The sequence below is a fragment of the Sinohyriopsis cumingii genome, chromosome 3 (genome assembly GCF_028554795.1).
Source record: "Sinohyriopsis cumingii isolate HCF-2022 chromosome 3, ASM2855479v2, whole genome shotgun sequence".
Lineage (NCBI taxonomy): Eukaryota > Metazoa > Mollusca > Bivalvia > Unionida > Unionidae > Sinohyriopsis > Sinohyriopsis cumingii.
Window position 1 is genome coordinate 135,228,882 of NC_142963.1, and position 72,089 is coordinate 135,300,970.

Genomic DNA, 72,089 nt, shown 5'->3' on the forward strand with positions numbered 1-72,089 from the left:
TGAAATCAAAACAATTAAATTTCAAAGTATGCTTCACTACTCAAAAAATCCAAATTTTGATTTCAAATTAAACCAAAGATAGCGAGATGAATTAAAGGTTGAATGTAACTGCCCACAAGCCAAAGGACTCGCTTAGAGTTGAACATGGCAGAAAACTCGGAAAAGGTTTGCTGGAATAATGACAAAATCACTAGATACGGAAATAACACCACGTGAAACAAAAACATGTTCATTGGACCAAAAGAGCAATGTTGTATTTTTTGTAAGAATTATTTTAGGTATCGTGTTCATTTAACCAAAGGGCAATATAATATATTTCGTTAGAGCTGATTATATAACATGGCCTGTACAAAGCAAGCCGTTTAATACCCAGAAAATCGCCACAGCTAACAAAAAAAAAAAAAAAGAAAAAAGAAACAAAAAACATGAAAGGATACGAATTTGTAAAATATAGTCCATTACCAGTAATGTTTTAACGTTTTGCTTTTATCTAGATATATAATAAAATGTCGGCACTAAACACATCATCAGTTATACTTATAATGCAACAATAATGTTCCCTATTACTGTTAGTTGCAGCATGCATTTAAAAAGGCTATTTAAGTTTACAATTGGTCAACCATCAATCGTTGACATTGAAGAAATCTGAAAACTAATTCACAACAGACTACCTCATAGCAAAAAGACTTCTATCTGTCAAAATTGTTAGTGTGTTTTGCAAACTTTCATTCATTCCTGTAGTAACTAATGAATCGATAAACCTTTTTTCTAGGAATAAATGGAGACCTATACCAAAACTTCCTTCCTTGAGGAAGAAATATAATTTACAAGTCCAGTAGACATCACTGATTGTCAGTTATCTATTGCACTACATAGAATCATTTCTTCTGTTAGTTACTGCAATATTTCTGATGAACAATTTTTTTTTTTTTTTTTTTTTGAAGTTTATAACATCAGCGAAAAGAACGAAATAAGAACCGTTTAAATCCTGGTGTGTGTGTGTGTGTGTGTGTGTGATGGATTTTTTACGTGGCTTTAGCAACTTTAGTCATATCGTTACAATGTCTTAAGTGTGGCAATTTATAGTGATGTCTAGCACTAGGGCATCATGCCTCGGACATATATAATCATGGTCCACCCAGTCACATTATCGTGCCACCAAGTCGACCAGTCCTAACGCTAACTCTTAATGAAGGTCTCACTGGATAGTTTCGTATTTTGACACCTCATTTTTAAGGTAGAAGGCATGAGCCTAATTATCACAAGCCTAGCATTTATAAATTCACACAGAAACTAAATCTGTAATGTGGTTTTGATTTACTTTGAGTTAGGCTTGAAAATTGGTTGGCTTGTTAGTGACTAGATGAGCATCGGAGATCCAATGCGTAACTTGGGCTGCAAATGAGCAGCCGACTTGGCTTACGTATTTACGTGTGTCTGCTACAGAGGTAAATATCTAAAAATCTACATGGTTGAGGGGTGATGAAATGTATGCTAATCTATTATAGTACTAGTGAACTTTATTCGTGCATAAGGCACATGCTGATTCTTTTAGCTACCTTGTCAAAAGAAAATATTCAAAATAGCTCTTTGCTGTCAAAAATGAATGTAAAATGTAAGGGTTGGTGGCAGTGTTGGTTCAGTATGAAAGCCACCAGTTGCATCAGGAATTCCTCTGATTGCCGCAGTCAGAATCTCACATGTATGCTTTCTACAAAAAAATCGTTAGTTTGTTTTTATTTGTATCTTCAGTGTAAAATTATTCTCATTTTTCTGCGATAGGTCATTGTCGGATGAAAATTCACAACAAAAAATATATCCAGTGAGACCTTACGCTTTGCGCCAAGCGAGGCGACTGCTATGTTTGTTACAAGTCTTTGGTATGACTCGGCCGCTACATCTCGCATCCGAGACGGACGTTCTAACCGCTTAGGCCAGAAGAGCGATCCAGTTATGGTGGTTTGTACAACCTTAAGAGGTGCGTGTATAAATTCAAAGACAGAATGACTGCAAATGATGACAAGGAAGATAATATCGATGTAAAATATTTTCAACAGGCTTTGTAGTTAAAGTCACTCTGAGTAACATTTGACCGGTTTACATCACCAGCGACAACTCAGAACAGTTACGACTCAATATAGAAATATAATTTACTGAATTTGACGCTGTAGGTTTTGATGTTCAAGTACGTAGTGAATCACAGTTTGAAGATACGGGAAGAAGCTGGCAATACATTTATCGCTACTGAGTAGTGCAGTACCGAAAGAGCTAACAAAGCAACAACAAAATAGATGGTTACGAACAGAAAAAGATTTTAGACCCACGGGAATTGTACCGAAATAGATCTGACCGATAGAGAAGTGGATAAATGCTGAGATAGCTGTTTAATGACACATGATTAATTTATTTTTTTATTTCAATTTCACTGGAAATGTATCGTCTCTACTAGTACCGTTGCAGTTACAAAAACTTAAACAATGAAATCCAGTAAATCAAAAGATAATAAATACTTTAGCACAACAATTACAGGTTTGAAGACCAAGATAATTGCTATCGTTATTACCATGTCAGAGCTGCAGAAGAATAATAACTTTATATATGTCCAAAACAATCGAAGACGCGAAAATAAGCAATGTGTTAGTGAAAGCAGGAATACAAGTGAACACAACTTACAAGTTATGTATGGCATAACTAGATTATCAAAGCGATGAGAAAAGTTAAAAACATTACACTCACTGAATTATGCAAACGTGCATGCTGGGTGGAATAACCTAACACAAATTCGAAAAAATGGCGAACGAGAAGCGGTAATAGCTTCGAAGTTAGACAAAATCATATTGACGAAATATACACAAGGATTAAACAATGAAAAAGAATCAAGCGAATTAAAACAAAATATGCGGCAGAAAAATATGTATTTCAGATTTAAGTAATAAAAAGATTCTAGCATTAAGCAGCATATAATTGACTTATTCAAATCCGAAATAAAAAGAGCGTAGGTGTATTAAATGCAAAACTTGTGATGAATCTCAGCCAGTTTTAATTTTAAACAGATCAGTAATGATGATCATTCACTTATCAGTAGACTAAGGCTGTCATGTTCCAAAAATAACTGATGAACATTTGAAATGATAAATAGGCACTGGGCTTCATTATTACAAAGTGTACTTTTTGGCAAAGCTCGTGAAGTATACTTCACTGTCGGTACAATAAAGTGCTGATTACGATGTGGTTAAGGAATGTAGATTGAAGGGTTATGGGTTGCTACCGGAGTCACATCGACAGAGATTTAGGAACCGTAGGAAAAACTGGGAACTGTAAGGGGAAAAGAACAACTGTTTCATATGTGGTGCTCAGCCAAGAAGGTTGGTCAAGATTACAACAACCTCATAATACTCATATTAGTTTAAGAGTTCAAGAGTTGCGTCAATAATGACGTTCATATCGACCTTGATGAGCAAGAGGTCGACAATTAAGAAAATGCTGCTCTTACAACTGACAATTATTTTTTGACTCACAAAGTTCCTTTTGTCAGTAAGACTTCCACTCAGCAGTTTGTTTTTTGTTCCTCTTATTTCTGAGAGAAAAAGGTCATCGTCATGTATTGAATGAATACATTTGTTAAGTCAAACAAACCTCAGTCTGATTTTATTGTGGAGAATTATGAACAATTCATGTCGAAACGTTATGTATCACTTGTTGGCGATTCTGCCAAGCTCATCCCTATCACAATATTATGTGACACGGGAGCTTCTCGGAGTCTTTTATTATCATGTACCTTTTTTATATCTGAGAGGTCAGCTTCCAGTGAAATTGTTCTTATTTGGGTATTATAGTGCGGTTTTGTTAATTAGCCACAGCAAGGAAGAAGACAATCCAATTGCAGATACACTTTCACATGTGTGGAAGTACTATTTTGTTGTGTCACAAGTCAAGTTACAGTCTGTATATAAGCTTGAAGTAAACATAATTATTTATTCCATATCTTAACATCATTCTTGGCATAATCGAATTAGTTAGATTCATTTGAGGAGACTTCATTTATTTATTTAAATCATTAATAGGAATTACAAAGTGCTCATTAATTTAGGACTAAATCACTATTTTGGGATTAATTTGAATTAATTCAATGATATTCTGGATTATATCATTGTGATACATCAAGACTGTTAGCACATCAACACTTCAAGGCAATTTGTAAAGCAGCCGTTCAAATTTGTTATTCATTCGGAAAACCACAGGACATACCCTACAGTTTTAGATCTATTGTAGAATATTTAGGACTATTTTTGATTTAATTCACACTATTAAAAGTTCTTTTAAATTTTCATTTTGTGTTCTACGGAAAAAACTAGTTGTTGAATTTTACCAAACATAGTTTTCGCTCTTTACATTGCTTAAGAGCATAGAGTCGTGTCAAGTGTCGAATTTTGAATTGCAGCGAACATTAAAGTTGGATGCATTGAGCATTAAAATTGTATCGCATTTAAGCCAGAAAAGTCTTTGTGAAGGGTCACTTCGACCTTTCTCCCTTCATCTTTCTCCCTTCATCTTTCTACATATCAGTGTAAACTTCAAAGGGACAGCATTCCAACTCAGTGAAATTGACCTGGGTATCTTAACACGGTCCTTAGAAAGTAAACGTTTGAGCTACCAACCCTAACTGCTTGGTAGGAACCTATGTCCACTTATCATTTTTTCAAAGGGAAATTATCATTCACTGATCTTCACAGATTCCGAGCTGTCTAAATCTGATGAAAGGAATTATTTCTTTGGGAAAAATTAGGGACCGCTGTCTACGATTGGGCATAATAAATTAGGGCGTACACTTTAGAGCAATCAAACTTTAAAGTGCCGATCTTAGTCGAAATTCTTTAGTCTGAAAATGTCCTGGAAGAGGAAACGCAGTCTACTCCGTGGAAGCATAGAAAGATTAGTGCTTTCCTCGTGAAATAAGAAAAGGACCAGGCGGTCGTCTTGTAAAAAGAAAGACATGTTTTAGTGCTAGGACGCACAAGTTACGAAATGGAACAGAAATAAGGAACAGCTTTCTGAGAGAAAGACGGGACAGTCTGAAGACAGAAGTCCGAGGGAAAGAAAGACGAGGTCAGAATTAAAGAACTAGGAAGTCCATGAAGGAGCAAAGCATAGAGCTTAGGAAAGATGAACTAGGAGACGTTGATATACGGTCCAGACAGGAAGGTGATGCAAATCGATCGTGAACATTGCGCTCATTCAACTCTCGTTATGATGATGAAATAAATCCAAATTAGACACACCTGTTAAATTCTATTGATATAATCTAACTTGAATTGGAATTGTCGTTATTAATTTGTTCTGATTAAATTTTGTTATTTTCTTGTCAAAGTGGGCTCGTATTGCTTTATTTCTTCCCAGTATTCTCGCTCAGTTCTCTGTTGAAATTCCATTCTTCTTTCACTCCCGCCGGGCTATAATATCGAGGGAGGTCATCCTCTAGATAACGCTAGCCAAACCCAATTACCCGCCCCCCTTACTAAGAGGGCGACGTTACAAGTCGTAACAATATACAGCTAAAAAATTCATGAATAACCTTGTTCGATTCATCAAAACATGCCAATATTTCGCTGCCACTCTCTAACAGCAGAAATATGTCTATAAAGTATATCGCATGCATATTCCTGACGGTGTGACATGCCAAACATAATTTACAGCAAATCTGTATCTATGTTCCGCCCACAGCTAACTAAGATAAGTCGTACTTAGCCTAGATATTTTTGGTTTTGGTGCTTTGGGGGGGGGGGGGGGCTCGGGAGTTTATACGGACACAACTCGATTACGGAATAATGTCCTGGTAAGTCTGATCCCTCTTTGTCATTTCTGTAAATTATACTTCCCCCTTACACCATCCACCTCTCCACAGCCAATCCCTGACACAACTACTCTTGATACAGCTAAAATATCAAACAATAGTTATGTGCCAGAACTCTTTTGCTCTGTACTACTACTGTCAAAACCTGTAAGGCATTACAGAATACTAGAGCGTCCTTTTTCGTTAGAGTGTTGTTGTTCTTGTTGTTCACAGGCCCGTCCCTAGGATGTGCGGGGCCCAAGGCAACAAGCGATAAGCACGGGACCCCAAGCAAAAAATTGCATTGCCTGAAAGTTCGGGGCCAAGGTGGCAGAGGCGTAGCTATGATATTTTGCGCCCGGGGACGAGCTATAAAATTGGCGCCCCAGCCCCCTCCCCGTTTAATCACATTTTTGAATATTACCCTTGTTTACTTATTATAATGTAACGTTGTAAGCCTCATTTTGGCGCCCCTGTACCTTGGCGCCCGGGGACATATGTACCCCCCTGCCCCCCCCCCCCCCAGCTACGCCTCTGCAAGGTGGTTGCCTCGTTCGCCTTGCCCTAAGGCCGGGCCTGGTTGTTCATTTATAAATGGATATATTTGGGCTGTTGTTATTTCCTAAAATAAAAAATGTGCTTCTTTGCTGGACTGTCTCTTTCAATTTCACGAAGACACGTATCAAAGCAGAACAGTGAACGATGCACATATGTAAATAGATTGGTGTGATTAAACAATATTGCACTGCAATCAGCACACTGATGCAAAACAAAGTTGTGTTATAATTGTTGATTTGTATTCCTGTCTCTCACGAAGGTTAAAAAAAGAAGGTTTACGTGACAAAAACCTACTTTTAGGTCAATGAATGTCCTTTTCCGCTACCTATGCATGGAGAGTGGCAAGGGCTGGGGAAAGCGGATATGGCAGCAATTTTAAAGTAAAATGAATACTCTCGAAAGAAACTAACAATAATTTGCTTCAAATAGACTGATCTTAATTGATTCATGTGCATTTTCTTCAGTCAGAAATGGATTTTACAGTGTCTGTAAAAAATACATCGAACCCTTTGTAGGGTCGGCTCAGAATATGTTTGTACAAATTTCCATTTAAAATGTATGCAGCTAACATTTTAGACGACATTTAAATAGACACGGTTTCAAAAAAAATATTTTGAATCTGTTCTTGCTTCTGGCTGTCCTATTCAAAATGTACACAAATCGTGAAATTGTTAGAGTGTGTTCATTGTAAAATAGCAGAATATCACGTTGAAACAAGGTAAAGTTTAGACATACAAAACGGATTCCTCGACCAGCATATACGTTTACACTATAATCTCTCTCTCTCTGGGGGAGGGGCGACACAAGCTTCCCATCAAGCGCCAATTTATTGGCGGGGTGGGTAGGTGTCCTACATGATTAAGTTTTGTGGGTGGGGGAGAGGGACATAATTTACTGTTATGCCACCGTGCCACCGAGCGATCATAATTGATTTGGCAGTCTGCCAGACAGTATCACTTCTAGTTCATTTTCCTACACATTGCTGCTTGCATAGTCATGCAATTTCATGTGTGCATTCGGATTAGGCCTAATCAATTGTGTTGTTAACATTTGTAAAAAGTAAATTATTGTTGCAGTGACCTACTTTTCATGCTAAACTTGTTTTTTTTTGCGGGTGGGCGGGTTGGGTTTTTTGTTGTTGTTTTTTGTTTATTGTGCTATGTAAAAGGAAGCAAGCATATAATTCAACAGAAATTCCTACTGGTTCACTGTTAACATAGAACGTCAAATATGTATCACCTTTCCGCGTCCAAATAAGAAAAATGTTTAACTTGATTTGAATTCATATTTCATGCAATTTTTTGTTTCCACACGCGTCCTCCTAAACTCTAGACCAACACGATGTTCTCCGCCTTTTTTCGGACATTACAGGCGGAGAACGACTTGCTGGTCTATCTAAACTGCAAATGCAGTTCTTGTTATTTGGTAATGATATATGTATCTATTGAAAACTATTCCCTGTATAATGTGTCACAGGTGTTTCTGATTCTGTTTTGACGTATTGTCTTAACTTCAAGTGTCCAATTACTAACAAGTTTTTATGATTTTGTTTCAGCTCCAATTGAATGGCTAACATACAGCGGCTGAATAACATAACAGAGGTTGAATTGAATTTAAGCTATAATCTCTCATAATCCTCCAATAATAATAATAATAATTCCCCCCCCCCCACAAAAAAATCAAACAAAAACCCGCAAAATGTATACAAGATACAGATCTCACAATAATGCCAGATTTAAAAAAAATAAAAATAAAAACAAAAATAAAGAAGGTGATCTGTCTGATCGACCGCGAGTTTTCGGGTGGTGGAGGGTAAAAACCTGATATTATTTGTGATTTCTCGGTTAATTGTACAATCCTGCGGTTTCCTTTTATATAAAAAAACCCCCAAAAACAAACAGTTATATCAAATATGCACTGTGCTATCAGTCAATAAACTGAATGCGTGCATATTGTTTTCTCTCATTAGTCACAACTATAATGGACATCTGTGGCAAGTAAAATCTATACAAGGAACCAACGTTTATTGCAATTTTCAAGCGTGTTCATGGAATCTCGCGATTTCTCGCTGTCAACTTCCGGTGTACAGGTAAACATTTTGATAATGTGACAGGCTTTGGGGTGTTTTCATGCGTGGCAGATCTTCAGCCATTGCTTTTGGTAAAGATCTGCAATTCTGTAAAGAAAGATTCTATGAGCGCCGAATTTCGGGACTGATCCGGCACCGCCAAGTTGAAGATGTCCACGTCAGTCAATATTGGGAACGAGATAGAACGAGAGGGGCTGCTGAAGATGCCAGTTACAAGAAGAAGCGGTACCGATACTCATGATGATGATTCTTCTAGCCCTAATGAACCCTCCCCTACCCAGGAGGAAGAACCAGGTTTTATTGCGTGAAAAGTGTCCAATATCTGAATTATAGCCTAACAATCGTTTCAGCTCACAACCTTTTTTCGACTTGGCGTCTAATTCACTCTAAACACTATCTGCACGGGAAGGTAGACGGGAAGTAGTCTCTAGATCACATTTGTTGGAATGGTTTTAAATAAGATTACAGTCTGTTAAAGGTGGTACTTCACTAATAATTAGTAGCCAACACTAGCCAATCTATCACTTGTTTCTATGTAATCATTTATGGATGCTCGGAAGAATGATGGTGGCGGATTGTGACACGTGCAGTAGCTAAATGAATGTAGAAAAAATCACACACACACACACACACACACATATATATATATATATATATATATATATATATATATATATATATATATATATATTATGTTGAAGGTACTGATGAACCAGTTTAAAAAAGGATCCATTTTATGCTTTTTTTATCAGGAGAAAGGTACTTGAAGTTTTTTGCCATATTAAGATGTTTATGATGATATTTCCCACTAGTTTTAAGGCAAATATTGTCTTGTATGACTAAAATGTTATAATGATCAACAGTAGATATTCTGTTAAGTATTTACACAAGTAAAAGAAATGAAACAGTTAAATCTTCTAGATACAAAAGGTGTTACATAATAAAACATTTTAATTGATCAATTGATGAAATCAATTTTAAAATGCTCTGCAGTTTTCTGCCATTACCCTACTAGTTTCAGTAAGGGTAACCTACTCTTTACATAGTATGTTTTTACATGCCACATTTTCAGGTGAATATATTTTTCTTTTAAATTAGTATGATAAAAATTCTTGTGTTGTCATTGAGTAGTTCTTTAACATACTTTTACCTGCACTGTTATTTCTGTGATTATGCTAAAAGTTTTGATACAGGGAAATTGCTCTTTACTTATTATCTTTACTTATTATGCACCATTTTTTGAAAAGGCACATTTTTTTTTTATGAATGTGTTCTTTTCTTAAATTAATATGGTCATAATCTCTAAGATTATAATTTCTAAACAATTGAAATTAATATATTGGTTCTGTATGCTAAATATCGAAGATAAACAAAAGTTTGAACTTTGTTAAACTGTTCTTACCGTCAATTCAGTGCCATTCTTCATGTAAGAAGCATATGCACTATTTCATGAATATTTTCGGAGCATAATAATATCATTCCTGCTCACAAGGACATAACACAAGACCACTTGAAGGAAGGTTAAAACTATGCATCCAGGGAACACAATCTGAGTACAGTTTAGAGATATATCCCTTTTCTTTAGCATTGCTACATGCAATAAACCAGTGCATAATGAAGAATTCTTTATATGGTAAATGGTCAGTTACAAGTTTGGAATTCAGTGGTGTTAACTACTGTATTCACAGTACACAAGACTGCACTGGTAGTCTAGTGGTTAGAGTGTCTGCCTTGGATACAGGTCATGGGTTCAAACCTTGGCTGAGTCATACCAAAGACTTTATAAAAATGTACTAGCAGCTTCCACTCTTGGCGCGCAGCATTAAGAGCATAGTGTTAGGAATGATCGGCCTGGTGTCAGGATAATGTGATTGAGTGGACATCATGCTACATGTCTGAGGCATGATGCTCCAGTGCTAGACATCACTATAAACTGCAACACCACAGACATCATAGAAATATGACTGGAAAATTGTTAAAGCTACATTAAAAATCCAAATTACACACAAACACACACACTGTATGGAAACATATCTAGATTATGCATAATCTTTAGTGTCTATTTATACAGTGGCCATGTATTAGATTCTACAGTAACTATATGCACAGTATGGCAATGAACAGATGCGCTCAGGTCAAGTCCAAAATATTAAAAACTGTATTTTTTTTGTTAACGTAATGATGATGCAGTTACTTTTTGATTGGAAGTATCATTTATAGAAGACAATGGCAAACATCAAAATTCCTGTGCAAATCAGACATTTTTTGGCAAGATATTGTGGGAACTTTTTGCAAGGTATTATGGCTACAACTGATATTGGGTCGATGACAATTTTTATTGCTGAAGGGATGAAATAGTTTAAACATAAAATGATACCATTTTGACTTACAATAACTTGCAATAATGTGATTAAAGGTAGTAAGAAGGGAAAATGAGATATGAGTTTCTGAGAGCCTTAATTCTTAAATGTGAAACTATCTAAAGTGTGGATGAGGCTTGTTATTTAAGCAATTGCTACATAGCTTATGTAAATTATGTACACAGTATTTCCAGATGAGGTACATTGTGAATTGCCTTCTGCAGATTGCACACAATTGCAAATAGACTTGTATTAACTTAATTGTAATATGATTAATACCCTACCTGTTGCTAGCATATTTTTAGCACTTTTCTGAGAGGAAAATACCCCTCCCATATGATGAAAATTTCTTCCGCCATTTAGGGATAACCAGAAGCATCCAGCACACGGGACCACCTCTGCATGAGAATAGAAGCATATTGGGCATGTTTTCTGGTGTCTCTTCATAATTTGTTGGACTGTCATGTTATAATTAATATTCAGCATCACTTATGTAAAAGATTAGCCTCCACTTCATGGGTTAGTGAGCAAATTATTGTCTTGCATGCTGTTTTCTTCTTAAACGTTATGATTATACCCAGATCAAATTTTATTGCAGTTTATTTAAGCTCTCTTAAGATTTTTTTGAGACTTTTCTTCCATACACACGCTGTACATCATAGCATTTTAATGGCTACCTCTGTTGAGGGCATTGGAGTTTCAAATTTTTTTTATTATTTTTTTTTTTATTAGTTTAAAAACTGTCTCTAATGTCTCTAAGCAGCAGTGGGTAGGTAGTTTATTTTAATTTCCCTTTCCTTACATTTTGCAGTCTAATGACTCAACTCTCAATCATTTTATTCACCTTGTGAATTGTGACATTTTTATACTTGGTAGGCAAGTCACACACCACTTCTTTTTCCATTTTAGTGTAAGATAGCCTTCCTTAAATGTTTTGTTTTAATTAGCAATCATAGTTTTTTTGTTAACATTAGTGGTCTTTTATTGTTTTTAAGCCTGAAAGCTTAGGATTGCTTCCTTTTTAACATTTTATCATAGTGAAACAGTAAACTGTCTTTTTGCTGAGAATGTTATATTAGCATAGACTTTAGTCCATGCTTTACCTGGTGTATAATAACTTTGAATTTTGTACTATATCAGATCTCCTTTAAGCATCTTTATTACATGAACAGTGTTGGAGCAAGTGTGGCTACAGGAAATTCCCTTGGCACCCTTCCCCCACTTATGTATCCTGTTTGCGCTGTGAGAGGACAGGTGTCTGTCTGTTTTATTGCCTGTGGTTGGATGAGATATGGAAAATCATTGAATCTACCAAACAAGGAAGAAGGTGCCCTTGTCTTTATCAGAGTTTTCTGGGTAGCCCAAGTCTCCTGTGAGATTCCTAGGATTAGTGGGCCCACTCCCAAGGGAGGTTACAATAGGGTGGAGGAGGATTAGTGACCTCTCACAGCTTGGTGAGAGCTGATTGTGAGACACTACCACTTCCCCCATAAGGGGAGAGCATCACCCTTTCTTCCCAGGGTCCAGTTTAGCCCCCTGACGAGAGGATGGCTCAGATCTGATGATGGACCTTCATACAGATCTGAGTGACCAGTTGGGTCTCATTGACTGGTCATCAAATACCAGGCAAGATTCTTTGGAGCCCCTATGGTGTGGAGATAAGGACTGGGCCAAGACTGTCCTCTGTCCAGATCACCATTTCATTTGACAGGGGAATGGGAACTATATTACAGACACCAGACTTGAGTAATCGATTGGATCAGCATCCCCCTTTCCCATTTATCCTTCTATATCCCTATGGAATGTGGGGCCTTACACTGCAGGGAAAGGATTGGATCTTTCCTTACACAGTCATGGCCTTATAGACCTGGGCCACATAGTAGTAAGGTTATGCCTGCATACAGTGGACCTACATCATCTTATGAGGTTGGGTCTAAAAGAGGAATATACCTTCCTCCCCAAAACCCTCCAGGTGGGCAGATGAGTCACCCTAAACCAACATCAGAGGCTTCTGCTATAAAGAATCCTTTAACTTCACGGGAGGAGTTACCAGTTCCAGTTTCTCCTCACCCCAAGTCTCCTTCATAATGGAGAGTGACTGGGTCACTTAGTCCTGCCTCACTATTACTCCAGTACCTAAGTGGTTCGAGTGTCTGCCTTGGATGTGGGAGGTTGTGGGTTCAAACCCCAGCCAGGTCGCACAAAAGACTTCTAAAAATAGTGTTTGGACTGGTTGGCCTGGTGTCAGGATAATATGACTGGGTGGGACATGATGCCCCAGTGCTAGACATGACTATAAACTGCCACACTACTGACATCATAGCAATATGACTAAAACATTGATAAAGCTCTACACACACACACAGACAGATTCCTGCCTCCCAAATGAAAGCTCTCTGTTTACATTTTCATAGTCTTTGACTTGAGCGCCTAGACAGTGGGCACTTTCAGGCTGAAGTGTGATTACTTGTTCACTTATGCCTTCCCACCTTTCAGGATGGTCTCACAGGTTGTACACAACTCAGATCATTTTGACTGATCCTCTGTGACCCCAATGATCATGGTTCAGAAATCTTATTTATCTGCTAGTGGACCTTCCCAGGACCTTTCTACAGAAGAGGGATCTCCTGTTGCAACACAGTGGCTCTCTTCTACACAACAGCCCACAAATTCTCCACCTTTATGCTTGACTCATCTCAGATGATCTCTCCACAAAGAAAAGTTTATGATCATAGTTTGCCAAGTGCATCATTCAGTTCAGGAAAATATCAACGTGTAAGGTGTATGATGCCAAATGGAGAATCTCTCGTTATTGTTATAGTGAGTGTAGTTTTTTCCTCTTCCTTTTCTAAGAGAAACAATGCTAGGTTTCTACTATTGAGGGCTATCAGCCCATTCCAACAGTCAGATTTTCAAAAGCCCTGTAGTCAGCAAGGAATCTAACTTAGCAGATAACATAAAAAATATTTTGAATTGCAAAGACCAATGCCTTGCCTGCTAATACTTAAGTGGACTCTCTCTTGTGCCTTGTTGTTACAGAATACCCTCTTCTATGAATGCTTGTGTGACACTTCCTTTAAGAACCTTACCATTGAGATGTTTTATTGCTCATCATAGTGTCAGTGAGATAAAGGAGCAAGCTTAATGCCATTTCCGTAGAGCAAGAATTGTGAGTCAGTTTCTATCCTTTGCCAACCAAATTTTAACAAAACACCTACTTCCTTTGGTTGCCCCACTCCCGATTGAGATCCTCAGGATCAGCCATATCTGTGCTGGGGATAACCAAGATAGAGTCTTATGTACTTGTGGATTTAAAGCTGTTTTTCAGGACATCTTACATGGCAGCAAAGCCTGGGACATGTACCCACACAGCTAGAGGTGAGACGGCAGTGGTCAGTAATGGTGATTTAGACAACTCTGTTAAACAGAGCTCATAGACCTTTTATGTCAGTTAGAGTTGTACTGTTTGAATTGGCAATCTCTAAAGGAGAGAAGGAAGGGTAGGACACATTTTTTCCACCCCATTAAAGGTTAAGTTGATATTTTCAGCTTCCACCATTTCTCGTGGATTGCATTAACTATCGAGAGAGCTTACCAGTCCCTTACTGATAAGGACCTGCCTTTCATGAAAATTAAAGTCCATGAGGTTCATGTCATTGCTACCCCATATCTAAATCTTACTCGTTCATCTTTAAATGTGGGGTTCACACATGGGTGGTCCAATGTTCTGGAAGCTTCTGGTTCACCATAATTTTTGTCATTCAGTCTGGGTATTTCCCTCCTGGAAAAGTACTAGCTATGCACTGAGAACAGGGAAGTATTGTGTCATTAAAATTTAATAGAATGTCAAATTGACCAGTAGTTTATTTTCTATTATTATTATTATTATTATTGATCCTAATAAGTTATGTCTCCTTCAGGTCCAGATACTTGGCAACATACATACATACATACATACATAAACTTAAGTTGCTGTCTCAAAGCTTTAATAACATCTGATAACTCTAGTTTTCTAGTTTTGAAAAAAACTTATTAGCTTGTACATATATTTGTGGTATAGAGAAGTATAGAGATTTGATTATCAAAGCTATGCATGGACATCGAAATATATGCATGTATAAGTGAAAGACATGCATGCTTTTTATGCAAGTATGCATGAATGTATAGATCATTATACTTGGAACTTTGGAACTTTTTGTTTTGGTTTGTTGGATCTTTCCAAAGATACTATAATGAATGGAAACATATTGAGGAAAAAAGGGATTAACACATCCTCAGCAAATTACTTATCTGAATATTCAGAAGCCAGATATCCATGTGCCTATCACTGCAAAACTGGTGTTGTGAACAAAAATAACCATATCTTTTTTCATCCACTGCTTGGAAGAAATGAAATAAAAATTTTAAACATGTGTTAGTAGACACTAAGACAAAAATAATAAATAATAAATAAAACAAATAAAAACCACTACACATGACCCTTTACTGAGAAGTCTTAAAGTAGACAACAATAATAAATTATAAATAAATAAATAAACAACCACTACACATGAACCTTTACTCAGAAGGCTTACAGTAGACAACAATAATAAATAATAAATATATAGTAAACAGCCATTACACATGACACTTCACTGAGTAGTCTTAAAGTAGACAACAGTAATAAATAATAAACAACCTTTATTTGGTTGTCAGTCTTTAAGTATACATAATGAATGTATTTATAGGTATCTATGCTTTGAAAGCTTATAATGACAAAATACATTATAGAATAAGTAAGAAAAAATCAATACAACTAACTTGCCATGAACTCCCAGAGAATTTATATCAATTTAGCTTGTTAGGAGCCGTCCATTTATTATGTACACAAAAATGTGGCAGAGCTTGACCCGCTCCTCCCTTCCCTGTACACATGCATACTTTTTTACACACACCCCACCTGCGTCTATAGGATTGCTCCCCTAATTCTATAGAATGGCCTATATTTAATCCATGCAGAAATGTTCAAGGATTAATAATATTAACATGTTTCATAAAACAGATAGTACACCGACGTTGAATGTCTGGCTGCATCAAATAAATAAGCTGCATAACTTTAAAAAGTTTGTCTAGTGCCCACTAAAATTTAAACGCCAATTGAACCCAGTCGAACAGGTTACATATTAGACAAATTATTATCGAGGTTTCACCCCACCCCACCCCCGTTTCAAATGTGTACATACATTATCAGTAGACACCTCCACCCCCCATACGCAAGTGTATGCATTTGGGTTAACCCTCCTCTATGCGTACAAACTAAATGGATGGCTTCTTATGTTCAGAATGCGTAAATAATGCAGTGGACCGCTCCGGTGGCCTAGTGGTTAGTATGTCTGCCTCAGATGCGGGAGGTCATGGGTTCGATCCCCGGCCGAGTCGTACCAAAGACTTACAAAAGTTATACTAACAGCTGCCTCGCTTGGCGTTCAGCATTAAGAGGTTAGTGTTAGGACTGGTGTCATGATAATGTGACTGGGTGGGACATCATGCTATATGTCTGTGGCATGATGCCCCAGTGCTAGACATCACTATAAACTGCCACATTGCAGACATCATAGCGATGTGACTGAAAAATTGTTAAAGCTATGTTAAAAATCCAAATCACATCACAACACATAAATAATGCAGTGATCTCAAAGTTTAAACATTGACAGCATTTTTATTTCGTTACAAAACTGTGAACATTTGGATAGTCTTAATCATATTTATTAAAAGTTAAACATGGTAGCACTCCGAAGGCATTTTGAATGTGGTATGTGTTCCTATTTCAGCACATAATCAATGCAAGTTTTTGTACATGATGTTAAGCATCATTTCAGTCCATTTGTTTGGACAGGTAGAAACAATCTTTTTATATATTAAGTTTCATTTTAATTGTCATGTGAATCACTCTTTTATATTATTGCTAAATCCCACAATTATACCTGTCCATGGTTTTAAAAATTATTTTAGATAGGTATGTACAACAGCAACACTGTTATTCATTAAAAGATCAAATTGTCGATTTCTGTGTAAATTTAAAAGAGTTGGAATTCAAAGTTTATCTCATACATCAATGATGCTGACTCTTAGCAGATCAATTGTTTTTTTTGGTCGATGTTTAAAATTCTTTTTTTTTATTATATAGAATCATGTTTGGTTTGAAAAGTAGATCAACACTTTTAAATACATCTGCGTAAATACCTTCAGTTAGGCATAACTTTGTTTATTGATAAGTACCAGTGGTCTGGAATGTGCCGACCTTGGTGACATTTGCCATGTTGAAAAGCCAGGATTTTAAAAAAAACAAAATTAACTTCATTTTCAAGACTTTCACTGATCATAAATATAGATTAAGTAACTGTTTAATAGCTTATTGGAAAACAGTTTAAATGAAAAAGTTTTTAAACCTGTTACTATTATTGCAGATACCATAAGAGAACATTTTCAATATTGGCTGGTTACATAAAAATGGAAATTTCTCCAGCTATGAACCTTGTCTTCTCTTCTGTAATGTATTATATACTTTTCAAAGGTTCAAAATATCAAAAAGGTATAAAACCTCTATAGGGAAGCGAAATTTTTATTAAAATGAAAGATAGTTATAAAATTTAATACGTCACAAGATTGCATCCATTATTTTTAGTATACCTACTGGCATTGGAATGCTCTTGTAACTACACTGTTATTTTTACTGGCCATTGGGGTCCTGATTTGGCAAAGTGCAAGGTCGCCGGATCCATAAATTTGAGCTTGGTATGGACACTGCTACTTACTAACAAGCAAAAGAAAATATTCCATATTTAGACAGTAATAAAATGTGCTTAATGAACAGAAATATAAACAATTCTACATATTTGTTTTGCTGTTGATTTTTTTAATTTTATCTTGTAGTTTTTGATATGTAGTATAGTTTATTAGTTATTCTGAAGTTTTATTTTCAAAAGAGAAATTTACACGTGCCTTAAAACTGATATAGATTCGGCAACATATGAGGCTCATTGATTTAAACAGTCAATACTAGTCAGGTAATGGAAATGTTTTGTACATTTAGTTAAACTTATATCACAAATTTGGCCTTGAGCTACAAATAAAAAAAATGATGACATAAGTGGTGGAGGGGGGTGTAAGCTGATGAGCTGAATTCCATCTACACCAATATAGACTAACGGAATAAGATGCAGCTATAGGGGGAGTGGTAAAGATGCAAAATGTGAGAGCTTAACTCCATCTACACTAACAGAGGGGTGGAATTAGATGCAACTATAGGGGGAGTGGTAAAGATGCAAAATGTGAGAGCTTAACTCCATCTATACTAACAGAGGGGTGGAATTAGATGCAACTATAGGGGGAGTGGTAAAGATGCAAAATGTGAGAGCTTAACTCCATCTATACTAACAGAGGGGTGGAATTAGATGCCACTATAGGGGGATTGGTAAAGGTGCAAAATGTGAGAGCTTAACTCCATCTACACTAACAGAGGGGTGGAATTAGATGCAACTATAGGGGGAGTGGTAAAGATGCAAAATGTGAGAGCTTAACTCCATCTACACTAACAGAGGGGTGGAATTAGATGCAACTATAGGGGGAGTGGTAAAGATGCAAAATGTGGAGCTTAACTCAATCTACACTAACAGAGGGGTGGAATTAGATGCAACTATAGTGGGAGTGGTAAAGATGCAAAATGTGGAGCTTAACTCCATCTACACTAACAGAGGGGTGGAATTAGATGCAACTATAGGGGGAGTGGTAAAGATGCAAAATGTGAGAGCTTAACTCCATCTACACTAACAGAGGGGTGGAATTAGATGCCACTATAGGGGGAGTGGTAAAGATGCCAAATGTGAGAGCTTAACTCCATCTACACTAACAGAGGGGTGGAATTAGCTGCCACTTTGGGGGTGAGGTGTAGGCCTTTGAGTAGAACGTCATATTAACCCTGACCTATAGGATTGGTATTAGGTGATACTGCATTGATGTAAGCTTGAGAGCTGAAATCACTTCTAAACAAACATAAGGAGATGACATTAGGTGTTGCATTGGGGAAGTGGGGTGGATATGTAATCTAATGATCTACACACACATTGAGATGGTATTAAATGTAGATGCGGGGTGGAGGTGGGGGGTGGAAGGGGAGATGTACATACAGTGTATAAGCTTGTTGGCTTAACTCCATCAATACCAGCATTGAGGGATACAGGTGTATGTGAGTGGTGGAATTTTAAGCCTATGAGTTGAATTCTGTTAGCATCAACATAGAGGGATGGCATTAGATACAACTGCGGAGGTGGGTGGTGTGGAGATGTAAGCCTGTGAATTGAACTCCATCAACACCAACAGAGGAATGGCATTAAGTGTAGCTATTGTGAGTGCAGTTAGGGTCCCTGGATATATAGACCTGTGAGCCAAATTTCATATACGCCAACAGAGTGGAGTGGCATTAGATTTAGCTCTGGGTGGGTGGATAGGGTCCTGGACATGTAGGTGTATGAGCTGTATTTCATATACATCAATAGCGAGGGGTTGCAATAGTTGTAGTGGTGGGTGAGTAGGGTCCTGGATATTTAGGCTTGGGAGTGGGGGTGGGATGGAGATGTAAGCCTGTGAGCTGAACTCCATGTACATTTATTTGAGAAACAGATGGTGATCATGTTTGGTATGATGTTTGTTCAGGAGCATATATACATGGCACAAACTCCATGGGGCAATATCCGTAAGGCAGATTTTGATAGGTTATAAACTGTAGAGTATTTTGTTTTTTTCCCCAGCTCTGTCTAATGTTTTATGATAAAAGAAAATTAATGCAAAATTGTTTTACATTTGGGCAAGAAATAATGTTTTGAGAAACAGATGGCGATCATGTTTGGTATGATGTTTGTTCAGGAGCATATATACATGGCACAAACTCCATGGGGCAATATCCATAAGGCAGATTTTGATAGGTTATAAACTGTAGAGGTATCTGTGATGGCTTCTGTCACTAGTGTTTTTTTCCCCAGCTCTGTCTAATGTTTTATGATAAAAGAAAATTAATGCAAAATTGTTTTACATTTGGGCAAGAAATAATGTTTTTATCAAAATAAATTGTGCTGTTTCACTGGTGACTGAAAAAAAAACACATACTGTAAGTTTAACTTTTAAATGTGCATGTATTGTCAAACCTTGGTTCCATCCAGAATGGTGAACTTTGGATAAAAGAAAAAAGAAAGAAAAAAAAACCAAGTTGATTAAAACTTAAACTTGCTTGTAGTTTTAGCATGTTACATTTTTTAGTATTTAATAGGAATAGTTAATATGCAGATACATGGAGAATATACATGTATGTAGTTTATTTTGTGTTAAACTTTCAAATCTTTAAAATCATAATGTGGACAATATCAATATATTTTGCTTATACAAAAAATCTGTTTACAAGATATTGTTAGGTCTTCACAATGTACAAACAAAAACAGCAGTTTCTTAGAATTGTTTACAAGACATTGTTAGGTCTTCACAGTGTACAAACAAAAACAGCAGTTGTTAGAATTGTTTACAAGACATTGTTAGGTCTTCACAATGTACAAACAAAAACAGCAGTTGTTAGAATTGTTTACAAGACATTGTTAGGTCTTCACAATGTACAAACAAAAACAGCAATCGCTAGACTTGTTTACAAGACATTGTTAGGTCTTCATAATCTACAAACAAAAACAGCAGTTGTTAGAATTGTTTACAAGATATTGTTAGGTCTTCACAGTCTACAAACAAAAACAGCAGTGTTTAGAATTGTTTACAAGATATTGTTAGGTCTTCACAATGTACAAACAAAAACAGCAGTTGTTAGAATTGCTTACAAGACATTGTTAGGTCTTCACAATCTACAAACAAAAACAGCAGTTGTTAGAATTGTTTACAAGATATTGTTAGGTCTTCACAATCTACAAACAAAAACAGCAGTTAGAATTCTTTACAAGACATTGTTAGGTCTTCACAGTGTACAAACAAAAACAGCAGTTAGAATTGTTTACAAGATATTCTTAGGTCTTCACAATCTACAAACAAAAACAACAGTTAGAATTGTTTACAAGACATTGTTAGGTCTTCACAGTCTACAAACAAAAACAGCATTTGTTAGAATTCTTTACAAGACATTGTTAGGTCTTCACAATGTACAAACAAAAACAGCAGTTAGAATTGTTTACAAGATATTGTTAGGTCTTCACAATCTACAAACAAAAACAACAGTTAGAATTGTTTACAAGACATTGTTAGGTCTTCACAATCTACAAACAAAAACAGCAGTTGTTAGAATTCTTTACAAGACATTGTTAGGTCTTCACAATCTACAAACAAAAACAGCAGTTAGAATTGTTTACAAGACATTGTTAGGTCTTCATAATCTACAAACAAAAACAGCAGTTAGAATTGTTTACAAGATATTGTTAGGTCTTCACAATCTACAAACAAAAACAGCAGTTGTTAGAATTGTTTACAAGATATTGTTAGGTCTTCACAATCTACAAACAAAAACAGCAGTTGTTAGAATTGTTTACAAGATATTGTTAGGTCTTCACAGTCTACAAACAAAAACAGCAGTGTTTAGAATTGTTTACAAGATATTGTTAGGTCTTCACAATGTACAAACAAAAACAGCAGTTGTTAGAATTGCTTACAAGACATTGTTAGGTCTTCACAATCTACAAACAAAAACAGCAGTTGTTAGAATTGCTTACAAGATATTGTTAGGTCTTCACAATCTACAAACAAAAACAGCAGTTGTTAGAATTCTTTACAAGACATTGTTAGGTCTTCACAATCTACAAACAAAAACAGCAGTTGTTAGAATTGTTTACAAGATATTGTTAGGTCTTCACAATCTACAAACAAAAACAGCAGTTGTTAGAATTCTTTACAAGACATTGTTAGGTCTTCACAATGTACAAACAAAAACAGCAGTAGTTAGAATTGTTTACAAGACATTGTTAGGTCTTCACAGTCTACAAACAAAAACAGCAGTTAGAATTGTATACAAGACATTGTTAGGTCTTCACAATGTACAAACAAAAACAGCAGTTGTTAGAATTGTTTACAAGACATTGTTAGGTCTTCGCAATGTACAAACAAAAACAGCATTTGTTAGAATTGTTTACAAGATATTGTTAGGTCTCCGCAATGTACAAACAAAAACAGCAGTTAGAATTGTTTACAAGATATTGTTAGGTCTTCGCAATGTACAAACAAAACAGCAGTTGTTAGAATTGTATACAAGATATTGTTAGGACTTCACAATGTACAAACAAAAACAGTAGTTAGAATTGTTTACAAGATATTGTTAGGTCTTCACAATGTACAAACAAAAACAGCAGTTAGAATTGTTTACAAGATATTGTTAGGTCTTCGCAATGTACAAACAAAACAGCAGTTGTTAGAATTGTATACAAGATATTGTTAGGACTTCACAATGTACAAACAAAAACAGTAGTTAGAATTGTTTACAAGATATTGTTAGGTCTTCACAATGTACAAACAAAAACAGTAGTTAGAATTGTTTACAAGATATTGTTAGGTCTTCACAATCTACAAACAAAAACAGCAGTTGTTAGAATTGTTTACAAGATATTGTTAGGACTTCACAATGTACAAACAAAAACAGCAGTTAGAATTGTTTACAAGATATTGTTAGGTCTTCACAATCTACAAACAAAAACAGCAGTTGTTAGAATTGTTTACAAGATATTGTTAGGACTTCACAATGTACAAACAAAAACAGCAGTTAGAATTGTTTACAAGATATTGTTAGGTCTTCACAATCTACAAACAAAAACAGCAGTTGTTAGAATTCTTTACAAGATATTGTTAGGTCTTCGCAATGTACAAACAAAAACAGCAGTTAGAATTGTATGCAAGATATTGTTAGGACTTCACAATGTACAAACAAAAAAAGTATTTAGAATTGTTTACAAGATATTGTTAGGTCTTCACAATGTACAAACAAAAACAGCAGTTAGAATTGTTTACAAGATATTGTTAGGTCTTTGCAATGTACAAACAAAACAGCAGTTGTTAGAATTGTATACAAGATATTGTTAGGACTTCACAATGTACAAACAAAAACAGTAGTTAGAATTGTTTACAAGATATTGTTAGGTCTTCACAATGTACAAACAAAACAGCAGTTGTTAGAATTGTTTACAAGATATTGTTAGGTCTTCACAATGTACAAACAAAACAGCAGTTGTTAGAATTGTTTACAAGATATTGTTAGGTCTTTGCAATGTACAAACAAAACAGCAGTTGTTAGAATTGTATACAAGATATTGTTAGGACTTCACAATGTACAAACAAAAACAGTAGTTAGAATTGTTTACAAGATATTGTTAGGTCTTCACAATGTACAAACAAAACAGCAGTGTTTAAATTGTTTACAAGATATTGTTAGGTATTCAAAATCTACAAACAAAAACAGCAGTTGTTAGAATTGTTTACAAGACATTGTTAGGTCTTCACAATGTACAAACAAAAACAGCAGTTAGAATTGCTTACAAGACATTGTTAGGTGTCACAATCTACAAACAAAAACAGCAGTTGTTAGAATTGTTTACAAGACATTGTTAGGTCTTCACAATGTACAAACAAAAACAGCAGTTGTTAGAATTGTTTACAAGATATTGTTAGGTCTTCACAATGTACAAACAAAAACAGCAGTTGTTAGAATTGTTTACAAGACATTGTTAGGTCTTCACAATGTACAAACAAAAACAGCAGTTAGAATTGCTTACAAGACATTGTTAGGTCTTCACAATGTACAAACAAAAACAGCAGTTAGAATTGCTTACAAGACATTGTTAGGTCTTCACAGTCTACAAACAAAAACAGCAGTGTTTAGAATTGTTTACAAGACATTGTTAGGTCTTCACAGTCTACAAACAAAAACAGCAGTGTTTAGAATTGTTTACAAGATATTGTTAGGTCTTCACAGTCTACAAACAAAAACAGCAGTAGTTAGAATTGTTTACAAGACATTGTTAGGTCTTCACAGTCTACAAACAAAAACAGCAGTGTTTAGAATTGTTTACAAGATATTGTTAGGTCTTCACAGTCTACAAACAAAAACAGCAGTAGTTAGAATTGTTTACAAGACATTGTTAGGTCTTCACAGTCTACAAACAAAAACAGCAGTGTTTAGAATTGTTTACAAGATATTGTTAGGTCTTCACAGTCTACAAACAAAAACAGCAGTTGTTAGAATTGTTTACAAGACATTGTTAGGTCTTCACAGTCTACAAACAAAAACAGCAGTTAGAATTGTTTACAAGACATTGTTAGGTCTTCATAATCTACAAACAAAAACAGCAGTGTTTAGAATTGTTTACAAGATATTGTTAGGTCTTCACAGTCTACAAACAAAAACAGCAGTAGTTAGAATTGTTTACAAGACATTGTTAGGTCTTCACAGTGTACAAACAAAAACAGCAGTGTTTAGACTTGTTTACAAGATATTGTTAGGTCTTCACAGTCTACAAACAAAAACAGCAGTTGTTAGAATTGTTTACAAGACATTGTTAGGTCTTCACAGTCTACAAACAAAAACAGCAGTGTTTAGAATTGTTTACAAGATATTGTTAGGTCTTCACAGTCTACAAACAAAAACAGCAGTAGTTAGAATTGTTTACAAGACATTGTTAGGTCTTCACAGTCTACAAACAAAAACAGCAGTTGTTAGAATTGTTTACAAGACATTGTTAGGTCTTCACAGTCTACAAACAAAAACAGCAGTTAGAATTGTTTACAAGACATTGTTAGGTCTTCATAATCTACAAACAAAAACAGCAGTGTTTAGAATTGTTTACAAGATATTGTTAGGTCTTCACAGTCTACAAACAAAAACAGCAGTAGTTAGAATTGTTTACAAGACATTGTTAGGTCTTCACAGTGTACAAACAAAAACAGCAGTGTTTAGACTTGTTTACAAGATATTGTTAGGTCTTCACAGTCTACAAACAAAAACAGCAGTTGTTAGAATTGTTTACAAGATATTGTTATGTCTTCGCAATATACAAACAAAAGCAGACGTTGTTAGAATAGTTCAAGTATACAATCTATTTATTTCATTCTGGAATAAACATATTTAGCTCATTTAAAAAAAAGGTACATTTTGACAGAAAGGAGTGATGGATACAAATTTGCTTAATTTAAAACAACAGAAAAATTACATTGGTAATAATATTTCAATAGTCATGATGCAAAGGACCAGAAAGGAGGAATTGGTATTATGTTGGCATAATATGCTGGTTCTATGGTTTACAGAACTAGAAATAAAAAGTAAGAGTAGTGGGATGGAGGGGGTGAGTAAACATAATAAAAAAAAAACTCAGGTGGTCAAGAGGGAAATATTTGTATCTATTCAGTGGTATTGGACGTTATGCCCTATATAAGCTGAAATTGTGTTTATGTATCAGTTCGGCTTAGGCTGTCTTTCTCGGATGTAGAAATGTAAAATTTGTTTTAAAATATTTCTTTTTGTACTTCAGAATTCATGTTGATAATTCACTTCTTGGGGATTTTGTGTGTGTATGTGTTAAAAAAAGAAACATGGGAAAAACCAAGTTGCCAGATGATAAAATACGATGGAAAATTTAGGTTTTATATTTATGCACAAACTCAATAATAGAAGTAATCGGATTAAGAAGAGGATGTATTGTGATGTTGGCAAAGCGTTTGGCAGTAGATACTAAGGTCTTAATGATAATACTGTAAATATTATAAATAAATTATTGATTTTGTTATTTAAAAAATTGAAAGAAGTAGATCTGTTTTCAGTAAATGTTTATTATATGTTAATACGTGTCACAGCTTTTGTTGCATTCATGTTGTATTTTATTTTCATCATGGTTTTTTTCTGTCGTATTTAGGTCAATGTAGTAGCAAAGCATTTGATGTTACCTCAGCACAGTAATGATTGTATAGTGCTAAATGAAAGCAAAATTGTGAAAATGTAACAGTGAAGAATTACACAAAAAGCATTTGTGTAGTAAGCATCCACTAGCCTATCTTTTTCATGTCTGTTTTTCCCCTCCATGCTGCCTAATTGATAGCACTTGTTGAAAATTTGTTAGAAATCACTTTTTGATTTAGCTGAGAGTCAAGCATGTGCCATCTTCGCTTTGATCATCATTCTTGACAGCTATAAGATGGGCATGAAAGGAAAGTTACTGAACATTTATAGTTTTCTTTTAGTGTAGAGTCAATCATGTGTCATCCAGGTGCATTATGATGCCAAATCGGAAAAGCAAGTGTCTTTTATGCATTTACCAATCATTATCAAATGAAGAAGATACTAATCACAAATGAATACAGCGATAAATGATAAAACTTTTACTATCAACGTTTTCATATTTCTGGAATTGTAGGCAGCAATTGAAGTACTAATGTCTGTATATGGTAATTGGTCATCAATTACCTGATTCTAATAAACCCCAGAAGAACCGATACATTACAATAATGACCTAATTATAGAGCAAGATTATAATTATACTGTTTTAAAATATGTAAGAGTTAATCAAAATTAAATTTTTAATGTACACAGGTATGGTACACAGGTATGGTTCCATCACAAAGTTATTTCTATAGTTAGTATAAACATCAATTTTACTAGAAGCAAATAGGGACTCCATATTATTTAAACTGGTTATATATCTTTGTCGAAGAGCATAAGGTACAGTATGTAGATATGTGTTATGCAGCAGATTCTAACAAAATAATCAATTTTTAAAAAATCTAAATTGGATTTTTTATAGCTGTTTTTAATTTTTGTAGACATTCCTCTTTTATTATGAATAGTCAGGTTTTTAAGGTGTGTAACTTAAAGAGCAAATGAGATCAGGTAAGACTGTTCATAAAAGTGTAATTGGTACATCAGCACAATCCTGGTTATATAGTGCCCAGCAAAACTAGAAAAACATAATGTAAAAATTCTCAGGAAGACCAACCCTCCAAGCATAAATAATTACTTACAATGAGACAAAAGATACATCTAAAGGTGAAGGTTTGCAAAAGTGCCCCAATAAGGTATAAATAACAATAATAAATAAAATGAAGGTAAACCTCAGTCGTGAAATGTACAAGACCCTTACATTTGGAAAATCATCACAGGTTGCACCCTACAAAGCAACTGGGTTGACTCCCCCATTAGTCTCTGTTGTTAAAATTTTTAATTTAGAGACACTGAAACTTTATTTTCCATTATGAATTCAAGTTAGTGATGGTAGAAAATTAAAGAAAAGCAGTTCAATTCATACAGATATTTTTTTTGTGGAGTTAGTGTCTAAAGAAGTGCAGATTTTTCTACTGATTTAATGACCCCCCCCCCCTTATTTTTTTGCTCGGTTTTCTTTACAGTTATTACAGGAAAATTCAGCTGCCTGTTATTTGGGCACAAGGTCAGTAGACATTAACTTTCTCCTGCAGGAAAGTGTTCACCTTTATACAACTCCATATCAGTCTAGAAGTACTTAATGGTGGAAGTATAGAACATCCATAAACTTCTTGAAGTGTTGTAGGTATTATAGAGTAGATAATGATGTGATCTAGTCAGGTGGTTGGATTCCAACTTTAACAGACTCAAAAATCTTTTGCAGACTAGATTTTATCATATAGTCTCTATTGCAAGAGTTTAATCTCTGCAGTTTGTTAAATTCTTATATATATATATATATATATATATATATATATATATATATATATATATCATTGAGTACATACACCATACTAGCTTTTGATCTGGGATATATTACAGCTTGGCAGCTTTAATGAGCGATTGTTATAATAAAAGCTTTGAAAATCAGGTCTGTAATAGAGTGATATGGTTTGAGATTAAATTCGCACAAACATCTGGTCCTTCCTCCATCAACAAGGCATAATATCATTCACCAAAACCCTTAACAGTACCCTAAAACTACCAAATCATGCCATTGATATTACTTGTGCAGTACAACTTGGTGATTTTAAATGAATTTCTAGTCTTTCTAAATTTAATTTTGTTATATCCATAATCCATTGTTGTTTTTATTATGCTTACATAATACGTCAGTGGGGATTTAATGTTGTACCACAGATAAGCCATATTTTCTATGGCTTTACAAGAAAATGGGCCCTTGGGTTAAATTTTGTGGGACAGTTTCAGGGAGTCTTGCTTAATATTTCATATTTCACTCTAAATATTACTTGCTTCTTTCAAAAATATATTAATTTCATACTAATATTTCTCTTTCTTTCTACATAATCATAAAATTTTCTCTTTCAAGAAACAAAAATGTTTTCTTTAATGCAAGCAAGATGTACTCTTGATCACTGAAAATCTTGTTTCCTGATGAAGGGATTATAATCCTTTGCATGACTCTGAGAACTTGCCCAAGAGTCAGCACACATTTTGCAAGCTTGAAAATGATATAGATGGTTAGATTTTATTTGTCTAGCCTTTGAATGATGGGCTTGCTGTCAATGACTGCATACAAACATTCATATATTACTGTGCTAAATGGCACAAGGGCAAAGACTAGAGAAAACACTGAATACCTATAAAAAATAATGAATTGAAATTATCTTGCTTGTGAATAATGACATTTCTTTATGTTCTCTCCATTCTTGTTTAATGATCTTCCAAATTGTATAGACTTGAATAACAAGAGCAAAGCCTAGACACAACAAAAAAAAAAGATTTGAAATTATCATTTTTTTTATTGATACCATTTTCTTTATATTCCTTCCATTCTTGTTTAATAATCTTCCAAATTGTATAGACTTGAATAACTATCAATATGTAAGTATAATAATAAATATTGTCCCTTGTAAATGTTTCTTGCATCATGGTAGGTCAATCAGTCACTTTCATGAAGTTTGTAGCACATTCCAAATTCAAAAAGCTCTATCCATTGTTGACCCCATCCTCCACTTTTCCAAAATTTATATGGCAGCTGCTTGTGCTGTTAGTAAGACAAACATGGCACAGTGTATGGCATGATGGTTGTGAAAGTTTTGGGATACTTTAAAAGGGTTGTACTGTATCTTTATTCCCAATGGTCATCACTTTGACTGTTTTTGTTTGATTCTCAACTAAGGATTTCTCTGGTGATTATATATGTTTATAATTAACTATCATTGTGATTTCTTACAATAAGCATGTATCTATTTTTGACCAAAAAATATTTCTCAACTTTCAGCATGAGGCATATAGACCACTTGCCTTCCGGGTGTATGCCTTTCTTTCACATTGTTAAAATTGTATGCCCAGATTTCTTATTTTTAAGTACAAAATAGACACCAATGACTCATTAGTTTTCTCAAAAATAAATGTGTTATATATATATATATATATATATATATATATATATATATATATATATATATATATATATATATATATATATCTTTCTTAACAGACATATTTTGTACTAAAATAGACTGGTCTTCATTTTATCACTATTGAAAATGGCATATTCTATACTAAAATAGACTGGTCTATTCACCTCATGAATATCTGAACTATTTCATGTACTATTGCTTTTTAGTTAACTAACTGTAGTTTCTTTCTTCTAACAGGTTGATGTGTGTTGTGAAGGTTCACACAGGAGTGGCTAAACAGAGAGTGTATTTTCTTGTCTTGCACTAGAAATGACCATAATTTAGAAATGTAATAAAAAAAACCTTCATACAGACAGTAGCGCCTTTTTTCCTCCAAAACGTTCTTGTCTGGTGCCCATGCTCACTCTTTCAGTGTTATTGGTGGTATTTTCTAACAATGTAGCACCAGTGTACCAGGTTGAAATAATTGTGGTTTATAATGTACAAGTAATATAATTTTGATCAGTTCCTTAAATTATCTATATGAAGGCTTTTTTTTATGAAGTCCACACCATGTTGTGATCCAGGTTGTTTATGTTGCAAGATATAGCTTATATAAACTGGTTTTCACTTCATAGTTTTCGTCACGCATTAATTATTCACACATTTAGATAAGATTATGGGGTAATTGGTAAGTATCTTTTAATATTTTTTTATATATGAAAAATGTTAGACTTGAAAAAATCAAGTGTTTACTACTGAGAAAGCAGTTCTGTTTGCAGTACACCCAGCAGTTTTGTGTTTTCTTTTTACTGATCTTTAAGGCAGTGATTGTCACTACTACATGCTTGTATGTTTTGCTTTTAAAACTGGCTAACATATAGCGGTTGTCACTACTACATGCTTGTATGTTTTGCTTTTAAAGCTGGCTAACATATAGCGGTTGTCACTACTACATGCTTGTATGTTTTGCTTTTAAAGCTGGCTAACATATAGCGGTTGTCACTACTACATGCTTGTATGTTTTGCTTTTAAAACTGGCTAACATGTAGCGGTTGTCACTACTACATGCTTGTATGTTTTGCTTTTAAAGCTGGCTAACATACAGTGGTTGTCACTACTACATGCTTGTATGTTTTGCTTTTAAAGCTGGCTAACATGTAGTGGTTGTCACTACTACATGCTTGTATGTTTTGCTTTTAAAGCTGGCTAACATATAGTAGTTATCACTACTACATGCTTGTATGTTTTGCTTTTAGAGCTGGCTAACATATTTCCAAGAAGGTAGTTTTACTGTTTAGTTGCTTTATTTTGCATGTTTGAACCTATCAGAATATCTAATTCCCAGAATCCTCCTCATGCTTGTTAACTCATCAATATGGTAATGAGACCTGCATGAGTTGCATGTTATGAGATACCGGTATGCTTGTTCACTTTTTTGTGCAGCATTTCCTTTTTTTTCAAATGCTGCTTCTTGACTAATTTAAAATAAATTTGGCATAAACCATTCTGATATTAAGGTATTTCGTACAAGTGATTCAAATCTCAGTACCAAAACTGTCACCAAAATACTGTATTTGGGACAGAAAATACCAAAATATTTTGCAATTAGTGTAACCGATATTTGCAAGGAAGGATATCATCCATTCTTGTTGTCCTTGCCCACTTCCAAATAGCACTGAACTGGATCTATCATGAAATATTATGTACATCTATGCATATGTATATGTTGTTGCTGTTATAGGGTTAAACACCAATTTTCAGCACAAGATATGCTATACATGGCATCCATTATAAATAGTGGAGGAAGAACCAGGGAAAACCCCAGAAAAAAACACCAACCCAAGAGAAGCTGTTGGCAAGCTTTCTCATGTACCCACATTATATGTATATGTTTATGAACACCTTTGTATATAGGTTTATGTACGTCTATGTATCTTTATTATATTTAATTATATATCATACCAGTCAAGCTTGACAAGAGTTTAAAATGTCATTTACACAGCCAGAGGTTATATGATGTTGAAAAGATAGCACTGTTCAATAGACTACTTACTAAACTATAGAGGTACATCTGTTGAATAGACATGTAACTATTGAAGTATGAAAGAATGTATTTCTTGCCTGAAACAAAATTATCTCAGTGGGGCTACAAAATTCCCTCACCATCAGTTGGGTCAGTTAACATACTGTATGCATGTACATGTATGTTAGGCTATTGGGAATTTAAGGGCTCTGCTATGTTTAATGAAGGGGACATAGAGCCTAATGTTGTCTTTATCCAAATGCCTATGTCTGTAAAATACTGTCTTTGTCTATCAGTGTGTCTCTCAAGACAACCACACATTTGTCCCATTTTTAGCTCATCTCTCTGAAGTTAACATTTAGTTAATAATTTTCGTTTAGCTGGGAGGGATGGGGTTGCATCTTGCATACATGTTGTTATACCTTAAATCAGGGGATGCATCGTAACAATTAGGTACTAAACCCCATCACAAAGGAAGGTCACTGTGACACATTTTTCACACATAACTATTTCTTAAGCACAGTTCATACTAGAATCATTAATACCATACTATTACGACAAATGAAGGTATCTGTGACCTACATTTCACATTTTACAGGCTTAGATTCAGTTTTTGTATTTAGCTCAGGACACCGTAGCTTTTACTCATCCTCTACACTGAAATTAAGGACCTTGGTGAAGGATACATTTGGATCAATAAGTCTTACACAATCATCTCAAAAATAGTTAAGTGTAACCCACATTTCATGCTTTTTGAATTCAGTTTTACACTGAAGCTATTAATGCTTAAATCATTAAACTAATGATTTTATACTTATCTCTTAGTACCACACGCATACAAAAAGAAAGTGTGACCTACATTCAAAATTGTACTGGGTTTCATTAAGATTTTGCATCTTGTACATGGACCAAATATGTTTTTTTTGCATGCTATGCATTATCCTGCATACAATCCTATGTAGAGTTATAAAACTTGGTAAGAGAATGCACCCTGATAAGCACTATTTCACATTGCAGAAATAGGTTGTTATGGCCCATATTCTATGCATCACTAATGCATCTATGCATCACTAACATGTTTACTTTTCATGAACTGTTCACACTAAAATGATACATTTCTGTTAAAGCTGCATCCTTACAGCATAATAAGCACATTGTGACCTGTACATTTAATCTTTTTCTGGCTTTGGTTGACCGATATATTTAATCTTTTTCTGACTTTGGTAAAGTTTATGTGTTTTAGCTCACAATCACATTTGTTTTTTGTGTGATGCATGCAAACTATAGTATCCAACCTGGAGTCATGCAGATCTGTGAGGGGATGTATCTTGATAAGTACTAAGTCACTGTGACTGATATTTCATGCCTCGCTGACTTTTTGTTGTTGTTACCAGATGTTTACTTGCGTGTGTGTCTGTAACAAAATTTTTTCCAGTCATGCATGTTTTGCGCATAATGCTTTGTTTGCTGAATCTGTATTTTTTTGCATTTCTGTCTATTGATCCTTAATATATTTTCTTGTATAATTTTTGTTTCCCAGCTATATTTCATATATTTGTTTGTAGATGTATGAGTAAAGTTGTATCACCCTCTTAAAATAGTAGTAGTAGTATTGTAATCAGTTGTGATCTCCAGTTGATATATATATGCCTATCATAAGGTTATGTTGTTTTCAGTCTGGTTGACAGCTGACCATCTGTGTGTCTGTTACCAATTTCATATTTGCAGAGTAACTTGAACTGATCACCTTCTACAGTTACCAAACTTTGTGGATTGTTTGAACTTAGGAACAGTCCTGTCAATTTTAGGGTCGAAAATTACATAGTCATTGTCAAAAACTGCAAGAATGGATTCTGTACAGTAACTTCAGTTCTCCATCATTTACAGATATCAAACTTTGTGGATGACTGGCACTTGGGTTGAGGAAGAAGCTTATTGATTTTGGTATCGAAAGGTCATTATTGCGACTGAAATGAGACAAATGGTTTCAGCACAATAGCATTAATTCCACATCGCAGACCTAGTCCAGACTTTATAAATGGCTTGTGCTTGGGGAAAATGAAGAAGCATATTGATTTTGGATCCATGGTCATGGTCCTTGTGACAAAGTAGTTATCCAGTACTTTCTTCCAAGTTTGTCAATGACTTACATGATTGGCAAGGAATAAGTCTAATTATTTTGGTGTCAAAAGTTCAAAGGTTCAGGTCACACTGATTAAAAAAAGAAAAATATTTTTTTTTGCAGAATAATGTTTGCTCTAGACTGTGTACTTTGGCAAAATGTTTGTGAAGGGTTTGCTCTTAAGACATGAAAGAGGCCTATAGATTTTCAGGTCCAGAGGTCAAGGTCATTTTGACAGAAAGAAAAATTGTGTTTTGCAGATTATCTTTTTTTTCAGAGGAAGTTCTTTGACCAAACATTTTGGATGTCTTGTCCATAGGGTATTATAGAAGTCTGTAGGTTTGTGGATCTAAAGGTCACAGGTCATGGTCATGTTAAGTTTAATAAGAAAATAATGATTTATGCATGGTAACTTTAGTTTAACACTGCATGCCTTGACCATTGGTCCAGGTAACTAAGTCACATTGGTCAACAGTCGCCAGAGTCAACTATGCCCTACTAGTTTCTACATAGAGGATTGTTAAACATGCTATTTACTGTATTTTTGATAAACATTTAAAAAAAATATAAATGATTGCCATTGAGTCAATGTTAATAGCAAAAGCCAAGAGGCCCAACCCTTTAATGTGTGACTCTTACTCACTTTTAACTCATTCAAGATCTTGCTGATACAAGCCCATATTCCATGTTTGATAAAGACTGGACCAAAATTATGGACTTAAGAATAATAAGAAGCTGAGCCAATCAGATGCAAGATCACCTCATTAATATGCATAGAACTCACTGTCAGATGTTTCTGAGATCATAGGGATACAAGCCCATATTACAAGTTGGGTCAGAAATACAGTCACCAGAGCAGCAACAAACTAGTCAATCAGATACAGTGTACGAGATCACTTCCTTTATATTTGTGGATCTAATATATATATATATATATATATATATATATATATATATATATATATATATATATTAGAGCTGGGTACCGTGAACATTTTTGTACCACAGTATTTCTGAACATACTGCGATACATACCATGGTATACAATATTTATGTATGGGAAACAAAATGTAATGTTCTTGGGCAGGGCCTGACCCTTTTTTGAGTGAAAATTCCCAACTGCCAATGGCTGAAAAAATATATCTTGCTCTGATTTATAACAAAATAACACAATTTTGTTTGCATTATATTTTCTGAAAAAACAAAACAAATATCTCAGCTCAAAAGAAAATCACAGCCCACCCTCACCCCAAAATTAAATCGCCTGTACCTTATAGTAGATGAGTTTGGTATGTGCATGCTAATTGTTGTAAAAACTGGACTCAAAAAACTTTAATTAAATTTGGGTGATAAAACTTACACTACAGCTGACACCCTCTGAAAGACATTGTACTGACTTTAGAGAGTGTGTTGGTAAAAGTAGGAAGTGTTGACACAGAATACTAAGTTTACAAGCCATTATCTTAATATAATAACAGGCAGGCAAAATTTGAGTGGAATGTCAACACTCTGTCCAGATCCAGGGGCCCCGAGTGGTTGAGTGGTCTAAAGTGCTCTCCGTTACGGATCACTGTCATCTCACCTCTGTCTGCATGGGTTTGAGTCTTGGATTCAACCAATGTGGGTATGTGAGAAAGCTTGCCAGTAGTTTTTCATGGGTCGGTGGTTCTTTCCGGGGTTTTCCCCGGGTTCTTCCTTCACCATTAATACTGGCTGCCATGTATAGCCTATCGTGTGCTGAAAAAATGGCGTTAAACCCAAAAACAACAACTGTCCAGATCCAAAAAATTTCCACAAGTTTGATTTGGCCCAAATATCTTGCATAACATTCCATTTGGCAGCCACGTGTCAAACATGTGATTTAACCATCATATATAAATATAATTAAATATGTAATATTCTATATTAATTTATGACAAATATAACTGTTCTGTAAAAGTAATAATTTTTTAAAAAATATTTTGTAATGAAAAGTGAAAATATTCAGAATATATCATTAAATTCGTAATAACATTACTCAGAAATTTTTATATGTGCCTCACTGACAAAACCTACTTATGTACCAGCACAATGGAAAAGTACTATGGTACATACCAACAGAAACAATGCTGTTGTAAACTGGTACACCTTTAATACCAAATAATATATATATATATATATATATATATATATATATATATATATATATATATATATATATATATATATATATATATATATATATATTATTGTCAACAAGTTATATCCACACCAAAATATTATGCAACACAGATGCAGAGTTGCTTGAGGTCGTGTTATTTAACCCGATACCTCAACAGATCTCTTACCTTGATGACATTACTACAGGAATGAAAGTTTACAACTGCAGTTCTTTCATCTTTTGCAGATAAGACCCTGAGGTACACCAGCCTCTTGTGTTTAACGCTACAGAATGCTTTGCTTATTCTTACCATGCGCTATGTGCGCATTCGAGGCGGTGACATGTTTGTGGCATCAACAGCTGTCATTTTGGCAGAATTCCTTAAAACCATTGCCAGTTTGTTCATCATTCTCTTTCAAGAGGGTTCTATCGTAAAATTCTTGAAGCATTTGGGTGATAATATATTGTTCCAGCCAATAGACTGTATCAAGGTTTCTGTACCAGCTCTTATCTATACTCTGCAGAATAATTTGCTGTATTTGGCAGTCTCCAATCTGGATGCTGCTACTTACCAGGTAAATATATATTGCCTATTAATCAGTTCATCACATATTTTTATGATGTCCATTCTTTGTAGAGCAGGTAACATAATGTGAATTAATATATATATATATATATATATATATATATATATATATATATATATATATATATATATATATATATATATATCCATTCTGAGGTACCCAAGTGTCTGGTATATAGCCATTCTTAGGTACCCAACTGTTTGGTATATAGCAATTCTTAGGTACCGGATTGTCAGGTATATAGCCATTCTGAGGTACCCAAGTGTCAGTTATATAGCAATTCTTAGGTACCGGATTGTCAGGTATATAGCCATTCTGAGGTACCCTATTGTCACATATAGTCATTCTGAGGTACCCAAATGTTTGGTATATTCATAGCCATTCTGAGGTACTCAAGTGTCAGGTATATAGCCATTTTGAGGTTGCCAACTGTTAGGTATACAGCCATTCTGAGGTAGCTGACTGTCAGGTATACCGACATTCTAAGGTAGCTGACTGTCAGGTTTACAGCCATTTTGAGGTCGTCAGCTGTCAGGTATACAGCCATTTTAAGGTAGCTGACTGTCAGCTATACAGCCAAGTTAGCACAACATGGGGTTTTCACCAGAGAGTCCTAATGCTCAGCTGTCCAATATAATGCATGTAACTTCAGCTACCATCTTGAAAATCTTATCACTACTCCTCTTGAATGGATGGTCGTACAGTTGTATCGCTATAGAGGTTTTACTAAAAGGCTTGGTGTTTTCGCCAGAAGACTTATTACAATGTCAGGCAGGTCTTAAATAAAAGTTCTGCCAATCTTGTATCAAATATCACCATAATGGCAGCCATCTTGAAAATCTTTATATTGTTACTTATCCTAAATAGGATTGCTCTTCTGGCCTAACTGGTTAGACCGTTGCCTCGTATGTGGAAGGTCACTGATTCAAACCCTGTCTGAGTCATACCAAAAACTTATAAAAAATGCTACTTGCTACCTTGCTTGGCACTCAGCATTAAGAGGTTAGTGTTAGGACTGGTTGGCCTGGTGTCAGGATAATGTGACTGGGTGGGACATCATGCTTCATGTCCTTGGCATGATGCCCTTGTGCTTGATGTCATTATATACTGCCACACTGCAGACGTCACATCGATACGACTGAAAAATTGTTAAAGCTACATTAAAAATCCAAATCACACACACACACTGTCCTAAACGGTAAGTCACATTGATACTGGGTTTTCACCAAAGACTAATTATGATATCTAGTTGGTCCTGAATGAAAATGGTCATGATCAGACCTCAAATATGGCTGCCACGATGAAAATCTTGTCTCTTCTGAATTGTTGGTCATATCATCATGGGGTTTTCACCAGATGTCTATTAATGGTCTTTGAACTACATGAAACTGGTGCTAATTTTATATCGGGTATGGCTGCAGTATTGGCTAATTTGAAAATCTTATAACTTAAGAATATCAGAGATCATTTAACCAGACAGCAGTTAGAAAGAAGAATGATCTTGTCATGAAATCTTTCAATTTCTTCTTACAATAGAGCACCAGTCTATTTGATGGACTTGAGCTGTAAGAGATAGTGAGAGTGAGTATTTTGTGTGAGGATGGCATTAGTAATTTCATTCTACATGTAATGTATATACAACTTATATTCAGTGATTTACATGTATTGTTATAAATCAGCTTGTGAACTTGTGACCACTTTATTTACCACTGGTCTGCAGGTGCTTGAACTCAAATGTTACACACCTGTGACACCTTGTCATCTAAATCTGCCTCATGTATGACCCACTTGCCAGATACATCAATTCTAAGTGCTTTATAATGCTTAGCTGTAATATTGTTACCATTTAACATTCTCCAAACTATGTTCAATTGATTTTCCCTTAAAACTTGTGTAGAGTAATATTTAATAGCATAATTTATGTTTTCTGAATTATGACTTAAAATTAATACTTTCCTTAAAATCTTTTATGTGATTTTCTCTTTCAAAACTTTGACCAAAATAAGGAAACAGAAATTTATCAAATATAAACTCATATGTCTTGCTTGAATTTTTCTATTACTGACAATTTTAAATGATTGACTGATGTATAGATACTTTGATAAATTTGCCATTTTGATACATCAATACTAAATTTGGAAAATTGATTCAAAACAGTATATCCCTTATAAAAGTTGCTTTTAATCTTCATTGGTCAGAAATAATTATTGTTGTTTACCTATTTATTATTGACATCGGCACAATATGATTCTCAAATGGGGTTACTTCTGAATAAGTTCATGAAAGTAGAATTCCTATCAGAATGTTTTCTTAGAGTGAAAATATTGGGTTTGTGTGTGTGTATGTTTTTGTGTTTGTCTGTTTTGAAAATGCGCATCTCTTTGCCATAATGCCATCAGTATGTCATATGTCTTGTGTGGGTGTGGATGGGTTTCTAATCACAATCAATTATTCCCATAAAATACTCCAAAGAGACAACAACTGTCACTGTCAAATCTGTTGGTGAAGATCTATAACAGTCTTAATTTGAAAGAAACAAATATTAACAAGAGTTATTTGAAGGATAGAGGAATACTAATTGTGCAGACACATAGTTAAAAATACTAAGTGTACAGACAGACACAGTAAAAAATACTAAGTGTGCAGACAGAAACAGTTAAAAATACTAAGTGTACAGACAGACACAGTAAAAAATACTAAGTGTGCAGACAGACACAGTAAAAAATACTAAGTGTTCAGACAGACACACAAATAAGAATACTAATTGTACAGACACACATATAAGAATACCAAGTGTACAGACAAATAACACTGAATGTACAGACAAATAATACTAATCGTACAGATACATAAGTAAGAATACTCAGTGTACAGACACACAAATAAGAATACTAGGTGAACATACAGACAAATAAAAATACGAAGTATACAGACAGACAAATAAGAATAATTAGTGTACAGACAAATGAGAACAAAGTGTACAGACACAAATAAGAACAATAAATGTACAGACACATGAACACTAAATGTAGACAAATAAGAATACTAAGTGTACAGACACACAGATAAGAATACTAAGTATACAGACGCACAAATAAGAATACTAAGTATACAGACACACAAATAAGAACACAAAAGTTTACCAACATACAAATAAGATTGCTAAGTGTACAGACACAAATAAGAATACTAAGAGTGCAGACACAAAAGTAAGAACGCAAAGTTTACAGACACAAATAAGAACACTAAGTGTACATACATACAATGAACACTCAGTGTACAGACAGACAAATAAGAATATTAAGTGTACATACATACAAATAATGAACACTCAGTGTACAGACAGACAAATAAGAACACTAAGTGTACAGACACACAGATAAGAACACTAATGTACAGACAGAGAGAAAAGAATACTAAGTGTACAGACACACAAATTAGAATACCAAGTTTACAGACTGGCAAATAAGATTATTAAGTGTATAGATGCACAAATAAAAATGCTAAATGTACACACACAAAAATAAGAAGGCTAAGTGTACAGACACACAAATAAGAATACTAAGTGTACAAATTGACACATACAGATAAAAATACTAAGTGTACAAACACACACAAATAAGAATACCAATTGTACAAGATGCACAACAAGAATTTTAAGTGTACAGACACACACAAATAAGAATACTAAGTGTACAGACACACAGATAAGAATACTAAGTGTACAGACACAAATTGAATAGCTTAATAAATTTGGTACTGATATTTAATATTCAACTGTGTATCCCTATCAAAAGTTTGAATTAATATCATTCCTTTTAGGAATGCTATATCATTTTCCCACACTACTGCTCAACATGGCTCTGATGGTGTCCGCTTAATATGCAAGAACAATGCGCTGAATGAAATACTACCTTCTCTTTGGCCAACTGAAAATAAGTTATAAATAAATACAGGACATCATTTTCTTTTAGCCAATGAGAGGACAGTATTCCATTCAGCAGAATCTCACATTAAGCGGGTGCAATCATGGCCATGTCAAGCAGTAGCATGAAATATCAGCGTTTTGTTCTGAAATAGGTCGCGCAAGCAAGGAGACAAGTGTCCTCTCTTGTAGTTATTATATAGTACATGTATGACAGGTCAATTGTAAGCAACAATACAAGCCCCTGTGGCTTATTAGTGGTAAAATTCAACTTACAACCCCTCAATTCCTGGACTTCCTAACCCATCAGAAGCTGTGAAAACTGCACAGGTGCTTGCTTACGAGGCAGCTAATGTTTGAGCTTGCCTCTTGTACAGGCCAACTTTAACCACTAGACTTGACCGTAAATAAAGAGTACAAAGAAGAATTGAAGTCTCACTTCCACGAGTGGTATGCTAGACAGGTCATGGATGCCATTGTGGAAAAAGAAGACGTTACTGGTGACGATCAGTGCACAGTATTGGTAAACCTTGCAACCTTATTAATCAAGCCAGTTCACGCTGAATGGATAATTGCAGCTCATGCAACAATGAGTGAAAGATTGGACCTAATTATCAGTGGTTTTGAGAAAGTTTGTCTTGTTTAATTCAACAGTTTGGGGATTATTTACCTGAGAAGCATTTGTGAGTACCACGAGACTTGATTGACTAGATGTTGATGCAGTGGCTTTGTTAAAAAATTTGTGAAGTGTGAGTTTTAAATACTCTGCTGTAATTAGTGTATATACATAGTGTTTCATTAATAATAGTGTTTCAAGAAATAGTTATAGCATTTTACAGGATTGTTGTTCTTTTGGATTAAAAATGCATAGATAAAATGAAATGTGCTTTCAGAAAGATTTAAACGTTTCAGCAGCAGTTGTACTCGAATGAAGGATCGATTTGAAGAAATGTTAAATTTAATTTTCATATAGTTATTTGTTATTATTTTTCTTTCATTTTCAGTATTACTATATCTCTGTCGTTACTTATCTCAGATAGTGATTTAAGGCAGTGAGTAAAATTACAGCTATCGGATACCTTATCGAATGTGTGCATTGAAACAATATAAAATGATGTATAATTCTTGTTTGAAAAGGTTAAAATAAAAAATAAAACAAACACATGTAAAAGCTAATATTTAATTACCAGTATTGACCTTGATTTATAAATACTAGTATCTATGTTAATCTCTAGAAGTGAAGCACTGTAAGAAAATGGCGGGGGGGGGGGCATCATCTTATGTGGCTTATTTTTCGTTGGCGATTTAAATTCATGGTTTGGTGCAAGAACAAAAGCGACAAAAATCGCACCCCCCCCCCCCTCGAAAATTGGTGATACTACAGTATATGATGCGAGTCATTTTCCAGTACTTTTATATGGTGCAGAGACAAACGGGTAGTTTTGCACATCATGCATGGGTAACTGCCTCCAGAGTACAGGCCATATAAGTGATTTTTAAAGCCAAACCCTATGATGTGAAGTCATTGGCCATATTCCCACTCCTGTTTATACATGCTCATTTCAGGTGATATATCCTTTGGAGCAGATAAACATCTAGGAAATATGGATGTATGACATTACTGTATCTAGCTTAACATGTACATTATTATGCTCAGATTTAAACTGTGAATTATTTTTAACAAAACATAATACTTTTATAGTTTTGCTCATTTACATGACTAATAATTCTCATTAATTTCATTTACCTTTACAGGTGACATATCAGCTAAAGATCTTGACCACTGCAATATTCTCAGTTCTTATGTTGAGAAAATCTCTCAGTAGACTCCAGTGGATATCGCTATTTATTCTGTTCCTTGGTGTTTCCGTTGTACAGATGAATTCAGAGGGTTCGAAAGACGCAAATATTTCAGTTGAGCAGAAACCTCTAATTGGTTTGTTGGCTGTTGTAGTTTCTAGTCTTATGTCAGGCTTTGCAGGTGTGTACTTTGAAAAGATTCTTAAAGGAACACATCAGAGTGTTTGGGTGAGAAATGTTCAGCTTGGGATTCTGGGTGTAGTGATTGGATACATTACAATGGAAATAAAAGAAGGCGATAAAGTTCGAAAGCAGGGCTTCCTGTTTGGATATGACTCTGTGGTATGGACAGTAGTCATTCTGCAGTCATATGGCGGTCTTATGGTGGCTGTAGTTGTAAAATATGCAGATAATATACTTAAAGGTTTTGCTGCATCAGCATCAATTATAATATCATGTATAGCTTCAATTATCTTTTTTGAGTTTCATCTTTCTCTGCAATTTGTCATTGGGGTTTTATTTGTTGTACTTTCTATATACTTGTATGCTAGGTTTGCTCCCATACCAAAAGCATTGCCATTTAATATTAAACCAAGCTCAATATAATTGTAAGTATCAATTTTCTTGCAAATTCTGTATTGTATGTATGAAGTGCCAGGCTGTGAACATGAACAGTGTTACAGTCCAGCTTGCCTTCAAGGTCACCTAGGTAAAGGTGTTTATCTTAAACACAGTCATTTTCTAATTAACCATAAACCAATTAACTGAAAATAAACCTCATTACAGTACGCAGCTGAATAAATTTAGAGATACGATTTCTCACATACCAGTAGTGGCTTTGTAGGCAGGTTCAACTGTATAACAGGTTCTTTTATGACTGTGGTGAATTTTTTTTTTTACACATATCAGGGTGTGTTGCATGTTTCTTCATCAGGCTGGTCATCTCCAAATCCAGCTTGTGATAGACCTGTGATTTTTTATTACATGGTTTAATGTGCAATGTTTCAATTAAACTTAAGTCAGAATAGTTATAATGTCTTTTTTTGCAGCAAGAGACCACAAAATGTTGGTTAAGACATCACACAAAATGATCAGTAATTGTAATCACATTGGATAATTCCTAGAAATAATGTAATAACACATGTTGCTTTGTCAGAATCACCCAAAGGGAAAGTTATACAGTACAGTCCCAGTTATCAGAGTTGTAGTCATACATATGTTTGGTTCATCCAAACCAGCCAGTTTCATCCAGACTTTTCTAATGTATACAATCGTGGAATCAAATATCTGAGCTCTTCTCATTTTGGCTGCTGTAATCCAGTGTGTGCAGGACTTGTGACCAGAACAACACAGGTTTGAATCCTGACCAGAACAGCACAGGTTTGAATCCTGACCAGAACAGCACAGGTTTGAATCCTGACCAGAACAACACAAGTTTGAATCCTGACCAGAACAGCACAGGTTTGAATCCTGACCAGATCAGGCTTGGTTAGCAACTGTGTTGTGTTTATAAATAACTCTGTAGCTGTAGCACACTATAATCTTGAAAGTGTTGATGTGCTGTTAAACTCCAGTCCATTTCATTTTCATGACTACCAGTAATTTCTATTTAGTGAGTTTGTTTTGTACATTAAATGGTGAACATTTTATGTGTCCCCCAGTAATTTGGAGACAGTAAGTTTTTTCTGTACATGCAAATTGTGAATTGTTTGTTTAATCGGGGTGGGATTTATCTGTTATAACTCATTACAATTAAGAACCTCTAAGACCAGACTGCACCTTTTAAGTTACTGTAAATAGATGTTCTAGAACTTGCAAGTCAAGTTTGTAATGTGGGGGAAAAAATCAGCAAAACGAAATGTTTGTATTGATGGTATTTTAAATGTCTCTGAACTGTATATCAGTATTTATTCATGCTTCATATGGGTAGATTTCCACAGCAAAATGAAGATTGGTGAATTTTTTCATAATGTATATACTTGCATGTAAGTCAGATCTGTTTGCAAACAACATCGAACTTGGTCTGCCTATGCATAATGTGCTGGCAGATTAGGGTCTGTATTGTTTTTTTTTCTGATTACTCCTGACTTTTTTTGCATAGACCCAGATCTACCAGCACTTTCTGTGATGACAGAGTTAGGTTGATTCTGTTTGCAGTTGTACTCAACTGTGAATAGACATGATAATAAATACTTGACTACATTTGAATGAGAAAATATTAGCTCATTTTTTCCCCTTGTGATCCTTGACTACATTTGAATGAGAAAATATTAGCTCATTTTTTCCCCTTGTGATCCTTGACTACATTTGAATGAGAAAGTATTAGCTCATTTTTTCCCCTTGTGATCCTTGACTACATTTGAATGAGAAAATATTAGCTCATTTTTTCCCCTTGTGATCCTTGACTACATTTGAATGAGAAAATATTAGCTCATTTTTTCCCCTTGTGATCCTTGACTACATTTGAATGAGAAAATATTAGCTCATTTTTTCCCCTTGTGATCCTGCACTACCTGTGCCATGTAGCATCACCCAGATGAAATGCTTTCCTATTTTTGCATTTAAATGTATTAACTTAAATATTTAGGTTTATTTATTGTATCAATTATACTATTGCAAAAATGCATCAAGTATTGATTTGAACTTTGGCATTCTAGTCCTGCATTATTTTTAATGTAATTTTTAAATGTATTTGATTAAAAAATGTATAAGGATTGATTGTTAATCCTTTGTTAAAGGGCATTATTTAGATGAAAAACATTGCTGTCGGTATTGTAAATGTGCTACATGGACAGTTCTATATACTCATATTAATTAGATATGATAACATTGGAATAGGTGGTATACACTTGGTCGTAATTTTGAAGAACTTTCAGTAGGCCACCCCACTGAAGTAGAGGTAAGATTTTGTACTAAACCTTGGCATATGTGAAGATTAAAGCACACACATCCTCATTGAATCTCAACCACTCTTTCTTCCTGGGACTTGGGCACAAGTTGGGAGACATTTTCATAGCAAAAACTCCCTGGAGATGAGACTGTGGGGAGACATTTTCATAGCAAATAATCCCTGGAGATGGGACTATGGGGCTAACTTTGTTCTTTGATGGTACATTCAAAGTTAAGATTTCCATTTAACTCGGTTTTGTGCACCCTGTATAAATGGTGTTATACTGTCATAAATCATAAAACTTGGGTAAGGGGATTCATCTTGATTACTGCTATGCCCTCATCACAAAAATTGGTCACTATGACTGGTATTTCAGGCTTCACTAACTTTCTTTTAATTTTTAGTTTTAAATTTATTTCTCAGGCTTTGTTCATGCTGAAACATCAATCCAGATGAGTGCATGCACTTGTGATTATACTACAACCTTCTAACAAATGAAGGTCACTGTGACACACTTCACTTCTTACTGGCATAGGTTAAGCTTAACTCATGACCAAATTTTTTACTTCTTGTATATATTCTGTTACACCTAGATTCATGAAACTTCATTAGGTGAGACATCTTGATTAGTACTAAACATCTTTGAAAAGTAGGCCACTATGATCCTGATTTCATGCTTCATTGACTTTGGTTACCTTTTTATCTTTCAAGTTCTTTTCTCATGTCTTCTTAATGTTAGAATAATAAAATAGGTGATTTTATGCATCACTGTTAGAACCACTGCCTTACGACAAAAGAAAGTTACACGTTACATTTAGTTCAAGACGAGATAGTTTTTTTGTGCCCTGAATATCTACTGTTATATCAACATTGATGGGATGCATCCTAATGGCTACTACACCCTCATCACCAGAGTAGATCTCTATGGCCCATATTTCATACTCCACTGACATATGTTCCATTTTATCTTTTAATTTCTTTTCTCACAAGCTAATTACATGCACGAACTATCAAAAGAGATGATTGTGTGCATCTCTGTTAGTACCACACGTTGTCAGAAGGTTGTTCTGACCTATCATTTTCTTTTGACTGGATTAGGTTAGTTTTTTATGTTTAGCTCATAACCAAATAGGTCTGTGACAGCCTTGATAGATACTGTTATAGCTGGAACCATGAAACATTTTGAGTCAGTGCACTATAGTCTTGTCATAGAAATAGGTCACTGTGACCCACATTTCATGCTTCACTGACAGGAGTTCAGACTGAAGCAGTGTTCATTCCAGAATCATGAAATTGTGTTCCTCTCTGTTTGTGTCACACCCTTTAAACAAGAAGTTCACAATGGCTGTGATTTCACATTTATTTGGTTATGTACAATTATTGAATTTAACTCATAATCAGTTTTTTTTTTTTTAAATTCCAGTACATATCAACATGGGATTTTCACTAATGACTTCCTATTATGTCTAGTTGATCCTACATGAAAATGCTGACAATATTACATCAAAAATATGGTGACCACATCAGCTATCTTGAAAATATTGCTACTGCATATAATCCAACAGAAAGTCATATTGACTTTTCACCAGAAGACTTCTTCTAATATCTAGTTGGTCTTAAGTGAAAATGATGCTAGTCTGATTTTCAAAATCGCCACCACGTTGACCATAATGGAGATCTTACTGTTACTTTTCCAAAATGGAAAGTTATATCAAACATGGGGTTTCCACCAGAAGACTTCTTATGATGTCTTGTTGGACCCAAATGAAACTGTTGTCAAGCTGACATTCAATACATACTCTACAGCATTTAATTGGAATTGTTTTTATCACTGAAGAATATCAGCACTGGTTTCAACATTTGGTAGTTAAAAGAAGAATGGTCTTAACTTTGAATTTCTAGAAATTCTTTTCAGCCAGTAGAGTGCTTGTACCTTCATTGAACTCTTGTTTTTGCAACCACATAGATTGTTTTCATGGGATGTATAGCCTAGGCTGGAGGCCCTTTCTGACCAGTACAGTTGAAAGTAGGAATAAATATGTTTATTTTTTATTTTTCTTATTAATGTCTATACATTATTTATTGCAATAGGTTATCCTGGACTTGTAAACTCTGTTTGGTACATATGAATGGGAATATAAGTTAGATGAATAGACTGCATGCTACATGCTTTTTGTGTGAGGCCTCAGTTGTAGTGACTAATCAAGGTAGTTGTTGATGCATGAACCAGTTATATACTAGTGATTGTCACTCCAAGTTTACCTAAAGCCTGTGACTTGCTTAGTTGAATCTGACTTCTAGAGGTGGACAGTGATAATAACTTAATCATCAGAAGATTTTATGAACATTGATTTAAAAAGGAATAACACAAAAACAAATATCTGGCACTTTTCAAATAATTATAGTATTTTTACTGTTGTTTCTTATTGAATGCCCTGTTTTTAATTGTTTTGTGTCTTTTATGCCTTATAGGTGGGTGGGTGGTAGGAGGGAGTGGTTGGTTTTTGGTAGGAATGAAGGTAGTGCTGATTAAACATTAAAAGTTTAAATTTTGAAAAGATTCAGAGTTGACATGTATAAAGTTAAACAATTGCCCAAAACATAGTTAGAAAATGGACCAACATTACGTTGTGAAGATCATTTTAGTTTGGCATGATAATTATTTACAACTGCTACTGGAACTACTAAAAATGAAAAAGTGTAATTGTTGATTACATTCGTGTGTTTATAATCCACATGTATGGCATTGATCTATGTACTTGGGGGTATTACATAATTATACACCATCTTTTGCTGAATATAGTGCATACCTTTATCAAATACGCACAACTTGAAAATAAGGCTCACCTTTGTCACATATGCACAACATGAACATAATGCACATATTAGAAATTTAAAAAAATAAAAATTACACAGAAAAAAGAAAGCAAAATCTTATGTTCTCATTTCTTGTCAGTATATAATTATCTAAAATGAGAGCAGTGATCAACAGTAAATATATTTAGATAATGTTAAATGAGGTGCCGTGTGACAATGGTCTACACTTTGAACATTGTTTTTCATTCTAGCATCAGAAAATTTATGCTAGTCTGGGTCACCAAAATGCTTGCCATGCATGCATATTCTACACCTTGGCTGTGTAACACCACAAATTCAGTCATTGTGCATCATATTGAAGTCTCCAAAGCAGTATACATTATGAAATGGAGTGCTTACTTTGCATCCTGTGTGTCATACACACACACACACACACATTTCAGGATGATGCACAGGCCTAGTTGTCTTCTATATTATAGGGGGATGAAATGGTGTATGCTGAGAAATTAAAGGAACAATTTCATAATATTCTTTGATTAAGAGAAGTCTAATATACTTGCATGTATGAAACTTCTCCCCCTCTCCCTTTTATTTTTGTCAGATGGACACGCAATGCAGTATTTGCTTCCATATATCCCAGATATTATGTGCTTCCACTGAATAAGGCATAGAAATCAGTCCGATGTGTTCATTATGTGTGGATAAATGTGATATTGTCAATCACACAGTTTGGAGAAATCTGATTAGTAATATCTAATTTACATACTATGCATATTATTGTCAATAAATCCATTCTAATTTTGTATATTGAAATAGTATTTTACACATCCATATGCAAAAGTACATAATGTATAATGTATTGAAATAGTATTGTATACTGCCATGTGCCAACGGCAAAATGTATATTGTATTGAAATCATTTCATATATTTCCATATGCTAAGGGTTATCATCTACACATCATTGAAATAGTATGATACAGTTTTATATGTTAAGAATTATCATGCACACTGTTGAAATGGTATATAATTCCATATGTTAAGGGTTATCATGTACACTGTATTGGAAAATAGAATGATATATTTATCATATGTGAAAGGACATCATGTACACTGTATTGAAATAATGATACATTTTCATATACTTAGGGTTATCATGTACACTATATTGAAATAGTATCATATATTTCCATATGATAAGGGTTATTATGTACACTGTATTGGAAAATAAAATATACATTTATCATATGCGAAAGTACATAATGTACACTGTATTGAAAAATAGAATGATACATTGTTCATATGCGAAAGAACATCATGTACACTGTATTGAAATAGTGAAGAATCATTTTCATATATTTAGGGTTATCATATACGCTATACTGAAATAGTATCATATATTTCCATATGATATGGGTTATTATGTACACTATTGAAGTAGAATAATACATTTTCATATTCTAAGGTTACAGCATATTCTGTTTTGAACATTGTATCATGTTTTGATATGCAGTGTGTTGTCATATGCATTTAATTTGACATTAATTTTCATAAGCAACGGGTTATATGTACATTTTATTTGACATGTTTGTATCATTACTCATGGGAGATTTTGTATCATTACTCATGGGTCATCATCCATCATATCTGTAATAGATCTTGTATCATTACTCATGGGAGATCTTGTATCATTACTCATGTGTCATCATCCAGGACATACATGCACAGGGGATGGGGTGGGAGATTGGAATGTGATGTAAAAACTGGGATTTGCAATGGCAAGAAGGTGCTGCAATTCCAGTTCACTTCAGAGTGACTGGTAGGGTGGGGGCTGATCATAGAAAAAATAATGTGTGACAGGACATATTACAGCTGGTCTAGGTCTGTGGATGTTTGTCATAAGAGAAATGCTCTATGACAGGATATATTACAGCTGGTCTAGGTCTATGGATGTTTGTCATAAGAGAAATACTCTCTGCCAGTGCATACTACAGCTGGTCTAGGTCTGTGTATGTGTGTCATAAGAGAAATACTCTATGCCAGTACATACTACAGCAGGTCTAGGTCTGTGGATGTTTGTCATAAGAGAAATACTCTATGTCAGTACATACTACAGCAGGTCTAGGTCTGTGGATGTTTGTCATAAGAGAAATGCTCTATGTCAGTACATATTACAGCTGGTCTAGGTCTGTGGATGTTTGTCATAAGAGAAATACTCTATGTCAGTACATATTACAGCTGGTCTAGGTCTGTGGATGTGTGTCATAAGAGAAATACTCTATGACATGACATATTACAGCTGGTCTAGGTCTGTGGATGTTTGTCATAAGAGAAATGCTCTATGCCAGTACATACTACAGCAGGTCTAGGTCTGTGTATGTTTGTCATAAGAGAAATACTCTATGTCAGTACATATTACAGCAGGTCTAGGTCTGTGGATGTGTGTCATAAGAGAAATACTCTATGTCAGTACATATTACAGCTGGTATAGGTCTGTGGATGTTTGTCATAAGAGAAATACTCTATGTCAGTACATATTACAGCTGGTCTAGGTCTGTGGATGTTTGTCATAAGAGAAATACTCTATGACATGACATATTACAGCTGGTCTAGGTCTGTGGATGTTTGTCATAAGAGAAATACTCTATGCCAGTACATACTACAGCAGGTCTAGGTCTGTGGATGTGTGTCATAAGAGAAATACTCTATGTCAGTACATATTACAGCTGGTCTAGGTCTGTGGATGTTTGTCATAAGAGAAATACTCTATGTCAGTACATACTACAGCAGGTCTAGGTGTGTGGATGTTTGTCATAAGAGAAATACTCTATGTCAGTACATATTACAGCTGGTCTAGGTCTGTGGATGTGTGTCATAAGAGAAATACTCTATGACATGACATATTACAGCTGGTCTAGGTCTGTGGATGTTTGTCATAAGAGAAATGCTCTATGCCAGTACATACTACAGCTGGTATAGGTCTGTGGATGTTTGTCATAAGAGAAATACTCTATGACATGACATATTACAGCAGGTCTAGGTCTGTGGATGTTTGTCATAAGAGAAATACTCTATGTCAGTACATATTACAGCTGGTATAGGTCTGTGGATGTTTGTCATAAGAGAAATACTCTATGACATGACATATTACAGCAGGTCTAGGTCTGTGGATGTTTGTCATAAAAGAAATACTCTATGACATGACATATTACAGCTGGTCTAGGTCTGTGGATGTTTGTCATAAGAGAAATACTCTATGCCAGTACATATTACAGCAGGTCTAGGTCTGTGGATATTTGTCATAAAAGAAATACTCTATGTCAGTAGATTTTCTTACAGATGATCTTTGTGGATACTGATCATAGTGGATGTCAGTTCATGTTACAGCGGATATGGGTTGGAAGGGGGTATCAGAGGAGAAATATGTTAGGTCTGGGTGTGTAGGGGGTTACAATAGGAGAAATGCTATATGCCAGAATAAAATGTTATAGCAGGTCTATTTCAAATCTGTTTGCAGTCAAATATAAATTATACATGGATAAATTTGATGACAACAAATTTTGTTGTCTGTCTCACCTGTATTGGCTGGTTAAAGAGACGTAGATGCAGATTACATGTATCGGATAGACATAGGTACAGTGTACTAATTATCAGAAAAACCCTGATTCAGTGTATATGTATCAAAAGAAAAGGTACACTATACATGTACCAGAAAGAGATTGTAAAGTGTCCATGTAAATTTTAAAAAACAGGTGCAGTGTATCAGAAGGCATAGATACAGGGTACACTTACATCACTATTTCTAGTGGTTGTTCTGTTTTCAGTGTTAAGATTCTGTGTAAATCTTTTGCAAATCTTCTATTACAAATAACATGTTTTTAGCTTGATCTCCAAACCTGTATATATAGTGGAATTGCCTGTACATGGCAATTGTAATGGAAGGTCTCTTAAAAGATTTATAATTTTGTTTTTAGTTCATGTAAATGTTTGCATATTTCTCATTTTCACTTCATAGTTTGCTCCCCTATGCCTAATGTTAAAATGTACATATTTACATAAAATTTATTACATAATGTAAGAAATTGAGGGTTTAACCAATGTATCATGATTTAATTTTAAACATGGATGTTTTAACTAATGCATCATGGTTTAACTATGAGGTTTAACTAGTGTATCATAGGTTAATGTAACATAGTAAGGGTGGAACTAATGTATCTTGGTTTAGTGTAACAAATTGAGGGTTTAACTAATATATCATAGTTTAAGTATTTGTTCTGGCATCATGTAAGGATTTTGCCATTTCCAAGCCCCAGCCATATGCTTTTGGGGAAGTGTCTACTTTGTCCATATATTTGACTATCCACCTTTCTTGTGTCAACTTGGCATTAGGGAGGATGGGTATTTGGACCTAAATTTTGAACAGAAATCCTTGTCATGATATTTAGTTCAACTTTGATTTTAAAGTGAATTTTTTAAAATAATATTGGAATGAGTTACTGTTACGTTTTTTAACGGTTGGTCGTATTGAAATAGGATTTTAATCAAAATACTTACTGTAATATGTAGCTAGACCGATATTGAAATGCTGATTAAACCTTCAAAATGGCTGCCCTGATGGCAGCTTTAAAGTTTCCTAACAGCAACTTCTCCTGAATGAACAGCTGCATTGACATATATGGGCATATCAGTAAAACGCTATAACAGTACATAATAGGTCCTAAATGAAAAGGATGCTGATATGACTTACAACATGGCAGTCACTATGGCCATCTTATAAATTTGTTGCTACTACTACTCTTGACACAATGGAGGCATTGAATTTGGGCTTTCACTTAAACACCTCTTGACACAATGGTGGCATTGACTTTGGGCTTTCACTTAAACACCTCTTGACACAATGGAGGCATTGACTTTGGGCTTTCACTTAAACACCTCTTGACACACTGGTGGCATTGACTTTAGCCTTTCACTTAAACACCTCTTGACACAATGGTGGCATTGACTTTGGGCTTTCACTTAAACACCTCTTGACACAATGGTGGCATTGACTTTGGCCTTTCACATAAACACCTCTTGACACAATGGAAACATTGGCTTTGGGCTTTCACTTAAACACCTCTTGACACAATGGAAGCATTGACTTTGTGCTTTCACTTAAACACCTCTTGACACATTGGTGGCAGTGACTTTGGTCTTTCACATAAACACCTCTTGACACAATGGAAGCATTGGCTTTGGGCTTTCACTTAAACATCTCCTGACACAATGGAAGCATTGACTTTTGGCTTTCACTTAAACACCTCTTGACACAATGGAGGCATTGACTTTGGGCTTTCACTTAAACACCTCTTGACACAATGGTGGCATTGACTTTGGCCTTTCACATAAACACCTCTTGACACAGTGGAAGCATTGGCTTTGGGCTTTCACATAAACATTTCCTGACACAATGGAAGCATTGACTTTGGCCTTTCACTTAAACATCTCTTGACACAATGGAAGCATTGACTTTGGGCTTTCACTTAAACACCTCTTGACATATGTAATTGCTCCTGGATGAAAACGGTGCAAATCTTACCACCAAATTACCTGTGCTATTTTGAACAAGTTTGAAAACTTGACCTAATTGACCCCGGGGGTCAATTTTAAGGTCAGAATTTGCATTTTTAATCAAATGTCTTAATTCAGACATGTTATGTGATTTCATTGTGTATCCATCCATCCTTTAACATGGTATGACGAATAACATTGTATTAGTTTGAGAAAGTTTCCCAGTTTATATCCCATGATAAGACAGTGTTGTCACATGCCATAACCAGGCCCCCTGCCTCCAGGTCAAGGTCTTTGCAAGGAAAAATGAAATGGTGACTTGTATCTTTGTATGGAGTACAAATTTTGAACCATATCTGAACGAAGCTTTAGACAGCTATATATCAGATGATGTGTGACATACCATTGCTCTTGCATTTCTGTGACTAATAACCAGAGATTACTTTTAAACCAAAAAAAGAGTTTTTGATGAAATTTTAGTCCATTATTATATTTCATGTATAGACAGTGTGTTGCATACCTGTCTAATTAGTATCCTAGTTAAAAGTATAACTTTTGAATCAATGAACATCGAACATAAATTGGTTATACAGTATGACTAGGCAATGAGTTCCATACCAGTAGCCATGCCCACTGCCCCAGGGTTCATGTCATGGCAAGGGAAAATGAGTGACCCCAATCCATTCATGGGCAGAACAATTAAACCATTGAAGGTATTTTTTGAATGAACTTTAGCCTTTCATATATATTGGTGTGACGGTGTCATGTGTTCAGTCATACCCCCTGCCTCAAGGTCAGGGTTACAAGATTGGATAATGCAAGTCAGGGGGCTGTTTCTTTATCCAGGCTGTTTTTGTTTAACCCCTACATATATTTTTATGACACTTTATCCATATCAACATGTTACTCTTCAATTGCCTTGCTGGAAGATCAAGGTATCGCGTAAGAAAAAGGTTACAAAACAGGTATCACAGTACTCGTGCTGTGCTTCACTAACCATATAACATTAAACTTGTTTTTTGTAGCATTTGTAATTGTCCTCATGTATCATATATACTCGCTTATAAGCCGAGTCCATTTGCAAACAGCATAGACCACGATCTGCCATCACAAAATGCACCAGCAGATTAAGGTCTGTATTATATGTTTTACTGATAACTCCTAGCAAACTGGATAGATCCAGATCTGCCAATGTATTGTGTGATGGCAGATTTGGGTCTGTGCAGTTTGCAGTTGGGCTAAACTTAAAAGCAAGTATATACAGTACGTTTCTTGATTGCAGGGCAAAATCATGGAAGAAAATCAATGTAAAAGTTTTGAATTTTGTTAAAAAATATGTGATGATCAGTAACTAATTTTTATTTTTCTTACTGTATATTGATTGACTGTTTTGGGGTGGTTTTGCATGTATAATTAGTTTTAGGTGCAGAAGAAATAATTAACAATATGCTCTCAGATATTGTTTGCTTTACTTCAGATATGATTTAGTTCATTGCAGTTGATGGAGAAATATGTGGGAAAATATACAAGTATTTGGGGTCATTTTGCTTGCATTGAATGGCTTTGTTTTGCTTATGTTATTATTATAATAGTTTATTTATTACTTTATTTGGTTATAATGTCTCTTTCTCAAAACATTTAGAATAGCTTTGATGTATATACAGTGTTGGTACTATTTTGATGTACAGATCAAAGTGCATGAAAGCTAAGGTTGTAGTGACCTAATTATTTAAGCTTTTTAAATATCTACCAAAGAGGCCTCAGCATTTTGCTTCTTGCATCATTATACTTATCATATATAATTGTCATGTGACCTATTTGCAGAATATTATTTTTCTATGTTGGACCATGAAATACTTTAATGTTCCCAATCCAGCTATGAATGCTAAGTTGAATTTAATTGTTGTGTATATACAGTTTTTACACTCTGGAAATATGTTTATCTGGAATTGAGCATTACAGTAATTTTCATACAGTATTTCTAAGTTTTATGTCAACCACAGTTCAACACTGCCATAATGCACTCTGATCATGTGTATGCCATGTCATCATTTTACATAGATTTGACTGTACTATGACAGGAGGAAATGTGTATTCCTTCAATCAGTATGTATGTTGCAATTGTAAACTAATTTTCATGTCAAATAAATAACACATGTTATGGAATCTCTCAGAAATCCTGGTAAAGCAATCCATTTGTTCACTCTTCTGTGTTGTCACATTTTGAGGTCTTGTCACATGTAATATCTTTGTTTAGTGAAAACCTTAAGAGGTCCTTATATTGTGAGTATCAGAGAGATTTTACATGCAGGTGCTTTCAATTATTCCCTCATTTGTTTTATGTCACAACTCAGTCTTTATCCTTTATACAGTCATCAGATTTTAGGGCCTTGTTTTCCTGTACTGACCATATTGTAAATGTATTATTGCAAGTCTTTGAATTAATTGGGTATCGTTACCTGAATTTTCTGTACAAACTTTGATGCATATATTAGTAAAGACTTAATTAATCACCAGATCAAATGAGGTTGTAAGGGAGACTGAATTATTTAATACCTCAAATTGTAAAGGAGACTGAATTATGAGGCAGAATGAATTATTCACTACATCAAATGAGATTGTAAAGGAGACTGAGTTATTCACATCAGATGAGCTTGTAAGGGAGACTGAAGTGTATGTGTGATTAGGATTTTTAACATAGCTTTAACAAAATTTCAGTCATATCGCTACGATGTCTGCAGTGTGACAGTTTATAGTGATGTCTAGCAGTGGGGCATCATGCTGCAGACATGTAGCATGATGTCCCACTCAGTCACATTTTATCCTGACACCAGGCCCACCAGTCCTAACAGTAACCTCTTAATGCTGTGCGACTAGCAAGGCAGCCATTTGTACTATTTTTGTAAGCCTTCGGTATGACTAGGCCGGGGTTCAAACCCACGACCTCCTGTTCCAAGGCAGACACTCTAACCACTAGGCAATCCGGAGCGGTCAAATAAGGTTGTAAGGGAGACTGAATTATTCACACCATTAAATGAGATTGTAAAAGAGACTGAATTATTCACCTCATAAATTGAGGTTGTAAGGGAGATTGAATTATTAACCACATCAAATGAGGTTGTAAGGGAGACAGCAAACAACAGCTGCTGTCACAGAAATCCTGCCAATGTGCACATTGGAGATTTTTTGCTCACATATGTAGATTATTTGATTGAAATACACTATATCTGTAACCAGATTCTTGTAAGTACTCATACTAGTGACTTCACATACATATTAGTTTCTTGCCACATTATTGAAATATTAGGGCTATGGATTTCTGTTCATTTAACACATAGGGAAAAAAAGGATAAAGCTGCAGGTACATACACATCTAAATACATGTATGTTCTTACTATGACCCAGTGGAAAATAACCTATAATTTTCCATAATGGTTTATGTTTTGCATGGTACATGCTCTATGCTACTGAATTACATGTATCTCCATGTTCATGTATGATAGATCTCCATTTTATCTTTGTTATTTACAATATATACAATAGCTATTACTGTTATATATTAAAAATGAGGGATATAAACTTAACAACAGTTTTCCTTTGTGTCTGTTTCCTTAATGAGTTAGTTCATTAGCTTATAGACCAGATGAGCATATGGGATGGACTGTTGTCCGTCATGTCATCAATGCATTGGCACAAGTTAGTTATCACTATTTCTCCTAAAACTAATTGGACGATAGTGATGAAACATTACACACATATTCATCCCATGGTTCAGTTGGACTTAAATGAAAAAAGTTCTGCTCAGACATCCAATATGGCCACCACAGCAGCCATTTTGAAAATCTTGTTATTGCTCCTCCACCTGATCGTGTCAACATGAGGTTTTTGCAGAAAGACGACTTATGATGGCTTTGGTCCAGATAATAATGGTGCCAATATGATACTCAGTCGGACCACCAAAGCAGCCATCTTGAAAATCTTGTTATTGCTTCTCCTCCTGAACAGAAAGTCCTATCAGCAAGGGTTTTTTCACCAGAAGCCTCCTTATAGTGTCTAACTGGTGTTTGGTAAAATTTGTGGCTATCTAATATCCAGTATAGCACCACAGTGACCATCTTCAAAATCTTATCTCTGCTCCTCCTAGATAAAAAGTATCAGCATTGGTTTTTCGCCAGAATACTTATAATATCACAAATGAAAATGGTGTAGATCTAACGTCCAGTATGGCTACCATGGCACCCATCTTGAAAACCATTTTATTGCTACTCCTGAATGGAAGGTCATATTGACATGGGATGTTCAAAAATAATTATGATATCTGGTTGGTCCTGAATGAAAAGGGTTTCAATCAGACCTCAAATATGGCTGCTACAATAAACACATTGAAAATATTGTCACAAATTCTCTAGAATGGATGGTCATGTCAATATGGGGTTTTCACCAGAAGTCTTCTAATGATGTCTAGTTTGTCCAAAATGAAACGTACTGATCTTATGTCCAGAATGTTTGCAACCGAGGCTAATTTGAAAATCTTGTCACTCAAGGATATCAGAGATGGTTTCAACACAATAGTTACAAAGAAAAAATGGAGCTAATTTGAGAATCTTATGGCTCAAGAATATCAGATATGGTCAGCAGTTTAAAAGAAGAGATGGTCTTATCGTGAATTCCTGGATAGTATTTTTGGACAGTAAAGTGTCAGTCCCATCAAGGGTATCTTTTTACAATAGTGAATGTCTTATTAATTGGAAAACTGGTATTGAAATTTATCAGAAATTATGTCTAAGAGAATGCATTTTAAAATTGTTTAAAAAAATCTTACATTTTTCAAGTTTTACCTACCATGTTCTCTTGTAACAAAAGGGGGAATATCCAATGGGGCTTAGGTGTTCATCCATCCATCCTCCTATCTGTCAATCTATTCATTCCTCATGCTATATTATTTCAATCCCTGCGGTTTCTTTCTTGCACTCTATTCCAGCTTCATTTCTGCTAATATCGACCTTATTTACTTTTGGTTCATTTTGCAATTTCTTATAACATACTAGTTTAATAAGTTCCCTTTACGGCTTAGTTTTTGGGACAGAATGGTTGCTGAGGAAGAAGAGAGTGGAGAATTTGAATGAAGGCAATGACCATGAATGGCTTCTACTTTACTTTTACATACCAGAACCTGCAAGAATGGAGGTTCATTTTGAAATTTCTTGTAACATACTAGTTTAATAAGTTCCCTTTATGGCATAGGTTTTGGGACAGGATGGTTGCTGAGGAAGAAGAGAGTGGAGAACTTGAAGGAAGGTAATGACCATGAATGGCATCTACTTTACTTTTACATACCAGAACCTGCAAGAATGGAGGTGCAAAATTAGTACATTACCATGGCCTTAACCTAACACCTAGCGCTTGACACCTGCTTTAATTGTCGCAAAGGTCTCTTTATTTTTGCATGACCTTCAGTCTTCTTGTCTCACCTACATACTGCCTTTATCTCAAAGTCTTCTTGTCTTGCCTAGTCTTTTTGTCTCATCAGCATAAGCAAATGGTGAGAAACAAATTCAGGCTGCTAAGAAAGTGTTAAGATTACCTGTTTATGTTTTGTATATGTTTCTTTGCTTTAAGGTCAGTCATGGATCAATGCAAATGTACTTGATAGATTGGTGTGTAGTTGATCTAAGAACTGCTGTTTCTTATATATCAACCATAAATGAATTGAACTGTCAGAATTCTGCAGAGTTATGTCCCTTGTATCTTAACTGTTGCTGCCAGCACCAAGTACACTGTAGTGTGTTTTAGTCTGCATCAAACTATGTTTCCCATCTCCAATCTAACCATTGGCAGCCAAAATTAAGTCCATGATGATCAAACGGGTGTTGAGAAGAAGAGGAGGTAAATAAGAATGAAAACCGGACCACCACCTGTAACTGGAATAGAAAGCACATTAATAACACAATGATGCTGGTAATTATAAATGATAAAAAGAAAAGTAGTATAGAGAGTAGTATTACTATTACTAGTATTGGTGGTGGTAATAAAAGTAGACTTAAGTGGGCCTGTGATTGCTCACATGGTAGGTAAAGCATTGGACCAAAAGATAATAATACATGTAATAATAACAACAATAACATAATAATAAGAGACGTGGGCCTGTGATTGCTCACATGGTCGGCAAAGCAGTGGACCAAAAAATAATAATACACGTAATAATAACAACAATAATAATAATAACGAGACGTGGGCCTGTGATTGCTCACATGGTAGGCAAAGCAGTGGACCAAAAAATAATAATACATGTAATAATAACAATAATAATAATAAGAGACGTGGGCCTGTGATTGCTCACATGGTAGGCAAAGCAGTGGACCAAAAAATAATAATACATGTAATAATAACAACAATGATAATAACGAGACGTGGGCCTGTGATTGCTCACATGGTAGGCAAAGCAGTGGACCAAAAAATAATAATAATACATGTAATAATAACAACAACAATAATAATAACGAGACGTGGGCCTGTGATTGCTCACATGGTAGGCAAAGCAGTGGACCAAAAAATAATAATACATGTAATAATAACAACAATGATAATAACGAGACGTGGGCCTGTGATTGCTCACATGGTAGGCAAAGCAGTGGACCAAAAAATAATAATAATACATGTAATAATAACAACAACAATAATAATAACGAGACGTGGGCCTGTGATTGCTCACATGGTAGGTAAAGCATTGGACCAAAAGATAATAATAATACATGTAATAATAACAACAACAATAATAATAACGAGACGTGGGCCTGTGATTGCTCACATGGTAGGCAAAGCAGTGGACCAAAAAATAATAATACATGTAATAATAACAACAATGATAATAACGAGACGTGGGCCTGTGATTGCTCACATGGTAGGCAAAGCAGTGGACCAAAAAATAATAATAATACATGTAATAATAACAACAACAATAATAATAACGAGACGTGGGCCTGTGATTGCTCACATGGTAGGTAAAGCATTGGACCAAAAGATAATAATAATACATGTAATAATAATAACAATAATAATAATAACGAGACGTGGGCCTGTGATTGCTCACATGGTAGGCAAAGCAGTGGACCAAAAAATAATAATACATGTAATAATAACAACAATAATAATAATAACGAGACGTGGGCCTGTGATTGCTCACATGGTAGGCAAAGCAGTGGACCAAAAAATCTGGGTTAGTATAATACTTTACAACATTTAAAAGTTCTTTTCTGCTTTTAATAGCAACAGTTCTTTCTTTTGTTTTTTGGTAATGGTGGCCATAGCTGATGCCAGATTGTTATTACATGTAAATACCTGAAAGGCGTTCTTGTCAGGTTGATCTGTAAACAAGTTTGGTTGAAATAGGTACAGTGGTGCAGCCTGGAAAACAATGGACACTGGGCCGTAAGCTCACTTTGTCCTTATGACCATGTTAGCTAATAATAATAATTTGGATTTATTTTGTGTTAAAGTTAGTAAAAACCAATCTATTCTTATTCAGACCGATCAGTTCAAGCTGCCTTGAGGCTTTGGTCCTTTAGTATGAACTGTTTTGAAAAACAGAATTTTCACCACTTAATGGAAACTGGTTGTTTTGACATCATCTCCATTGTTTCTTTGCAATGTATGTTTTACACAAGTCTGAATGAAATGAAAGAAATTAAAGTATACTTGTCCAGTCTACATAATTACTTAAAGTAGTTTGTACAACTTTTGAAATTTATTTCTGAGATCAACCTTGTGATAAATACAGTTTTTAGAGGGTTTTCTTCAAAATTTAATCCATAGAGAACAATGTGGAATTTAAAAAAAAAAAAGTAACATGTATTACAGATGACAAAAAAAGATCGTGCTTAATTTGCATGTAATATACCTTGAAATGAGCTTACTGTATGTACTCTTAAGTCGAGTCCCAACTGCAAGGACCCAAATATGTCACAATTACATAACGTACCTGCAGACCTGGGTCTAATTGCCAGAGGAAATTTGCCACCATTGAGACCTATATTTAGAACTTATTTAGGTCACATGAATATGGTAGTGGAAGTAGACAATGTGAAGTTCATAACATTGTGTTTTCTGTTGCAACATAAGTGGTGTGCTCTGCCAGAAGCAAACCACAAAATCCATCATATTTATCAATCAAAACATTGCTTCTCCATTTCCATCAAGTCAAGAAATAACAACAGATGCAGTTGCATGAATCCGCATAATTTATTATTATTGTGTACTATATGTATTTTTCAACAATTTACACATAAGTCTTTGATTTTCTACAATTGCAAATGAACCGGAACTGATGACACGACAAATTATCTTTAAATACAAAACAAAAACAAGAAAATTTCACAAACTGTGTATAACAGTATAATACCTATACATAGCCTCTGTTACATCAGTTACCATGGATATCCATAAACAGTATACAGTTGTTTATATTGAGCCACCAACATGTAGGTTGTTAACGCTAATCTACATAACGTTAAAGATCAGACATGACAACCATCCTGAAAGAATATGTCACAATTCCAACAAGTAACTGGTATTTTTGGAGTAAAATCAAATCCAGTAAGCAATCTGCAAGGGATGTGCAATAAATATTGATGAATAGTTAGAAATAATTTGACATGTATTCTATTTCTAGAACTTAAAACCAGAACATCATTCAACATTATCTTCACTAGCCAAGGTTCCGATATGTTAACCCGACCGCTCTGGTGGCCTAGTGGTTAGAGCGTCCGCCTCGGATGCAGGAGGTCGTGGGTTCGATCCCCGGCCGAGTCATACCAAAGACTTATAAAAATGGTACTAACAGCTGCCTCGCTTGGCGCTCAGCACTAAGAGGTTAGCGTTAGGACTGGTCGGCCTGGTGTCAGGATAATGTGACTTGTTGGGGGACATCATGCTATATGTCTGCGGCATGATGCCCCAATGCTAGATATCACTATAAACTGCCACACTGCAGACATCGTAGCGATATGACTGAAAAATTGTTAAAGCTACGTTAAAAATCCAAATCACACACACACACACGTTTACCCTATCTACACCTTTGCAAATCGAGAAGTCGTCACAGATCACTGCCATTTCACCGCTGTCTGCGTGGGTTCGAGTCTCGGGCTCGGACAATGTGGATATGTGAGAAAGCTTGCCGGTAGCTTCTCGTGGGTCGGTGATTCTTTCCGGAGTTTTCTTGGGTTCTTTCTCCACCATTCTACCTCCACCATTCATACTGGCCGCCATGTATAGCCTATCTTGTGCTGAAAAAATGGCGTTAAACCCTATAACAACACCAAAAAAGAAATTCGAGAAGATATTTTAGTGTTTTATCCTAGCGACATCTATTGGATTTTATGAGCTGCCTCCCTTAGTATGTAATGCCGATTTATCAATAGCCTGGTAACAGCGGTGTATGGTACATCGACTGAAAACGGTGGAGGCAAATGACTTCAAAAGGATACTTTCTAAGTTAAAATCAAAAGCATGACTATGTACAAAAGAGAATCCATTCCAGGTTTGCTAGAATGAAAGATATTTGTACAAACACGGACTGGCAGTGGGAAATTGCTTATTTATCAGTCCATTCGAGTTGTGTGCTCCCCTTATCTCAATCACGTAGGAACAGTTTTCAGATATGAACAACTTCAATTTGATTGGATGCGATGGCTTGAAATTCACTGACCTGAAGCACTAAAAATGTCTGCTTGATCCGCCAAGGTGTAGACAGGGCTAGCAAAGACGATTCTCCATTAGATATCATTGTCGTAATCATGTACATTTATTGGTCTAAATTCGCAAAATACTTGTTCATATTTATCAAAACTTGGTGAATCCTGGATTTCTTAAGGCTAGGACCAACTTCAAACTACTAAACTTTACAGATCGCAGTGCAAACGTAGGTATCAAAAGATTACACTATGACTAGTTAAGTACAGAGTAGAGTAAAACGGTGTTCACACCCATACTCCACATACCCACGCAATGTAAAAAAAAAAAAAAAAAAAAGGTTCTATGGAAGCATTGCATGTGAATTGACGAACGATTTGAGGGTCTGATTTTACCTGTTCATTAAGTGTGCAGTTTTATCTACAAACAAATCTCTTCAGAATATGCCAGCTTACACTTTAGACACTTCTCGGTATTTGGCAACAGCCGTATCTAGGCAGGAGATTGAAAATTACCACAGGACATGAATTCACAAGTTGTGAAACAGGATTTGATCTGAAAGCATTCTGTCCATAGCACTAAAAGGACCCTTTAACCTATGGTAGCTCAAGAGACACAGCAAATACGGCAAGTGTCTAAAATGTATAACGTTGTGGTGCGGAGAGATCTGTCTGCAAAAATTACTTGATTTTAGGAATATATGACAGATTCAAATCGTCCGTCAATATCAATACATGTTTGGGTGGTTTATTTATCTGACTAGGAAAGTCTTTCTTTATGTTCAGTGCATTTGTGTATGATTTGCAGTGTCCAGTTAGTTAACTCCAAAAGTAGTCAGCTGACAAGGAAAATCAAACGTGCGAGATTTATTTCAGGGATAACAATGTCGGCTGCATAAATAACAATATACCACATGACTATATAAAGTCTATGAACACATTATGAAAACTGTAGTTGATGTACAGTTATGTATTCTAACAATATTAAACTTAAACTGTCTACACTATAACCACGTTTTTTATTATTTTAGGACAATCTTTTTTCTAATCCTTCAACAACAAAACTATAATAGTGTACAGTGTTGGTTGTTTTGCCGCCCCTAGCCTAGGTCATATCAGAGCTCCCCCCCCCTCCCGTTTAAAATCGGATCATTCAAAGACCTTTACGCTTTAAAAATCCAATGCCTTCTGATTTAAAACCAGTCAGTGCTCAGTAGGAAAGTGTTCTCATACCTTAAAATCTACCGTCTTCTGCATTTCTCTGCATAATGGAAAAAACCGTCACAGATTGTGGTTAAGCAAGCACGTAATGTTTGCAAAATCATTAATGATGTTTATTTAGACAGTAAATAATTACGAAGACATACAAGTTCGAAGGACCGCATTCGCAATGAAACTTTGCTTAATTTTTTTTTTGTTAATATTATTTTGCAACATCATGTTTTCTAAAAGAAATATTAATGTTTTTGCATAATATCTCTTATTAAAAGAAACAACCAAAATAACCCAAGCAAACAAAACGAAAAGTTAATTTTAAAAAAAAAATAATTTAAAAAAAAATAAAAAAAGGCATGGCAAACTTTTGGGCCGGACCCCACACACTGTAATGACTAGTGATTTCTTGATTAAATTTGTAGTGGGTCGACTTTGCTGTGGATCAACTCCACGATGTGCTGAGCGGTCTGTCACAAACACACCCCTACCGAACTCCAAAGCACCTCCAGCTACCCAGGATACACGTACACAATTAAATAAAAACAAAATAAACAAACAAAAGCCTGATTATTTTTAGTTCTGATTGTCAAATCAAAATGTCCTGCATTGACTAATTATCGAATAAAGTTCGATTGGGGGTGGGGGTGGGGTCCTGGTTGGTATTCGCCAAGGGAAAGAAATCTTCCGGTCTTAATACAGGCCAGGCAAGCGATAGAAGAAATTTAAGGAAATAATTCGTTCCAAAAAACAATAATAGAGACAAGATGTAAGCCAGTCTCTTTTATAAAACAGTCGAAGTTGTCAACAAAGAAATTTCCAAGTGAAAAACTTAATGTTTTATAATCACATTTAAATAAACACGTTTACCTCAACTGATAATGATTTGAATATGTAACACACACACACACACACACACACACACACACACACACTATTACCAAGAAAATTATGTTGATTAAGGAGAATATTAAAATAAGAAATTTAATTTTTATTGTTAATGTTTTTGTTGTAAATTTATGTAACTTTTGAAAATGTTATTGATGTTGAGGCCATTAAAAGATGACTGGTTAGGTTCAGTGAGTCAAAGTAACGAGGTATTTTTTATATATTAATAAATTTACTTACATATTGACTTTATTTATGCTAAAATAAAAGGTTTGTGTCATGCAAGGAAAAATTAAGTTTGCAAACCTGAAACAGATATCTATTTGTCCAAAAGGCAGACCTGGACAAATATGCAATCTTGCAATCTCTCAGTAATAGTATGTCAAGAATTCGTATTGAAAGAAAAAGATGGAGCAATATAGTTTATTCTTGTAATTTATATCTTTTTTGGAAGTTCTTGTTGCAATGCAGTTTGTCTGAAATATAAGCATCAAAATAGTTGTTTGAACTTCCGTGTTTTACACTACGACACGTACGTTACCATTCTACGTTACGAAAACATTTTATAAAATACATTATTTTGTTTTATTTTAAAATTTCGTGAATTCACTTAATTAGGCATAACTATTTTAATCATTTTATCTTCCAATAAAATATAAAATAAGTCATAATGATTATATCAGATCAATGATCATGTGAATAATGATGATGTTCAGCTGTCACATACAGGATAAATAACTACAATGACGAATGTACGTGTTTAATATGGTTAATCAAACATATTTGTAATAATTTCATGCCATATTTTCATGACCAGAAGGGAACCAAGATAACTGGGTGAAAACAATTATAGATTTAATGAACAGTCTCTTGTCGTGTGTATCTGATACATACGTTATATTTTTAGAGTGACTGGAAAGATATACACATTTTAAACTTTCGTGGATTTATTTTGAATCGGAAACTTATGGTTAGAATGGTTTTAATATGACAACTTAAAATGTGTTTGATGTTTTGAATATTCATTATCATTTTAAATGAAATTTAAGATACGAGAAATTTCGGTAAAGATACATTTTACTTTAACACATTTACATGTCTTTTTTCATAACTCATAATAGCAAAACGCAATAATATTTTTAATTAAATTTATTTTAAATTATCGCAAAATACATAATTATACAATTTTCCCGGTATAATTTTATTTGTGAATCATACAAAATACTTTCAAATCCGAGAAGATCTCTTGTAACGTATGTATTTTCCTTGATAATTAAGGTTTTGAGACCATATTTGTGAGTAAACATAAACAAAATATGGGTCAGTTGGTGTTGTTGAAATTTTTACAGTTTAAATTTCAGATACTTCTCTGTAAAATAGGCGAATAAAGTTGTTTTTCTAGATCAATTTTTTCTTCCATTTTTATACGTCTAATTGCGCCTCACTGGTGAATTTGGGTCTATAAAAATCAGGTAGTAGCTATGAGTATATAACAAAATTTATGCAGCGTAAGTAAACAGATAATATTGTTTCGAATTATTGCATGAAGTAATATCCAGGCAGTTGAGCAAACTAAACCAATACCTGTAATGTGCAATAACTATTATCAAAATAATCATGATAACAACTGTCTTCTTTGTACACATCTGAGGGAGGTGTGAGCAAGATGGTAATACAAAAAAACAGCGCAAACGACCAAAATATTGCTGCTAATGGATGTACAAGTAAACAGTGAGGCGAAATTCCGAAAGTGGAACCAAATGGCTAATCCTTTCAATGTGCCATAATTATAGTCAAAGTTATCATAATATCACCTGCATACAACTACAAATTAAATGTTATTAACCGTAAATCTATGTTTGAATTTCATTTAATGAAGTCTAAAGTTACATTATCTCGCTCTTTTTTTAAGTTCAAAATTGTATTTACTGCTCTTCTTATTGCTTTCTTAAGATTCTTCGATTATCATTACATTATTAATTTGTCGCCAATGTGCCCGTCGCGGAAATAAATATATATCCAGACATTCTGTGGCGACATCTCCAACCACCCTGGGGCAACTTCTCCAGATACTTTGGGAAGAGTTTTCCATGGTCGAATTATCCATGGGGCGATTTCTCACAAGGCGAGTTCTCCATCACAGGTACTTGATTCCGGGGTAAACTAATGTGTTAATTGGTGAGTGTACACATTAGTTTACCCCGGAATCAAGTGCATGTGATTATATGCTCACTTCCTTCGTCGCGCGGTTGACATTAATTTAAAAAAAAGAATTGTCGTTTTGGTCTACTTAAAATTGAAACTTAGAGTCATATTGTGAATGAATGCGTATTGCAACTTTTCAAGCTGGTCTGGAATGAATGGAATTTCGTTGGTCGATTCTACTAAATTCTGCTAGCTATGGACTGGATGTATTAGCCGTGTCAATTTCATACGAAATACATATGATTTCAGCAGGAAGGGAAGAGTCTTGACTAAGCTGCATATGTGTTTCTCTTCTGTCATTGAATGTATGGAATCATAATGTGTGGAAAACTATGAACTCTATCAATTGAAATAATCAAAAAGGCGCTATGGAATATCACGTTCAATTCATTTTGAGTGCAGTAAGGAGAATGGGATTGCAGTTGGAAAAGTAGTCGATATTACAGTACAATTTCGACATGTGTAATAAAGTTTCAGAATCCATGACATAGCTCATGCAATTCAGATTTGCAGAACTAAGAATGTACAGTCTGCTGAAATTCAAGATCCAGAACTGTAAGTATATTTTTGCTATGTTATGATCTGCGTGGCGTCTATCGCTTGCCTAAATCCGAAACATTGTATCAGTAAATGTTAACGTGGAAAATTGCAAAGCAGCAGGTATGTGACAGTCCATTCAGTCAGCGGAAATAAGAATTCTTCGTCGTCTTGGATTATTGACTCTGAGGCCCTTACTCTTCTACCAGACCTTTAGTTGCATTTAGTTTTTGCCTCGAATTTAGCACTTTGACTTATATAATAGTACGTCTCTGAGATATGTGATAGCAGATGGCCTCAGTATGCGTTTCTATTCTATTTGATATAACCCAGAGAAAACTTTCTGAACCACTTACATTTCTCCTAAATATTGTTTAAATTGTAAGAATGGTATTTTCAATACTGCGTCTCTCACGTTTGTCGTGGACATTGCGAATATCACGTTCAAAATTTCATTTGTGACTCAGTAAACTGTGCACACTGTTCACTCTATGATCTTTATTTTAAAATAGACGAGACAGCTTTTTTTTTAGTTCATCCACAAACAAATATAATAAACTTAAACTTAAATCATTTACTAAATGAGTTTACATGTTTTGTTTACAAAATAGTTCTTAATACACTATGCTATTTTCAAACGCGGGCCCCGAGTGGTCTAAAGCGCTCTTCGTTACGGATCACTGCCATCTCACCTCTGTCTGCGGCGGTTCGAGTCTAAGATTCAGCCAATGTGGGTATGTGAGAAAGCTTGCCAGTAGCTTCTCGTGGGTCGGTGGTTCTTTCCGGGGTTTTCTCTGGTTCTTCCTCCACCATTAATACTGGCCGCCATGTATAGCCTATCATGTGCTGCAAAATGGCGTTAAACCCCACAACAACAACAACAACAGCATTTTCAAACGCACGCGTCTTGTAGTATCAAGGTCAACGATTCTGACAATGTACAGGGCCGTGGAGAGCGATGACGGGTCCTGGGGGTAAAAAAAAACAACACCCAGGCCTCTTCTAGTTCTTCAAATTTTTCTTTTTTCTTTTATGAGTATATAATAATGGAGTATATTGGAATAAAAACGCGCCCCTCCGTGGTTTCTTCTCTATATAACGGAAACGGACGAAATGTTCCGATTGGAGAAATTACAACAACAAAATAACCAAACCAAAACAAACGAAAACACTCCGTAACAAACAACAACAAAAATAAAAATGCCTAGACTGGTCCCCTGTTGAATTTGTGAAAATGGTATTGACATCGTGGAACCCTGGGTCGTTGGTTAAAGAAATTGTTTTTGCTTATTGATATATAGGGTTCGGGAACCAGGCTAGTCGAATTATGTTCCGACGGAGACAAACCTCATGTTCCGATTGCGGTTCCGGCACGTAAACAGGATATACTGGTGATGCATGCAGGCTTGTGTCCGTATACTCGAAAGTCACTAAGGTTAGTAAATTCTGTAAAATATGTATATTTAGGTCTCATTGATTCCTTTAGTTCCTTATTTTGTTGTAGAATCGTAGGGGGTCACAGTAATTGACGTTAAATGTTGTATACAACATTGTTTTGAGCAACAACAAAAAAAAAAAAGAAAGAAGAAGAAAATCGCTCGTGGACTGTTACTGTAACAAAATGCAAACGTGGATACAGCTTATCAATTTGACCCATTTTTTTTTTTTTAATTGACATTTTACCCTTACCATACACCAACAGCTGAATTTATCTTTTAATCTGGAAAGGTCCAAAGCGTATGTGACAAGTTTTCTGTCATGCAAGGGATGTCGTTAAGGAATTTATATTGGGACTTGGGCTATAATGGAATGGATTGGTAGTGGGGCAGGGTGGTGCGAATTATATGTGTTATACAGACCAAATCCTCGTGAATTTAACCTTACCTTACGATTGATTACGAGTAAATACGAAACAAAAGTAGCCTGCGTATGATTTAAGCTTGTCATTCCTTTTTCTTTTATTAAACTTGAACTTATAGCACTTAATGTATGGTTGCTAGTCCTACAATGTAAGACGTAGCTCATGTTAGTTTTGTTTTAGTGCCTGACGCCCAAAATATAAATATCAGCGTCAAGGTCTTACATGTAGGACTAGTATGGTTGCCACCCACATGTTCTTGATTCAGGGGAAACTGATCACATTGGCTCATAACGTTGCTTACAATTTAACGATCAGTCATATATGTACTTTATAATAATACTATACAGTACATGCAAGTAAATTGAAAGCAACAATACGAGCAGCTGTGAAACTAATGATAACACTGTGTAAATTGGGGAGGGTGTTATCATTAGTTTCCCCCTGAAGCAAGTGCATGTGTTGAAACCTGTTATGCATTTTTATGACCTATTCCGTATTGAGTAGTAAAATGTAGTGTTGTAATATGTCAGTTTTGAACATCATATGTTCCATATTTTTGAGCTTTCAAGTGGCAACCCTGACTTAATATACTTGGGGCAGGGATGTTATCTGATGTAATTTTTGTCAGTAGACTATAAATATTTGTTATCACATAGTCTGTACACTTTACATATAGTATGTACAGTTTCAGATTTTTTATATGGCAACATGTTAGAAGATCACTTTATGGAATTCTGATTGGTCCAAATAAGCCCATGAAATTCTTGTGTAGTATTGTCTTTACTGATTGGCTATGATCATGGGAATATTTTCATTTGATTGATAAAGGGGAAAAGATCACATCTAAGTATGCCCATTTTACCCCACAGGGGCTCATTTTGCCATGTATCATGCACTGAAACATGGTGTTAAACCCCAAACAAGAAGTAGAATAACAAACAAAACTAAGGGAATGGTCAGTTGATATTGGAGGTGGGGAGTGGGGTGGGTGGTGTACCTGTAACATGGAATTCACCCAGTATAAAAGATAGGTTTAATTGTTAACTTATGGGTGTAAGTAAACTCACCTCTGTTAAATGAAGAATGTGGAAATAAACCAGTCACGCAACTGACATAAATTTCTCCAACAACAGCATTTTTAAGCTGCAAAATATGTGGTGCAGTTCCAAGTAAATAAAACTTGGATCATTCATATATATATATATATATATATATATATATATATATATATATATATATATATATATATATGCAGTACTGTAGTCTACTGTTCCATTTCAAATAAAGCGAATATCTGATCACATAAACATTACAGTAAATCTTGGATTTCTGCATTGAGTAATCATCCTTTTCTCATGAATATCCCAAGAACTGGAAATACTTATTGGTGGAACTGACACAGTTTTTAGGGATGAACACTGATTGTCTACCGGGTACCACATGACAGTACATGTAGTCAAATTGAAACATCACACAAAATTTCCATTAGACATTCTGTATTGAAAATGACTTTGTGTCAAATGTTTTATTTATTAGGAAGGACAGTTGCTCTTTGATTTATAATTTGTGAGAGAAAAAAAAATATTTTTAAATATTAATTGTTTTAGAACTGTACCCAGGACTATTTTTGTATTATTTGCAACAAATAAAATGTGCAGCATCTGAGTCCAAATAAATGAAATTATTTGTCCTTCTTTCTCTCAAAAGTACTTCCAATAAAAAAAAAACTATGTGATTAAAAGGATCACAAATGGGTAAGATGAAGATTATTTCATAATATATTAAGATTAATTAAATAGACAAAAGTAGTATATATTTGGGTCTATATGACTCCTTTATTTTTTTAAATTGGGATCTCAGTAAATAATATAAATAAAATACATTTTGATTATATTCTGATTTGTGTGACTTGTGTTTGCATGTAGGACTGTTTGTGCAAGAAAGTTGCCTTTGGGCAGTATTTTGTTGATTTGACTTAGATTGTTGGTTTTACTTCTTTCAATTACATAATTAAGACAGTCATAACATATAGTTTCAGGTTTTATAACAATAACGTGTGTAATGTTTTCTAGTTTAATTCTAATATTTTGGTATATGGTTGGTTAAGAGTCTGTTCAATGAAGCTGGAATCTGTCTTATTTATCAGTAATGAGTTTTGCATTGGTAATCACTTTTATACATAAGGTCCTACTACACCGAAGGAGCACTCACTTTTGGGTTTGATAGGGCATTCTCCAAATAGTTCAAAATATTTAATTATTTGTAGATTAATATTTTGGTTTGCAGGGTGCTGATAATTTACGTCTTTTTGTATTTGCAAAGTTTGCATTGAAAAAATGTATAGTTCAGTGTATTGCAAGCAAGTATGCATTTGCAACCATGACCTCCTTTCTCCTTATATACACCTTTTGTATTATGGAGTAAATACATGTAAATTCATCTCACAAATCCATTTTATTTTGGGTAGTGTAAGCATATATAATCCTTTATCAGCCAGTACTGATACAGTTGGGAAATAATTTTTCAGCGCAGTTGAGAATGTGTGTAACTGATAGTGGTGACAGTCTACACTTTCATATTTTGCATAGGGTTGGATTTTAAAGAAAATAAATTCCACCGTTTGTCACTGGCTAATCTGGCTTTTTGTATATCTTAGGTACGGTTGAAAG

General features: G+C 34.9%; 1 protein-coding gene across 1 annotated transcript; it reads left to right on the forward strand.

Annotated features, from left to right (window-relative positions):
• Positions 1 to 8,482: 8,482 nt before the first annotated feature.
• LOC149803921 (UDP-galactose translocator-like) lies at positions 8,483 to 56,620 on the forward strand. The gene is made up of 3 exons (XM_089953735.1): positions 8,483 to 8,702; positions 35,708 to 36,036; positions 41,729 to 56,620. Exons 1-3 carry the CDS (start codon positions 8,627 to 8,629, stop codon positions 42,377 to 42,379), a joined length of 1,056 nt encoding a protein of 351 aa, XP_089809861.1. The 5' UTR covers positions 8,483 to 8,626; the 3' UTR covers positions 42,380 to 56,620.
• Positions 56,621 to 72,089: the final 15,469 nt, after the last annotated feature.

Coding starts and splice junctions, on each gene's coding strand:
- LOC149803921 (XM_089953735.1), top strand. CDS start 8,627: ATGTCCACGTCAGTCAATATTGGGAACGAGATAGAACGAGAGGGGCTG. Junction 8,703..35,707: donor GCCAGTTACAAGAAGAAGCG/GTACCGATACTC, acceptor CATCTTTTGCAG/ATAAGACCCTGAGGTACACC. Junction 36,037..41,728: donor TGGATGCTGCTACTTACCAG/GTAAATATATAT, acceptor TTACCTTTACAG/GTGACATATCAGCTAAAGAT.